General features: G+C 41.1%; 2 protein-coding genes across 2 annotated transcripts in view; both read left to right on the forward strand.

Annotated features, from left to right (window-relative positions):
• Window positions 1-10,286: 10,286 nt before the first annotated feature.
• rorca (RAR-related orphan receptor C a) lies at window positions 10,287-47,460 on the forward strand. The gene is made up of 10 exons (XM_062998836.1): window positions 10,287-10,550; window positions 32,228-32,313; window positions 33,036-33,177; window positions 35,294-35,686; window positions 36,470-36,591; window positions 38,192-38,324; window positions 38,870-38,977; window positions 41,356-41,466; window positions 42,400-42,512; window positions 44,770-47,460. The coding sequence occupies exons 1-10, from the start codon at window positions 10,544-10,546 to the stop codon at window positions 44,929-44,931; spliced, it is 1,377 nt and encodes a 458-aa protein (XP_062854906.1). The 5' UTR covers window positions 10,287-10,543; the 3' UTR covers window positions 44,932-47,460.
• Window positions 47,461-55,584: 8,124 nt separating this feature from the next.
• The window catches only part of sh3gl1b (SH3-domain GRB2-like 1b), a 61,316-nt gene continuing 44,811 nt past the window's right edge, over window positions 55,585-72,089 (forward strand). Inside the window, exon 1 of the mRNA XM_062998837.1 lies at window positions 55,585-55,931. Within this exon, the coding sequence (XP_062854907.1) occupies window positions 55,887-55,931 (45 nt within the window). The 5' untranslated portion in view covers window positions 55,585-55,886. The remainder of the gene's footprint in view (window positions 55,932-72,089) is intronic.

Here is a 72,089-nt window from a genome sequence, read left to right on the forward strand (position 1 = left end):
CACATACACTCATACCTAGGAGGATTTTAATAACTCCAGTTATCCAGACTTCATGTTTATGGACTGTGCACAGGGAGAACATGCAAACTCCACACAGAAAGGACCCAAACCGCTCCACTTAAACCCAGGACCTTCTTATGTGTCTTTTTGTGTCTTTTTCCACAAGGATTGTGCAACGTCCAACCTGCCGTGGGGCTCGGTTACAGAACCAGTCCTTCTGCCTTGCCAAATACGGCCGGCAGAGGGGGTTTGGAGGTGCAAATGAATGAGATGTCAATTTATTTTAACTGACAGTCACCTGGGGCCTCATTGAGTGTCCAGGTGGAAGTGTTTTATTAAGAATTTCAAAAACAAACTCCATCACTTTTCTACATCGTCGCCTTCCAATACATATTTCCAGCGTCGTACCAACTTTTTAATACCATCAGCACAAAATGTTTTCGGTTGAGCTCGTAGCCACTGATGCGCCACTGCTTTCACATCATCATCACATGAAAATCTTCTTCCCCATAAAGCTTCTCTGAGCGTCCAGAATGGTGGAAATCAGATGGAGCTAAATCCGGACTGTAAGCGTCTCTCAGTCTCTCAGACACGACCGATTCCTCCTCCTCCTACTGCACCCTCACCGCTTATAACCAAAATATACAAGTGAGGAAACTTTTTGAAGATCCCTCGTATTTATCAAGGTTTCTTGCTTACAGGTTTGCCGGCTCCTCTGTTGGAACTCTGTGATGCTTGGAACGATCTGGTCTGTTTTTTGCTGCCAAATTATGCCAGCACACTTTGTGGCTTAGTCTTTTACTGGGAACTCGGCCTGTGTGGTTGCATTTTTCGACAAACGAGCTGCCCCAAAGGTGGCCTGACAGCCCTTTTCCAGATCAGCCCCCAAGTTTAGACCCATGCTGGGTGTGCCTGCACGATATGGTGGGTTGGGGTGCCACTTATGGACGGCCGTTCCCTTGTTTGTCTCAGGTGCTTTGAAATATTGTCGTATCATGACGACCAGTTTAGGATTCCGCTCTGTCCCTTTTGTGTCCACTTTCTCCATTGCGGCTCCGGATACTTAACTGTGTTTTTGTGTCTATTATTGGTTGCCAACTTCAGCTGTTTTCCACCTCTTTATTGTCTCGTTGCTCTTTTTGCTGGGGGCTTAGGCATCCAGCTAATTGGGTTCATTTCCAGTTCTCGCAGGTGCGTGGCTACACCTGACACCTCGGCGACAAGGCGTGTCCCGCCCCATTACGTATTCCTTTCACGGTGCTGTTTAAAAATGATTAGCTCGTGATAACTGTAAATAATTATCAAGACACAAGTTCGTCTGTAATCACTTCCATTCTTGTGAACTTGAAAGATGTGCTCCTGATGTTCTTTGAAGTTGATTCCTTAAGAGTGCCGCACTTGAAAGGGATTGTGATTTGAAGAACAGGTCACGGGTGAAAGTCACACCTTAAAACCGACACCAGGAATACCTGAGTGGAATTACACATTGTTCCAGTCATTAGAAGAGAGCTTTACATAATTGTGCTGTAGTGAACGAGCTTTTCATGTTTTAGGTCTTTGCTTGTTTTTAAATACCACATTAACTACATTTATTTAAGGCAGGGGTGTCCAAACCTTTTTATTGGGGGTCAGACGGAGTAAAAATACACACACGGGGCCACAGATTCTTTAATAATAAAATAAAAATATAACTAAAAATATAAGATTACTAACAATTCCAATGATCGATCGTCCACAGTGTCATGATTTCACTCACCAGTTTATAATCAGGAAGATTATTATACCTCTTTAAATTAAACATACCCACTTCCCTCTGAACCCAGCGCGTCTGGAATCTTCTGCGTTCGCTCTGTCGTCTAGTTTTCATTCCTCAGGAGCCGCCACGTTTATCCAAAAACTGGGGAGCGTTAATGTAGGTGCGACGTCGGGGGGGAAAGATTTGTTTTATGCAAAAGCACCACCCAGAGGTCAAACAGTTCAAGCAGTTTATTAAAAACCTGCTTAATAGCGGGACGACTTTATTTTATTTCTAAAATACCTCTAAATACCTCTATTACTGTTTTAAAAATAGTAACAGGTCGTAGTTCGGACACCCCTGTTGTAAGGGAACACTCACTCACTGTCTTAACTGCAGGGTTGCGGGAAGGGGGGTGCCGAGCCTATCACAGCTTTTCAATGGGCGCAAGGCACACAGTAACACCCTAGACGGAGCACCAGTCCATCACAGGGCACACACACACACACTCATACACACACATTCACCTATAGGGCAATTCAGTGTCTCCAGCTAACCTGATTGCATGTTTTTGGACGGTGGGAGGAAACCGGAGCTCCCGGAGGAAACCCACGCAGACACGGGGACAACATGCAAACTCTGCAGAAAGGACCAGGACCGCCCCACCTGTTTATTGAACCCAGGACCTTCTTGCTGTGAGGCGACAGTGCTACCCAACGTTTATTCACTTTAGACACACTTTAGACACACCACAAGCACACTGATTTAATCTGATCAATTCCACCAGCGTGTAAACTCCTCATGTATCTGCTAATGGTGTCCTGTAACCGGGGCGCTGCTGGAGATTTTGGGCCACATTGAAGGGAGATCATATTGGGTTGCAACACTGTGCGTACACTGGAATATTTTATTTGAATATTCTGTTTGATGCAAAACTGCTTCTCTGTGTAAGAAAAGTGGCAGTCATTTTAAGCATCATTTTCACTTTAATCCGCAGTGCACCCTTAGTGCCACCCAAGCCTGGTAAATAAAAGGATCGCGTCAGGAAGGGCATCCGGCGTACAGACTGTGCCAATCAAATATGCAGATGAAAGAGCCGCCCTGGCGACGCCTAACGGGAGCAGCTGAAAGCTCATTTAACAATCATTTATTGTGAAATAGATCCTGAACACATACAGTGGAACCTGTCAGGCTCTCGTGTTTTTTCATCACTTGCTATTACAGTGGTAAGGAGGTGATTGCACATTTTGCCTCGACTCCCTCAGACACAGCCAATTGTATCTGTAGAGCGCCTAACATGGTTTGAACAGGACAGGGGTAGCTTAGTGGTTAAGGCACTGGACCAGTAATCAGAACGTTGCCCGTTCAAGCTCCACCACCACCAGGTTGCCGGTGTTGGGCCCTTGAGCAAGGCGCTTAACCCTCAATTGCTTAGACTGTATACTGTCACTGTACTGTAAGTCGCTTTGAATACAAAGCGTCCGTTAAATACCAAAAATGTAAATGTAAATTAATAACAGGGAAATGGGGGTAAAAGGGGGTCTGACAGGGGGGTCTGACAGTCCTAAAATATACTTAGACCCCCTGAAAAAAAAAACAAGGTAAAAACAGGTTTGGGGCTGGGGTTTGTTAGTTAGCTAAGCTGTAACTACAGGTTACAGCCCAAGCTGATGTGAAGCTGCATATTCAGAAACTCAGAAAGCAAAAAAGTGTAATAAACAAGCTAGCTGGGAATGTCAGCAAACAGCACCTTCTCTGGCTTGCACAACTTTATTGAAGATGCAACCAGTAATGGGAGTGACGGCAGCCAGACGAGAGGAGAAGTGGTATAGTCCACTTTATGATTTGGACTCTGGCGACCAACTTACGACTCTGAGACTCTCAGTGGTGGTTGGCTGCTGAATTCTAGCTGGATATTGTCAGTCGTAATGACATTTTATTTTATCGATTTATTTATTTGTGCTGTTTGTGTGTTAAATGGGCTGATGTTTTTGGGAAATGTAACTCTATTACCCGACTGAATGTTTACACGCTGGATCTCTTATATCTTCTCCTATTTTTACTCTAGACTTGTATTCTTGACTTTTTGTTCCTCTTGTGTCTAGTCAGTCTGACCTTGAGCCCTCCAGTGGTGCTATCAACCTGGGACAGTGAGCTGTGCCTGAGGGAGGAGGTCCAATAGGCTTTGTTGCTGTTGTCTGGTCAAGGCACTTGCACTTATGTCGGGCTATTCGTGGAGCTCATAGCGTCTCTCCATACACAGTATGCTGCTCTTTAAAAGCAGGTAAAAGATCTCTCTATACACAGATGCATTTTACATCATACGCTCCTGAGAAGAGGGCGTGTCTAAATCCTTAGATTCCTTAAAATGCTCCTACTGAGGCGCCTTAATTCTGAGTAATAATCTGACTGAATAACGAGGGAACATCATAGTTGTGTTGCTTTGTAGTTGTAAAGTTTCCTTGAGTTTCTTGCAAGGCGCTTATTAATAAAAATGTATTTTTATTATTATTATTATTATTATTATTATTATTATTAGTGTTATTTTTATTATTTCTATTATTATTATAATTATTATTATTATAATTATTATAATTAATATTATTGTTATTTTTATTATTACTATTATTATTATTATTCTTTTTATTGTTATTATTATTATTACTATTATTATTATAATTATTATTATTATTATTATTATTATGATAATTATTATTATTATTACTTTTATTATTATTACTATTATTTTTTTATTATTAATTTTATTATTATTACTATTATTATTATTACATTACTGCAGATTTTGATTTGCGAGTTTTCAGCTCGACATATTCTGCAAATTCTCAGATTTAAACGGGTGTGTCCTCTGCGCCTGTCAGTACTGTGAAGGAGGTAAAGTCGCTGTACCTGCATTTACTGTACAGCATTATTGTCATTAATTAATGCTGTACACCAGGGGTGCAGTCGCAGCCACCCGAAACACACCCTGTTCCCTCAATTATGGCCCATGACCAGAGGCAGAAATGCATATTTCGGGACAAAATGACACATAAGATCAATCACACTGCACTTATAATTACTTAAAACAGTTCTAATGAGTGCACCTGTCGAACCTGTCATCCAAATATGGGTGCAGGTTTAATTCAAATAGTTTTTCATCTAAAACAAAAGACTAAAACTAGATTCCACTCTACAGGGTCCCTAGGTAGTAGGCATTATTTAGACTATAGATTATTTTAGACGCACTACTTACTGATTACGTCACCGCAGTTTTAGCTTAGTTCACACTACACGATTTTTGCCCTGATTTTTGCTCGGCGACTGGTCGGTGCTAGATTTGCCGGCTCAGGAGCAACTCGGCGTCTCAATCGCTATGTGTGAACTGCTCAACAACTCAATCTGATCCGAGTGTTCACCGAGCGCTTGAGAGAGATATCTAGCTTGTCAAATATCTGGAACTGAGTTGCCCAACTGGCAATGAGTGCTGTGTCGAACAGCCAATGAGAACGCAAGATAGTGTAAAAGAGTGGTACAGGGGCGTAATATAGTTTATATCAGAATACATCAGCACACACACGTCTTATATAGTATTTCTGACGTTATCGTTCTCTACAAAACACCCACGCTGCATTGCAAAAATATTTATTAACCTCCAAACTCACTATAGAACAATCCATGCTGGTCACATAGCCAAATCCACTCAGATTCATTTATTTTTCCTCTTTGATTTTACGCTGCACATCAGCGCACAAACTTTGATCTCTCGCTACTTGTTGACGTGCATTTTTGGACGTGGTATCATTAAACCCCTCGTCACTTCTCACGTTTGTTTTCGTGACTAAACGTAATTTAGGAGACCAGAGAAGCTCGCCTGCGATTCCAGTTGGTGATAGATGGTGTAGTGTGTGACCCCCTACCCCGATCAGTCAGTGATTGTAGTGAGAAAACCACAACCTGAAAGATTCCCGATTTCAAGAGATCCAGTTGTGTAGTGTGAACTGTACAGCGATCTGACCACTTGGAATGTCGTGTAGTGTGAGCTTGGCATAAGCTAACACAGTTAGCTTCGGGCCATTCAAACTGATGGGCTGAGGCAGCACAACCCGCTAGCACGCCAGCTAACGTCTTCCTCCGTGTACCGACAACACAGAGGGGTTAAACTGTCTCTGACGAGCCTGAATTTACAAATAAAGACGGACGCTCCCTCGTCATTCAGTCAGATTATAACTCAGAATTAAGGCGCCTCAGTAGGAGCATTTTAAGGAGTCTAAAATCTTAGACACACCCTCTTCTCAGAAGTGTAGGATGACTTGCTGTTCAAGTCTAGATTGAAAACATATTTATTTACTCAGGCTTTTGATTCGTCTTTTCAAACTAAACAGCAAACTTAGTTATAACTACTAGTTAAAACTCTTAATGATTTCACATTGTAACTACATCTTCTGTTGTTTTACCCCGAGGTGGTTCTGAAGGAAACCTGCTCACCCTCTCGAGGTTAAAGCCTGCAAGTCGAGACTGCTGTGCCAACAATGCTGCTCCTGCTAGATGTGACGGACACCTGTCATGTTTGCACCAAAAATGTCCAGAACTTACAACGAACTGTATAACAGACTGGACTGAATAATGAAGAACTCACATTTTTTGCTAGTTATAACTTTCAGTTCAATGTAATTTGGTGTTTGTATGATTTGTGTAAATCCTATTTATTTAAAGTATCCTCCAGGCCACCCAAGAAGGACGGGGGTCCCTGCTGAGTCTGGTTCCTCTCAAGGTTTCTTCCTGTAATTTTAAGGACGTTTTTCCTTGCCACAGTCGCCCTCGGCTTGCTCATAGGGGTTTTTTGGTCTGTCGGTCCTGGATTCTGTAAAGTTGCTTTGAGACAATGTTCAGTGTAAAAAGCGCCTGTGTAGAGAGAGGGCTTGGTTTTCAGACATGCCGACTGGTAGTCTGCCATGTTTGTATTTGTGAGCTGTAAAAATTGTGGAAGTAAGTGGCTTTTAGGGGCGTTTCTATAAACATGACTAGCAGAGGTAAATCAACTGTTATTTTCTCCGTTTTACAGGATAATGTATATCTAGTTTGTAAATTTCAACCAGTGGGACTTGGATTTAGAGAAAGGTGTTCAACTGAGATAGACATTTCATGCAGCAACACAAGCATCTTGACTGATGGACCACCTCTTCAAAAGTGCAGTGACTGAGAAGGTTCTGAGACGCAGATCGAGTTGGGTTTCATCAGATACTCTAGCTTGTTTGGAAGGGAGAAGATACTTGGAGAATGGAACGGATATAAGAGAGAGGAGGACAAAATGAGGTAAGAAAAAGCTAGATGGAGGCGGGTGGAGGGATTATCCCATGTGGCAGAGAGGGTTGGGGGTGGGGGGGGGGGGGGTAAATGGATTATCAGGTTAAGAAGAAGACGAAGGGAGTGGATTATGGGGAGGAGAGCTGGATTATAAAATAATCCTTTCACAGGAAAAAACAACGTTATTCACTGCTAGAGACGACAGCATGTCCTGTCTGTCTGTCTGTTTATATTACATGATGGAATTCAACTTGTTTCGCTGCTTTAACACCTTTTCTTCTAATAAAGCGTATTAAATTAATCAGGGAATGTAACTGCAGGGATTTATTTTCATCCAATCACAAGTGCAACAGCATTGTTGTTTAAAAAGCTCACCTATCATTGTTGATGCCATGGCAGGTCTGGTTTCACCTCTGGACAGGGTGCCAATCCATTGCAGGGCTACAGCACCCGGCTTTTCAGTCTGGATCCTTTTTGTCTTTGGTCCAGAGCACACGGAGTCAATTTTTTCCAAAAAAGACCTGGAATGCTGAATCATCTGACCACATACACGTTTCCACTGTGATGGTCCATCCTAGATGTCTCCAAGCCCAGAGAAGTCGACGCCGCTTCTGGACGTGGTTAACAGCAAAGTTTTAAGTATCATTAGTGCAGTAACTCTGTATTGTAGAGCTTGATAAAGGTTTGATAAACGAATCCCTCACCCATGTGGTTATATCAGCTAGTGTTGAGTGGAGGTTCTTGATGCGGCGCCGTCTGAGGGATGGAAGATCACGAGCGTTCAGGTTAATCTTGCACCCTCGGCCTTTACACACTGAAATTCCTCCTGATTCCTTGAATGGTTTAATGATATTCTGCACTGTAGAGGGAGAACATGCAAATATCTTCCAATCTTTCTTTGAGGTTCATTGTTTTTGAACATTTCAATCATTTTCTCACACATTTGTGGACAAACTGGATCCTCTGATCATCTTTACTCATCAGAGACTCTCAGCCTTTCCTGGATGCTGCTTTTATACCAAACCATGATTACAATCACCCGTTTGGATTCACTTCATTATTTAGTTTTTTCACCTCATTACTAGCCCTAAATTGCCCCGGTCCCAACTTTTTTTGGAATGTGTTGCAGGCCTGAAATGCAGGAATGGATGTTTATTAATAAATGAAATGAAGTTGAGCAGATAAAACATGAAATATCTCAGGTTCATCCTGTCTGACATCAAATAAAAGTCAGTTAATGTAAGAAACTCTGTGTTTTTATTTTATTTACATTTTCCATACTGTCCCAACTTTTTCTGATTTGGGTTTGTATGTTTAAGGTGGTTAATTGAATATTCCTCTTTACCTGTAGGTTTTCTTCTATATGTTAGACTGATTTTTAATACAGCGTGGTAGCAATTACACAAAAGTCAAGAGAAACTAAATCTGAGCATCGCAGGATTGGTCTTGTAAACAGAGTGTAATACAGTATTACATGATAAAGCTCCTCCTGTTCCACTAACCTACTTGCTATAATCACACTGTTTCAAAATCACCAGTCTTACATTACACCAGCCAGCCATTCACTCTCATTCTACCTCTTTTTCTACCTCTTATACTCAGTCTGTCTCTTTTTCTACCCCCTTTATTATCCCACATCTACTGCAACTCTCTCAACCCATTACACCCTTTTTATACCTCTTTCTACACCCTGCTGGGATCCTCCTGTTTAACTTTCTCTACCTCTCTTACACCCTCCTTCTACCTCTCTCTTTTTACTTATACCCTCATTCTGCCTCATTGTCCACCTCCCTTTTGCTCTTCATCACTTTCTACCCTTCTACTTTACCCTCCTTTATATTCTAAGCACAACAAAGGTGCCAGTTTAGCAAAACACAAAAATGCAGGTAAAGGAGAGAGTTTGTCAGGTAAAGACCAGGTAACAAAGAACATGTTGTTACTGCTGCAGAGGGAGTTTTTGCATTTCACACCAAGAGGCATCACAACAGCCAGGGATTGATGAACTGCAGCATGTCTGGCTGGTTAAAAAGTCTTTTCCTGATTCTGGAACAGTGTAAACATTTTTAAAAGTGCGTACTAAGATAGAGGTTATTGTCAACGCCGTGATAGCTCCACATTCTAGTGAAATAGCTCAACTGATTAACTATTTTATTTGTTATTACTATTGTTTAAGGTTAAACAATGAATTGAAAGTAATATACACTGCCTGAGTTCTACTGGAGTTTTTCTACATTTTCATTTACATTTTCAGCATTTAGCAGACGCTTTTATCCAAAGCGACTTACACACTGAGCGGAACACCATTTGATTTCACCAAACGTTTAAGTGATCGCCGATCACAATCATTCAAGATTTTTTTCCGACCACACTCCTTCCCCCCCACACTGTCCTTCCACTTTTTAATAATGCGTTGGACAGTTCTTAACCCGATTTTAGTAGTTTCAGCTTCTCCTTAGATGTTTTCTCTGCTTGATGCATACCAGTAATTTGACCCTTCTGAAACAGATGAACATCTTTTCCACGACCACAGGACGTGTCTTTCCACATGGTTGTTTAACAAATGAGAAACTACTCACTGCATCAGTTAGGGTTAAATAACTTGTTGCCAGCTGAAACATAATCAACCATGCAGTAATTATCCAATGGGAGGCTCTTACCTATTTGCTTAGTTTAATCCAAGTGGTGATTTTTTTTTTTTTTGGCCAGGCAGTGTATGTATACGTAAGATATTTATCTGACCATAAATGCATTTGTTATTGGTCTTGTAAAAACGTAGCTGTTTATTTATTTATTAAAGTTAAATAACATAGTTGCATGGCTATTGATGCATTTAAAATATTAAAAACTTTATATACATTTCCATGGTGCCACCAATTACATGAAATTACTTTGCTTATACCCCCAACCAAGCCTGGTGGCTTCTTTTTTAAGAACCGAAATATGGTCACCCACCCTACTTAAATACAACATTTTGTGGAGGATATGATCGCTGGCCGCCACTTTTGTTTTTGTAGTTCTTATCGCTACCACTAGGGGGTCCGAGTTACCGACGGTCCCTTTAAGCTCGTGCTGCTCCGCGTGAACGAGGCGGACCGGGCGGCGCGAGATCATGTGAGAGTCCACGCGCTTAAACTTACATGCACAAACACTGACTGTGAAGCTGACACACACACACACACGCACACGCACACGCACACGCACACACACACACACACACACACACACACACACACACACACACACACACGGGGCAGAACAGTTCAGGACAGAGTGCAGTGCAGACAGCGCAAGGAAACACAACACCGGCTGCACATGAACTGACTGCACCCGTTAATCCGCGCCTGCTGCCGGTCTCCCCTGAACTTTACGTGCTTCAGTAGTTTCGGTAGATCTGAACTGCTCTTATTTACAGTGTTACAACGTTTGCACGATTTCTGCACCCACAAGCGTTCCAACGTTCTGGAGTTACGAGGTCGTTTGCAGTTAAGATCAACCAACAGCAACATGAGGGGTGAGTACAGAGAGTACAGCTGCTTTCATGTGTTTAATGCACATTTTCCACACCAAAGCATTGGGATTGCTTCTTTACAAGCACTTAAAGCACCCTGTAGATGTTCCAGGACCTGCATTCAGAAGACCAGAATAAGTCAGTGGGCCTTAATGGGACAGTGACCAAACCTTATGTTCTGTAATTGAAATATTGGCTTCTGGGAAAAGTTTGAATAGTGTTTTCAGAGTCAGAATCAGATTTATTGGCCAAGTATGTAAATACACCCAAGGAATTTGGTTCCGGCTGGTGGTATCTCTCAAGCAATGTATACCTTAAACATTAAACATTAAACACAAAATATACAAACAAACTATTATATACAAGCAATATACTGATATGTAAATTAGCAGCATGTTATATATTTACAAAAACAGTAAAGTGCACAGCATGTAGAATGAGTACTACAAAGTGTCGTTAATTGGCAGCAGATGAATATTTCTGCTCAAATGATCTGTTTTACTGCTTTTGTTGAAAGAATTGGAGGGAATATGTTGGAAAAAATATATACATATGGCAATATATGCATATTTAGGTTCAATTTTTATTTATTTGGAGAATTTACCAGGTACTTTGATAATTGATAAATGCACCATAACTTCTGCACATACTGCCTATCTATCTATCTATCTATCTATCTATCTATCTATCTATCGATCGATCGATAGATAGATAGATAGATAGATAGATAGATAGATAGATAGATAGATAGATAGATAGATAGATAGATAGATAGATAGATACTATATTCAAGGCTACAATCACAGTCTGTATTTGGGGGGGACTTAATTTATTTATCATTTATTAGAATTGTATAGAATTGTAAAGTCATGTTTTACACACTTTTGATTACATTCATGACAGAACAGGTAGTTACTGGTTACACAAGATTCATCAGTTCACGTCTCACAGTCATGAACAATTTTGTTTCTCCAGTTCACCTCACTTGCACATCTTTGGACTGTGGGTCCAGTCAGACATGCTCAAAATGCCCAATTCAATATATTGATGTAAAATTATAATTAAACATATTTCTCTCTTGCTTAACATTAGGATTCACTTGTGTTCCCATCAGTTGTTGATTTGGCAGGAATGTTTTAGAATGGCAGGAATACCCCCACACCACTCCAAGCCCGTAGATTTACCCCATATTCAATTAATTGCTATGGTTTTGGTATATTTAGCACATAAACATAATTGTGCAATAACATGTACAGATGTTTGTTCACTGGATGGATTTTCAGATTTCAAAGCTTTATTGTCATATGTACAGTAGGAAACGTGTTTCCCTGTACAATGAAATTCTTATTTTGCTGTCCACACATGATGTAACAAAGTACAAAGATAATAATAAGATAAAATCAAATTAAGAAATAAAAGTTAGATATAGTAAAAAAAACACGCTGAGTATAAGTTATGTACATTGTGCAAGAAAAGAGCAGATATATTGCAATCAGACAGTATAGTTACATGTGCAAAATGTAAACATAGTGTAAACATACATGTGCAGCTGTATGTAGACCTGTAAACAGTCATATGTGGTATAGTGCAAGTATTGTGTGCAAGTGTGATAGTGTCTATGAATAATCAGCTCAGCTGTTTAAGAGTCTGATAGCTGTGGGAAAGAAAGAGATCTTTAGTCTTGTTGTCCTGCATTTCACACTTCTGTATCTCCGGCCTGAGGGTAGAAGTGTGAATAGTCCATGTTGGGGGTGGGTGGGGTCTTTGATGATGGACGCAGCTCTCCTGTGGACTCTGTGATGGTAGATGCTCTGGAGAGAGGGTTGTACCGTCCTGGTGATTTTCGTTGCAGTCTTTATCACTCTCTCCAGGCGTTTGCGATCCTTCACAGTAGAACTGCCGTACCACACGGTGATGCAATTGGTCAGGATGGACTCAATGATGCAGCGGTAGAAGTTGCTGAGTATTTTGGGTGACATGCCAAATTTCCTCAGCCTCCTTAAGAAATACAACCGCTGCTGAGCCCTCTTTAACACCTGTGTGGTGTTTAGTGTCCAAGTGAGGTCATCACTGATGTGGACCCCTAGGTATTTAAAACTGTTCACCCTCTCCACCTCAAGGTCCCGGATAAACAGTGGCTGATGAGGTCTCCTCTCCCTCCTCATTGATGTATTGATTTATTTTTATTTATAAAACCAACAAAACATGGAATTTGACCAGGTGGCTTCAAACGTTTGTATAGGAATATTATAGTAATTGAAAAAAAAAACAGGTGAACACAATTATTACTGTGTTCATGTGTAGTAAGTTCAGTAGTATTAGTAAAAATTAGTGCCAATACAAATGACCATTTTATACCATTTAGTTTTTTTTAAAGATAACATAAGCCGACTCCTATTGAATATTTACTTCTATTGAATGTTTTTTTTTACCATGTTTAACTTTTACTTGGTGTTTTGTGAAGAATTATAACTTGTCCTTGGTTCGTTTTCATATCTGTAGAACAGTAGTTAGGTTTGACAGCCAGTTGTAGTGAACGAATTAGGGCTGTGTTCCAAACAACTCCTTATCCCCTCCGTTAGTGCACTACGTAGCGTACAGTTTAAACGAGTTCCGCACGGTACCTAGTGCACTACAAATCCTAAACAGATAGATTTGTATTGAACCTATTGCAATTAGACGTATAACATAATACTGTTTGTTAAACATGATGACATTGTGATCTAACAGCTTAGTGTGCCTCTTACTAAGAGTTATTTAACACAATACAGAAATATTAAGCAATAATAAATGTGTCACTTTGTTAGGGAGAAACCGAAACTCTTTACAGGGCGTGTGTGTGTGTTGGTGTGAACATGGCCACTGTGAATGAAGTGTATTAAGTGAATGAAGTGTGTCAGCAGTGCAGCTTATTGACCTACTTCTGTCAGTGAGGATTAACCACGATTACACACACAGAGAATTACTGTACCACATAAAAAACATTTATATAACACACTGATCTGACTCATTATAGCACATAATCAGCTGTGCACATAAGTATAAATAAAACATACTGATACTATGCCGAGGTGAGAAACGGCGCCTCTCTGGTACAATTGTGACAGTGCAACACATTGCCGATATGACATTTACATTACATTTACATTTTCAGCAGACACTTTTACCCAAAGCGACTTACAGTATACAGTCTAAGCAACTGAGGGTTAAAATCCTTGCTCAAGGGCTCAACAGTGCAACCTGTCAGTGGTGGGATTTGAACCAGCGACCTTCTGCTTACTAGTCTAGTACCCTAACCGTTAAGCTACAACTGCCCTACACTGATATGACCAGTGTTGCCACTCCTTGGGATTTTTCCCAAGATTTCGGAATTTGGGGGATCCACCTGGGATTTTGCCAAGTAAGTTGGGGATTTTAAATTTGCACTCAAGCAATTAAAATCTGCATGTAATTTTATGGTCTTCCCCCCCATTTTTAGCACATCCAATTTTTACCCAATTGCATTATGCTTCCTCTACTGGTGCTAACCCCCGCTCATGATTGTGGAGAGCGAACTGACACACGTCCCCTCCGATACATGTGCAGTACCCAACTGCATTTTTTTTTTTACCTGCACCAGCCGGCTTCATATGCAGATCAGCTTTGTGTACGAAGAGCCACACCCTGATCAGCATTATTCCTCTACTCTGTGCAGACGCCATCAACCAGCCAGCAGAGGTCGTAATTGCATCAGTAACGAGGTCCCTATCCGGCTCCCTAACCCTGTATGAACTACAGCCAAACGTTGTTCATATAGCCACCCAGCCCAGCCGGATGGCAGAGCTGAGATTTGATAAGGTGTATTTAAAATCCCAGCTCTGGTGTGCTAGCGTATTTTACTGCTGCGCCACCTGAGCGGCGTTTTTTGGGTTACAGTCAGTAATTGCATACCCACATAGTTCATCTATAAGGTAGGTTTAGCATATAAAATGTTCATGAATGTATGTACCAGATAGGTGTACCTAATAAAGTGCTTGTGAATGTATGTGCAACAGGTTTTCTGACTTTTTCTCAGAAATAGCTTTAGGTTAAAGTGTTCACTGACATTTTCACTAAGAACTTAATAACGTCAATAAAACATACAAGTTTCAGCGATATGCGGACACAAAGTTAATGGAGTGTCTGTGTAATTGTTGTGCCATTTATCAAGGACACAAGATTCTCGCAGCACCAAAATGTGCCCACATTTAAAGAACATTCTTAGTATGGATTTAAAAATAAAATAATAATAACCTAAAGGCTGTTTTAGACTCTGGAACATCTTACTAACCTTGAGGTGCTTTTGTGTTTGTTACTGTACTTATCATTTTCCTGGAAAAAGCATCACTGTATGTCCCTTCAGACAGACAGCCAATCAAGCGTTTCATTACCACGTCATCTGTGTGACGCAAACTGAATAAATGTTAATAACAGCATTTCTTACTAACAATTACAATCAGAAGGTCTGATTGGTTCAGAAAGCGGTTCTTTCAATCATTAGTACCAATTCTGTAGGAGCGTTCCATTCACCCCAGTTGTTCCTGTGAAGTGCACTACGTAGGGTATTCCACCATTTTAAGTAGGGAGCGACGCTTCATCACTACGCCGGAAGCTGGCTGGAACATTTACACATTGTGTGCGTTGTGGGTTAAGACGGCCGGAGCGTTATTATTATTAGAGAGCAGAAAATGACACGATCAGAATGATATCGGATCATATATATGTATATATATAATTGTCACACGTAACTAATGTTGCTGACTTTTGTTGTCCATGAGTCATTTTTTACGAGTCGAGTCCCAGTCATTTGAAACGAGTCCGAGTCGAGTCTGAAGTCGCTGTGTGTGTGAGTCCCCATCTCTAGTAAGAGACAATAGAAAAACCTCTTTTATTGTAAAATAAAAATAGAAAGTTAACCCTAAAGTATTATACAAATAAACCATTTTTTAAGTTGTGACACCAAATGCAAAGCAAATATTGAAGTGGTCACCAGAACTGTACTGTACACTGTGTAAGAAATTATGAATTTGGTTGTGCTTGAAGAATCTGACTATTAATGTAGTTTCAGCATATAGAACCACGTTAGGAAGTGGAACGTTATACAGTATATTTTATTACCATGTGATTGATGTGATAGCGCCCTGCTTTGTTATCATTAATTCCTCATGAAAAGGTTGATGTGACTGATGATTGAATAAAACGATGTGTTAATTACAAACTTTGAAATATGGGATTAGCTTTAGTTGACATTCAGTTTAACCTTACTGGTTTGCTTCTTGTAATTGATGTAGTTCTATGATTGGTAGATGCTTGTATTTAGTTTCTCACAGTCACAAATTTGAAATGTACATTTTTACCACTGTTTATGCTGATGCTTCAATGGTTCTTAAACTACAGCCTATGACAACAGAAGTGCTATTATGTAATTTATCCATAGGGTAGGATATCATGGATGTCATATGACAGTCTTGAGGTTTTCGTTTACATAACTCTGCCAACATTAATCGATTTTAGTTTATTGTGGGTTATTGTGTGTAAATAAAATTTAATGAAATTTGCTGGGTAAACATTATCTGTACGACAAATCTCATTCAGCTCTTTTCATCTTGATCAGCTGCTTAATAGCTTTTAATAAGCTTAGAGAGGAAAACACTATAAAGCAAGGTGAAGTTCAGTCTCCTCCAGTAAGTTCATTTATGTTTAATTATTAAGAGAACAGTTTGGCGAGTCCAATTAGGCCGAGGATGTTTTTCTGCCCCAAAACTGATCTGATATGGTTGCACATCACCAGCTATGTAATGCTGTGTTCAAGTTGTATTTAATTTTCACACCTTAGACTAGCAATAGTCTAGCAATAAGTATAATTAATGTTTAAATATATAGATGCAGCAGTTGGAGTCATCTCATTTTATTGGATCTAGTTTAGAAAGCGACACACCTGTGTCTATAAGAGCCCACAATTTACACATTATTGTCAGAATAACAAAGCAAACCATGAAGTCTGAGGAAATGTGTGTGTATAGCCGAGATCAAATTGTGGTGGGGTGTAGATCAGGACAAGGATATGAAACAGTATCCAAGGCTTTAAGTGTATCTTGGACAAAGGCAGCCTCAAGAATTTTAAAATGAAATATTCTTCTCCTTCTGCACAGGACCTTTGGAGCTCTTGTGTTTTTTCTTACCTGTGTAACCAAGATTCTTCCTGCCCAGATACCCAGTTTGGCCAGTCATCTCTGCAGCATTCCATAAAGCATACGTTTTTAGCAAGGTAGTGAGATTGGGAGTTTGCTCAACATAGAAACTATATTATCCCCCTCACCACACTCATTGCCAGTCAGCCGACTGATCCAGATATTCCACATGCTAGATATCCCCCTTCAGCCGCTCGGATCGAGTTGCTGAACAGTTCACACATAGCGATTGAGAGCCGAGTTTAGATCGCCGAGCAAACGCCGACTTGCTCCCGAGCCGGCAAATCTAGCGAAAATCAGGGCAAAAATCGTGTAGTGTGAACCAGGCATTAGTGTAAGTGATGGGAAAAAGTGTGTCAGTGTAATCAGTGACAGCAGCTGCTAGCTTACACTGTTGATCAGGTGTTTTCATTTAGTACTGTTACTTATACTGAGGAACAATGTCATCCTGGTGTACATATTTAACGAGAGGCACCGGTGTCTTTTTTCCTTCTTACTTTACCATGAGCAACAGGTCAGTCCTCACAATGCAACTTTAAACAGTATAAATAAACAATAACCCAACCTTCTTTTATTGGTAATATAGTGGTATATTCCCTTGTATTTTGAATCAAATATAGTTCTTATAGTTCAGGCTTTTACTGGTTATTCTGGAAAAGAGGTGACCGAAAGCTATTGTTGCTGTATCTTGTAATTATAATGTATTTTTTTGATGATGTTTGTATAAACTTCAGGCAGGCAATCAGGTCTAGTACCTGCACATAATGCTTATACAGCCATGTGCAGAATGCGGCTTGGCAGTGTCGTATTTACATAGGCGTGGATGTCCCAAAAAGATGTCCACAACTAAACGGAAGCAATCATTCATTTAATATAGGGGATAAAGTCTTCACACCCCTCTTACAGTGGAAGGTTTTTGTGGTGTAAAATCAGACCAAGATGAATCATTTAAGATGACTATAATCTGTTCAAGTCTATTTAAAATCAAACTAAAATCTTTTAGGTATCATTTAAAAATGTACAATAATGTGCTTGCATAAATATTCACACCCGTAAACTAAGACTTACTAAGACTTTAGGACAGTATTCAGTCTGTTTGGGTAGAAGTCTACCAGCATGGCACATCTTGACTTGCCTCTTTGCACACTGTTCCTCGAAAACGCTTTAAATCATCCTTCTAAAGCTCCTTTAATGTCGCGTGGGCCTCTTGATAGCTCGTACAAGATTTCTTCTGTCTTTTTGTCAATTTTGGAGGGACGTCCAGTTCAGTAGTGCCATATACTGTATTATCCACTTGTTGATGTTCCATTGGACCCTTCTCTTTACTGATACCTTTTAACACAGATCCCTGTAATGCTTTGTCAGCTGTTTGTGGATTTGCTGTACGATGCTGTAAGTAAATCATACTAGAAGATCTGAACTTTATATGAGGTTAATTAGAGTCTCTGTAATTGATAGCAGGTACTGACTACTATTTACCATTAGCTGGGCAGCAAGAAGGTCCTGGGTAATCACCTGTTCTGTCATTAATGTAATCAAAGTGGGTAAAACATGACGTTAAAATCCTAATAAATAAATAAATACATTTAACATGAGCTTGAATGTAATTGGTTCATTCTGAATACAGCCACATCCCAGATTATAAAAGGATGTGCACACTTATGCAACCTCATCATTTTAGTTTTGTTTTTATTTGTTTCCTCTACATAATTTTAGTTTGTACAGATTATAGGTCACATTAAAGATGGAAATAAATCTAAAATGATTCATCTTGGTCTGATTTTTTTACATCACAGAAACCTGCCATTGTAGCAGGGGTGTGTAGACTTTTTATATCCACTATAAACCCTGGAGAAGGTTTTAACAAAATAACATATTTAGTTTTACAGAGATCTTGCATTTGGGTCATTCCTACAATTCGGTGCCTTTTGTGTCCCCAGTACTGATCATTGTATTTATTAAGTACATTTTAAACAAAACAATTTCTAAACATCTTACTGAAATAATTTTAACACTTTAAATACTAAACACAATGTTTTCTACCCCCAAAAAATAAAATGACTGTATACATACTCTTTTTATCTCTTAGATAGCAGAGGTTTTCCCATGTCCCCAGTGCTGTACATTCTGATTTAGTGATGATATATGAGCTTTAATCATGAAAATATCTCAGTCTTTAATACTGTTTAAAAGTTTAGTTTAAGTCCCTCTAAACCCTGGATTTATTTCCTTTATGAATTAGATTTTATTGCTGATAATGAGGGTTTTTCACACGTCCCTCAAGTTACCTTCCACCCTGTTATTTCTTACTACTGTCTCTTAAAATGAAGAGCTGTTTTACATACTGACATCATTTCCTGGAGCTCACATGATCTTTTTGGAGGGAAAACAACTGTGGAAGATGAGCGGCTTATTAAACTCCTCATTTTAATGTTGTTTTTTCCACATTTTATTCAAAAAGTCTTATATGGTCGACCATAACATGATAACATGTCCACCCTGTTATATGATATATGAGAAAAAGCAAAACGATTTGATCATTTTAAAAATAATCACACTAAAAAGCAGATAATTATTTGTCTGAATTCACTTTTATGCTAGCATGGTTTTGCTCACTTGCTAGCTAATGGCTAATTTTATGTCAGAATGTCCAGCCTGTTATGGTCCACCCTGTTACAACCTAATACGTAACAGCCTGGACGTCACAGTGTATATGAGGTGCACGTGTAATTTAGCTTGACCAATATTAGTTTGGGAAAGTATAACACGTCCTTTTTATAATAAAACATGAAAAACAAATTAAAACAGTTTTAAAGTTTTAAGGTCCAAAAGGCACTCAATCCCAGGAATGACCCATAATGCTTATTTACTTCTACTTATCCTTGATTAACCATTTGCAACAAAGCTGCTCCTCTTTATGCAAAGCAAATTTATTTGGGTTTTTAATGATAGTACATTTTATGCCCTATTTGCACCATTTGCATCACATTGTCCTCTTTTTATCCACTGGTTACACCCTCTCACGACCCCATTTACAGGTTGATCATTACACTAGGGATACACAGAGGACACTAGGGATCAAATTTGTCTTTACATAACAAACATACCAAAGTCGGGGTCCAAACTGACTCGGACTAGAACAAAAGTTCAAGTGTGACAGCACGTGGATAGCTAGTATTGTGTGAGTTTGTGCAGAGATCTCTTTCAGTGAAGCTCTAAGGCAGATATGAAGCAGTAATAAACAGGACCTTTGGAGTTTTGCATTGCTGAAGTGATAAGTAAAGGTTTTAAGTGATTTGCTGACACACTAAACAGCTCAGATGAAAGTAGGTGGATCAGTTAACTGCCCTGACCTGACAAACCTGATGTTCTTTAATGAATACCACTTTAATTAGTTCTGTGCAGTGATGACAGCCGTGGAGAACACGCCAAATGAAATTTATTTTCTCATTACGTTGTGACTGAACTGAACAGGATCATTAAATACGGAGGTGTTACCAGACTCAACATCAGCGGCTGGGCCCACGACCTATTTTTGACAGGGTTGTTAAGATCATGAATAGCTGAGATCCAGTCATGATCAAGTCCAAACAGGGTGAAATCTAACTCTGATCTCTGTTAGATGTTTGATGGAAGGCAGTGCTGTAAGGTGCTTGTCCACCTCCTTTCACGACAATTACTTCAACTAAATACTTTTTATAGCCTGATCTTAGTCTTTTACATCACTGTGGAGGAAATATTATTGTACTCTTACTGTCAGATCTGGTATAAATCAGACAAAATGTCAACCTTTTTAATTAAAACTAACAAACAGTCTGGGTTCTAATGCAGCAAAGCACCACCGCACCATCATACTACCACGAACATTACCATTCTTTACTCCTGGTATACTATGTACACTATTAAATGCTGTATTTAGTTTGGCATTGTTGTCCTGGCAATGTTCTAGCACTTTATAAAGACTATACTACATATATGTTATTATTTAACACTTATAAAACAACAGTTTAGAATATCACATATTACATATCTCATCTAAAATATTTACTGCTAGGATATTTCTTAAGTTTTTTACATGACACTACATTTTTTATTCTATTTATTCAATTACATAGTGTTTATAACATTACTTGTGTACTTTAATACTTTGTACTTTAATTCTTTAATACTTTTTGCTTTAATGTACCTGGAGCTGCTGAAATATCTGACTTTCCCTATGGGATTAATAAAGTTATCTGTCTGTCTGTCTGTCTGTCTGTCTGCCTACCTACCTACCTACCTACCTACCTACGGTCTGTGGATCATTCAGGCACTTATTTGAGAATGTCAGACTGGCAGTTCCTCTTTGTTAGTAGGGCTGCTTTTCATGCTACCCTCCATGAATCCCATTTTCATCTCTTTTGTATGATGGATTTATGAACATTGAACTTAGTTTAAGACTTAGCATTGTCACTGAGCCTTTAGATGAATTTTAGTAAGCTGACCACTCCTGCATAGGAGATAATAGCTCTCACTGTGGAGCCCTAGAGGCTCAGAAACAGCTTTGTAACCCCTGTGGTTACTTCGTCTGATGAAAATGCTCAGGATCTGTGAGATTTAAAGTAAAGGGAAAAAGGTTTCACTATTTTAATCCTGTATGTATTTATAAGCATAAACAAATAAACAGTGGGTCCGAAAGTATTCAGACCCCTTGACTTGGTGGCACGGTGGCTCAGTGGGTAGCACTGTCGCCTCACAGCAAGGGTTCGATCCCCAGGCGGGACGGTCCGGGTCCTTTCTGTGTGGAGTTTGTATGTTCTCCCCGTGTCTGCGTGGGTTTTCTCCGGGAGCTCCGGTTTCCTCCCACAATCCAAAAACATGCGGTCAGGTTAATTGGAGACACTGAATTGCCCTATGTGTGTCTGCCCTGTGATGGACTGGCACCCCGTCCAGGGTGTTACTGTGTGCCTTGTGCCCATTGAAAAGCTGGGATAGGCTCCAGCACCCCAGCCCCCCAGGCCCCCCCCCCCCCCCATTATTGCAGTTTTAACAGCAATCTACATTTAATCACCCACAATGAAAATGTTGAAACATTAATCAAAAATCTTTTAGCTGTCACAAAAATATTCAGACCCTTGGCTGTGGCACTCCAGAATGTGGTCAGGTGCATCCTGTTTGCTTTAATTACTGCAACATCCTGTTGCTACTGAAATGGACCGATCAAAGTTTGCGAAGGCTTAATCTGAGTTGATAAGATCCAACAATTTACACTGCATCGTGAAACCAAAAACCAAGCTGTGGAGTCCAAGGAACTGTTTGTGAAGCTCTACGATCATATTGTGACAAGGGATAGATTAGGACCAGGATATAAAATAAAATCTTAGGCTTTGAGTGCCCCCATGACCACTGTGGCCTCAAAAGGAAAGAAGCTTGTCACAATCTTGAACATTCTTAAGAGCTGGCAGTCTTGGTGCTAGGGTGGCGTGTTAATATGCTAGCACACCACTTGGGAAACTGGTAAAACTGGTCGATTAAATAACATTTTTATTTACAGAGGCTATTAGAAAGCTGGTTGTTACTTAAAGCTATTTTTGAGAATTTGCTGAAAAGGGGGTTAAATACGGAAAGACTTTGCAATGCTACTTGTTTGTTTTAATATATATTTAAATAAATGGATGTAAAACACCCAAACCATTGTCTGAATGCTAAAATGAATCCGTGGTTATGCTATCACAATAACTAAGCATGAAAATGTGGGACATGTCAACCACGTTCAACAACACAGATTTGGATAATTTATACCTGCTTTTGGGAGGCAAAGCTAAGCTAAAAAATAGTAATTTGCTCAGACCTCTGTGCTACATACACTGATGTGGTGTGTTAGTGTGTGTTGTGCTGGTATGAGTGGATCAGACACAGCAGCTCTGTTGGAGTTTTCAAGTACTGTGTCCACTCACTGTCCACTCTATTAGACACTCCTACCTAGTTGATCCACCTTGTAGATGTAAAGTCAGAGACGATCGCTCATCTATTGCTGCTGTTTGAGTCGGTCATCTTCTAGACCTTCATCAGTGGTCACAGGACGCTGCCCACGGGGCGCTGTTGGGTGGATATTTTTGGTTGGTGGACTATTCTCAGTCCAGCAGTGACATTGAGGTGTTTAAAAATTCCAGCAGTGCTGCTGGGTCTGATCCACTCATACCAGCACAACACACACTAACACACCACCACCATGGCAGTGCTGAGAATGATCCACCACCTAAATAATACCTGCTCTGTGGGGGTCCTGACCATTGAAGAACAGCATGAAAGGGGGGTAACAAAGCATGAAGAGAAATAGATGGACTACAGTCAGTAATTGTAGAACTACAAAGTGCTTCTATATGGTAAGTGGAGCTGATAAAATGGACAGTGTGTGTAGAAACAAGGAGGTGGTTTTAATGTTATGGCTGATCAGTTTATTTCTGTACTGTTCTCCCTCATTAACCAATGTGGAGGGAAGGAAGCGCAATTAAGTGGCTGAATTAAGCCAGATTAAAGCCCATGGTGTCAGCTGCTGAACAAAGTCACTTATTTTAAGTTTCTGGAGAACTCAAACTACATCCAAACCGAGTGAACAGGTTCATCCTACAGTTACAGTGGGGTCAAAAAGTATTTAGTCAGCCACTGATTGTGCAGGTTCTCCTACTTAGAAAGATGAGAGAGGTCTGTAATTTTCATCATAGCTACACTTCAACTATGAGAGACAAAATGAGAAAAAAAAATCCAGGAAATCACATTGTAGGATTTTTAAAGAATTTATTTGTAAATTATGGTGGAAAATAAGTATTTGGTCAATAACAAACAAGCAAGATTTCTGGCTCTCACAGACCTGTAACTTCTTCTTTAAGAAGCTCTTCTGTCCTCCACTCGTTACCTGTATTAATGGCACCTGTTTGACCTCGTTATCTGTATAAAAGACACCTGTCCACAGCCTCAAACAGTCAGACTCCAAACTCAACCATGGCCAAGACCAAAGAGCTGTCGAAGGACACCAGGAAGAAAATTGTAGACCTGCACCAGGCTGGGAAGAGTGAATCTACAATAGGCAAGCAGGTTGGTGTGAATAAATCAACTGTGGGAGCAATTGTAAGAAAATGGAAGACATACAAGACCAATAATAAATCTCCCTTGGGGTCAAGATCTCATCCCGTGGGGTCAAAATGATCATGAGAACGGTGAGCAAAAATCCCAGAACTACACGGAGGGACCTGATGAATGACCTGCAGAGAGCTGGGACCAAAGTAACAAAGGCTACCATCAGTAACACACTACGCCGAGAGGGACTCAAATCCTGCAGTGCCAGGCGTGTCCCCCTGCTTAAGCCAGTACATGTCCAGGCCCGTCTGAAGTTTGCCAGAGAGCATATGGATGATCCAGAAGAGGATTGGGAGAATATCATGTGGTCAGATGAAACCAAAATGGAACTTTTTGGTAAAAACTCAACTCGTCGTGTTTGGAGGCTGAGTTGCATCCCAAGAACACCATACCTACTGTGAAGCATAAGGGAAGAATGAACGGGACCATGTATCGTGAGATTTTAAGCCAAAACCTCCTTCCATCAGTGAGAGCATTGAAGATGGAACGTGGCTGGGTCTTCCAGCATGACAATGATCCCAAACACACCGCTCGGGCAACGAAGGAGTGGCTCCGTAAAAAGCATTTCAAGGTCCTGGAGTGGCCTAGCCAGTCTCCAGACCTCAACCCCATAGAAAATTTGTGGAGTCCGTGTTGCCCAGCGACAGCCCCAAAACATCACTGCTCTAGAGGAGATCTGCATGGAGGAATGGGCCAAAATAGCAGCTACAGTGTGTGCAAACCTGGTGAAGACTTACAGGAAACGTTTCACCTCTGTCATTGCCAACAAAGGTTATGTTACAAAGTATTGAGTTGAACTTTTGTTATTGACCAAATACTTATTTTCCACCATAATTTACAAATAAATTCTTTAAAAATCCTACAATGTGATTTCCTGGATTTTTTTTTCTCATTTTGTCTCTCATAGTTGAAGTGTAGCTATGATGAAAATTACAGACCTCTCTCATCTTTCTAAGTAGGAGAACCTGCACAATCAGAGCCTGACTAAATACTTTTTGGCCCCACTGTATGTAAAGCAGCGTTGTTTGTTTATTAGTTACTACTGACAGAAGAACTTCACCTAAAAATAGTTTCCCAAGCTCCGGGTACAAATTCTTGACGTGCTGCCACATGTCATAATCGAAGATGAGTTATTAGAGTTTAAAGAACATGTCCATTTCCATTTATACTAAAAGACAGTTTGTCCGGATGGTCAGACTTTAGTAACCCCAAAAAACACATCCACCATGAAGCAGAAACTGTGGGAACCTGGGAGATTCTGTCTATAGTCAAGCAAGCTTTACAGTGCTATGGGTTTAGAGGCTGATGTGCAGGAAATTCCCAAGATCAGTCCCAAGTAACTGAAATTGACAAAATTGTGAAGATCATTCCTTATTTATGACTGTTGATCATAAAATTGCATGCAGATCTTTGATTCCTCATACCGTATGGATTCTTCATATACCGACATACCGTAACATAGTTAATACAACAGCTGTAGCTTCACTAGGCAGCAAGTCATATAATATTGTTCAACGCTAAAAGCGCTATGGAGCGCCGTGCAGATTAGATACAGCTCACTAGTTAGCCATGTAGCGTTAGCATAACTGTGTTAACAGATGACGGAGATTATAAAAAAATAAACAGAAACAGATGGAGGATGAAGAGAGGAAGACCAAATATGCGCCGGAAGAACCTGCCAAAGAAATGAGGCGTGTGGGCAGTTTGGAACAGATTAAAACACTTTATATTGCCAGGCCTGTCGAGCCACGACTGTTACAGACAACGACATTGCGAATGCTATAATCATATACAAGGACACGATTCCATACAGTCGAGAAAGACGCTTTCAGAACGATAATTAAAACTCTGGATTCCGGGTCTGTCTTATGAGGTGAAAATATTTCATGTTAGTTGCTAAACCAACGTTATAAGTGACCTGGAATCAACGAGATTTAAAGTCGTCCACATTTCTACAACAGACCAGTGGTCAAGTTGTGCAGTGGAGTTTACAAACGTGGTTTTATTTGTTAAAAGGGTAATTGTACAATACTTAAATTTCACACGTACTGATTCCATTATATATTGTGTCATTTTGTGGGCCAAGCAAAGCTTATAGTCCTCAAAACCTTTATTATATAATGGTGACATTAATACTTTTTATATTCTATGTACTTTTGACAGTCGAATCAGCCATAGACAGACAAACATACCATGAAATATCTTGAAACCGTCAGAATCTTAAATAATACCCTGATACTACATGAGTGCAAATGAAAAATCCCCAAATCCCAAGTTGATCCTCCAAATCCCCAAAATCTTGGGAAAAATCCCAAGGAGTGGCAACATTTATGTGGTCGGGATTAAGCTTGTGGCATCATAAATGTTTTGACTGCATGTTTGTTCATAAAAATATATATAAACACCGACTAGGCATAACATTCTGACCACTGACCGGTGAAGTGAATAACACTGATTATCATCATGGCACCTGTTAGTGGGGGGGATATATTAGGCAGCAAGTGAACATTTTATCCTCAGAGTTGATGTTAGAAGCAGGAAAAATGGGCGAGTTTGACGGCTAGACGACTGGGTCAGAGCATCTCCAAAACTGCAGCTCTTGTGGGGTGTTCCTGGTCTGCAGTGGTCAGTATCCATTAAAAGTGGTCCAAGGAAGGAACAGTGGTAAACCGGCGACAGGGTCATGGGCGTGTGGTCCGATACAACAGACGAGCTACTGTAGCTCAGATTGCTGAAGAAGTTAATGCTGGTTCTGATACAAAGGTGTCAGAATACACAGAGCATCACAGTTGCAGGGCTGTTTTGGCACACAACGCAATATTAGGAAGGTGGTCATAATGTTATGCATTATCGGTGTATATTTACTACAGAAACTATAGAAAAAGAACACTTGAAATCATTGAACTCTTAAGACTTATAAAAGTGTACGTAAACTTAAATAATAATAAAGGAACACCAGATAAAATAGAATTAATCTGATTAGTCGGGTTAAATTCTTCTTTATCTGTATAAAGTATGTCAGTAGTGCAGCTCGTCCTCATTCCTCACCGAGCCCTGCCTCGGATACGTGAACCGACCAATCGGAGGCAGAGCTGGACCACTGGGAGCCAATCAGAAACAAGAAGAAGGGCCCCTCAGCAAGGCACTTGTTTTGCCGTTGCTATGGTGACGGTTCCCTCCCCTGAATGAATGAAGTGTTATTGGAACATGGCCAGCAGGTAGTTATATAACAGCGGGAAGGACGAGAGAGGGAAAGTCTGACATCACTGGAACTCGCTCATAACCTCGCTCATAACCTCGCTCATAACCTCGCTCATAAACTCGCTCATAAAGGTTTTATTACAGTTTGTTTGCTAATTAAATCACGATGTGCTCGTTTACCACGCCGAGTTTTAGGTTCTAATTTTGTGAGTCTGTTTGGACTGTGTTTAAAATGTCACGTATGTGCTGGTTACCCAGTCACAATGATTTAGGGCTTACCTAACAGTTTAACACACACACACACACACACCTATTATAAAAAGTCCATTACACAAGTCCATTAAACATTTAGCGTCCTGTAACAGTGCTCATGGTCTGAAAATCCACGTGGAAAAAAGTCCTCATCACATTTTTATGACGCCCCTTAGGGGTCACTAACGAGAAAAAATACATGAAGAGCAAAATCTGTACGCACGGTATAGTAATCCCTACTCTCAGTTTATAATCTGTACCCACGGTTTAGTAATCCCTACTCTCAGTTTATAATCTGTACCCACGGTTTAGTAATCCCTACTCTCAGTTTATAATCTGTACCCACGGTTTAGTAATCCCTACTCTCAGTTTATAATCTGTACCCACGGTTTAGTAATCCCTACTCTCAGTTTATAATCTGTACCCACGGTTTAGTAATCCCTACTCTCAGTTTATAATCTGTACCCACGGTATAGTAATCCCTACTCTCAGTTTATAATCTGTACCCACGGTTTAGTAATCCCTACTCTCAGTTTATAATCTGTACCCACGGTTTAGTAATCCCTACTCTCAGTTTATAATCTGTACCCACGGTATAGTAATCCCTACTCTCAGTTTATAATCTGTACCCACGGTTTAGTAATCCCTACTCTCAGTTTATAATCTGTACCCACGGTATAGTAATCCCTACTCTCAGTTTATAATCTGTACCCACGGTTTAGTAATCCCTACTCTCAGTTTATAATCTGTACCCACGGTTTAGTAATCCCTACTCTCAGTTTATAATCTGTACCCACGGTTTAGTAATCCCTACTCTCAGTTTATAATCTGTACCCACGGTTTAGTAATCCCTACTCTCAGTTTATAATCTGTACCCACGGTTTAGTAATCCCTACTCTCAGTTTATAATCTGTACCCACGGTTTAGTAATCCCTACTCTCAGTTTATAATCTGTACCCACGATTTAGTAATCCCTACTCTCAGTTTATAATCTGTACCCACGGTATAGTAATCCCTACTCTCAGTTTATAAACTGTACCCACGGTTTAGTAATCCCTACTCTCAGTTTATAATCTGTACCCAGGGTTTAGTAATCCGTACTCTCAGTTTATAATCTGTACCCACGGTTTAGTAATCCCTACTCTCAGTTTATAATCTGTACCCAGGGTTTAGTAATCCCTACTCTCAGTTTATAATCTGTACCCACGGTTTAGTAATCCGTACTCTCAGTTTATAATCTGTACCCACGGGTTTAGTAATCCCTACTCTCAGTTTATAATCTGTACCCACGGTTTAGTCATCCCTACTCTCAGTTTATAATCTGTACCCACGGTTTAGTAATCCCTACTCTCAGTTTATAATCTGTACCCACGGTTTAGTAATCCGTACTCTCAGTTTATAATCTGTACCCACGGTTTAGTCATCCGTACTCTCAGTTTATAAACTGTACCCACGGTTTAGTAATCCCTACTCTCAGTTTATAATCTGTACCCACGGTTTAGTAATCCCTACTCTCAGTTTATAATCTGTACCCACGGTTTAGTAATCCGTACTCTCAGTTTATAATCTGTACCCACGGTTTAGTAATCCCTACTCTCAGTTTATAATCTGTACCCACGGTTTAGTAATCCGTACTCTCAGTTTATAATCTGTACCCACGGTTTAGTAATCCCTACTCTCAGTTTATAATCTGTACCCACGGTTTAGTAATCCGTACTCTCAGTTTATAATCTGTACCCACGGTTTAGTAATCCGTACTCTCAGTTTATAATCTGTACCCACGGTTTAGTAATCCGTACTCAGTTTATAATCTGTACCCACGGTTTAGTAATCCGTACTCTCAGTTTATAATCTGTACCCACGGTTTAGTAATCCGTACTCTCAGTTTATAATCTGTACCCACGGTTTAGTAATCCGTACTCTCAGTTTATAATCTGTACCCACGGTTTAGTAATCCCTACTCTCAGTTTATAATCTGTACCCACGGTTTAGTAATCCGTACTCTCAGTTTATAATCTGTACCCACGGTTTAGTAATCCCTACTCTCAGTTTATAATCTGTACCCACGGTTTAGTAATCCGTACTCTCAGTTTATAATCTGTACCCACGGTTTAGTAATCCGTACTCTCAGTTTATAATCTGTACCCACGGTTTAGTAATCCGTACTCAGTTTATAATCTGTACCCACGGTTTAGTAATCCGTACTCTCAGTTTATAATCTGTACCCACGGTTTAGTAATCCCTACTCTCAGTTTATAATCTGTACCCACGGTTTAGTAATCCGTACTCTCAGTTTATAATCTGTACCCACGGTTTAGTAATCCCTACTCTCAGTTTATAATCTGTACCCACGGTTTAGTAATCCGTACTCTCAGTTTATAATCTGTACCCACGGTTTAGTAATCCGTACTCTCAGTTTATAATCTGTACCCACGGTTTAGTAATCCGTACTCAGTTTATAATCTGTACCCACGGTTTAGTAATCCGTACTCTCAGTTTATAATCTGTACCCACGGTTTAGTAATCCGTACTCTCAGTTTATAATCTGTACCCACGGTTTAGTAATCCGTACTCTTAGTTTATAATCTGTACCCACGGTTTAGTAATCCGTACTCTCAGTTTATAATCTGTACCCACGGTTTAGTAATCCCTACTCTCAGTTTATAAACTGTACCCACGGTTTAGTAATCCCTACTCTCAGTTTATAATCTGTACCCACGGTTTAGTAATCCGTACTCTGTTTATAATCTGTACCCACGGTTTAGTAATCCCTACTCTCAGTTTATAAACTACCCACATATTTGTAAACTGTACCCACAGATTTGTGAAACAGTTTACAAAACCGTGGGTACAGTTTATAAATCTGTGGGTACAGTTTTGCTAAGTTGAGGGTACAGTTTATAAATCCGTAGGTACAGTTTACTGTAAAGTAAACTGTAAAGCTTTATATTCTTTGTTCTGCTGATCTACTGTTGTATAACACAGAGAACTTAATGTTTAGATAAGTTGCAGAATAAAAGAACAGCTTGTCCCTGAAGTGAGACATTTTAGACACGATTATCAAATGTGTGTTGGCTTGATCTTCTTTAATATGAATTTGATTTCCAGGAATGAACTTTCTTTGCTGAACAAACGTTCTAACCAGATCTCTCATCATATCATATTGTTTACAGCAGATTAGATTTCAGCATCAGCTTATTTATATCTGCTCAGGCTTAAAGTAAGCCAAAGCTAGAGTCAAAAGTAAATCACTGATAAGTTGTGGCCCTCCTAAATTCACATGAAAATGGATTGCTAGGACGCTTCATAGTGCAGATTAACCAGTAAACGTGAGGCACTTGAACGCTACACGAATGAACAACGTTGAATCGCTAAACACAAACTTTACATTTTGAATTTCACAGCAAATTGCACATTACACGGAAAACGGCTCATTTCACTATCAGTGACGCGATTTTCATGGCTGTGAAATAGTTAGGGCCTTACTGATCAGGAATTAAGAGGTCATGCCACAAAGTTAAGTGACATCTTCACCATCACTGTATGTATATATCTGACCCAGAAATGTTTGACATTTGAAGAAAACACACACACACACATACACATAAACCTTTATTGTCTCAGTTATATTTTTGTGGACAAATAACTGTAACAAAACATTTGAAAAAATAAAACACCAGCCCACAATCGCTGGGATCCAGGGTTTTGGTGATATCATCCAGCTGGGTGTTTACATACAGACGTGATATGGCTATGTCTGGGAAGGGGTGGCCTGGACCTGGCCATGGATTGGTGCCCTGGTTGGGGATCCCAAGTCTGCCGTGACTTACAGTAAGATCCAAAAGTCTGTGACCACCTGTGAAAATGCTTCTGTTTTGTATTCTTGAACTGTTTACGCACTCATGACTTTGACCTGTCTATAAGCTCATCCTATTTGCACTACTGTTTATAATTGCACTGGTCATACCCACAGACTTTAATCTGCATTATGTCACTTTACTGTCTCGGTTGTTAATACCGGGACCTATATTTTTCATATTCTACGACTTCATACTTTATATTTATTTAATGTTTATTGTTGCACCATGGGTCTGAGAGTAACGTAATTTAAATCCACTGTATGTCCTGTGCACGGTGGCTTAGTGGGTAGCACTGTCGCCTCACAGCAAGAAGGTCCTGGGTTCGATCCCCAGGCCGGGCGGTCCGGGTCCTTTCTGTGCGGAGTTTGCATGTTCTCCCACGTGTCTGCGTGAGTTTCCTACAGGAGCTCCGATTTCCTCCCACAGTCCAAAAACATGCAGCCAGGTTAATTGGAGACACTGAATTGCCCTATAGGTGAATGGGTGTGTGTATGTGTGTATGTATGTGTGTCTGCCCTGCGATGGACTGGCATCCTGTCCAGGGTGTTAATGTGTGCCTTGTGCCCATTGAAAAGCTGGGATAGGCTCCAGCACCCCATGCAACCTTAATTGGATAAGCGGATAAGAAAATGAATGAATGTATTTCCTGTACATATTGCAGTATTGACAAAGATTAAACAGTTTAAACAAAATGGTATACATACATTTCAGGAATGTATAGTATTTGGCACTACTGACCAAGTGACCATGTTAATTCTTTAAGTCAGATTTTTTTCCATTGAAGCAGATAATTGGATGACGATCAGAAGGTTGTTTTATTTCATTGACTTGCAGCCATTTTTCACTTATTGTAAATAAAAACAGTTAAATAGTAGGAAACTCTGGAATTCAAGTCCCTTATAAGTGTTATTGAATACATAAATATATTCCAGTTGCTGTATAGAACTGCAGGATTACAGTAGTGTAAGTTACTTGCCCTGAATTTTTAATGAGGCTGTGCTGAACGTGTTGCTAACACTTGTTTTTTTTTTTTTTCTCACAGCTCAAATAGAAGTGATTCCTTGCAAGATCTGTGGAGATAAATCCTCGGGGATTCATTACGGAGTGATCACCTGTGAAGGATGCAAGGTAATGCCAACGTCTTTTATCTGTTATTCAATTATATAAATGGAGAATAGTAAAGTATTCCTCCAGGTCGCTGATGTAGGATGGAGGTCCCTGTTAATTCCTCTCAAAGTTTATTTCTTGTAGTTTAAAAGGAGTTTTTCCTTGCCACTGTTGCCCTCAGCTTGCTTAACGGGGGGTTTGTCTGTCCTGGATGCTGTAAATTTGCTTTGAGACAATGTGAGTTGTGAAAAACGCTATTCGAATAAATGTAAAAGTATATATATATATAAGAAAAAAATAAACAAGCTGGATCTCTATTAGGGTGGCATGGTGGCTCGGTGGGTAGCACCGGTCCTGGATTCACTTCCCAGGTGAAGTGGTCCCAGTCCTTTCTGTGAGGAGTTTGCATGTTCTCATCATGTCTCCTTGGGTTTCCTCCCACAAGTCCAAAGACTGTGGCTATTAAAGTGTACATGTGCGCTCTGTGATGGACTAGTGATCTGTACGGGGTGTTTTTCTGCCTTTCGCCCAACAAATCTGACCCACCGCGATCCTGACCAGGATTAAGCGGTGGTAAAACAGACAGTAAATATTAATAAATGAATGAATGTACTATACTCAACTATGAACGATATGTTTATGCATTTAATAGAATCACTCTTTTCTTTTAACAGCTGTATTTTGTTCTTAGGCGTTCATTATCGACGTGTGTTGACTTTGTTCGGTTTTCGTTCTTGTTGCAGGGATTCTTTCGTCGTAGTCAGCAAAATAACTCCATGTATTCATGCTCGCGGCAGAGGAACTGTCTGATCGACCGTACAAACAGGAACCGGTGCCAGCACTGCCGTCTGCAGAAATGCCTCGCACTCGGCATGAGCCGCGACGGTGAGAGACTTCCTTAATCAAAGATCTCTAGAGCTACATGACACCATTTACATTTACAGCATTTAGCAGACGCCTTTATCCAAAGCGACTTACAGTACTGTGACAGTATACGTTCTGAGCAATTAAGGGTTAAGGGCCTTGCTTAAGGGCCCAACAGCAGCAACCTAGCAGTAGCGGGGCTTGAACCAGCGACTTTCTGACTACTAGTCCTGTATCTTAACTGCTAGGCTTTACCAATTATCATTAGTCATCAAACAAAAATCATCTTTTCTATGCAACTTATGTGTCAATGTCCAAAAAAGTATTTGGACACCTGACCATGAGCTTGTCCGACATCTCATTTCACAAACAAATGGTATTAAGACCTGTGACCTTACAAATCCGTGGGTACAGTTTATAAACCGAGAGGACGCATTACTAAACCGTGGGTACAGATTTCGGATTTTTTCTCGTTGGTAACCCCTAAGGGCTTCTCTACAGACCTAGATGTATGTCTGTGTATGGGAATTTGTGCCCATTGAGTCAAAATATGACAGCATTTGAATGGCTGGTGCTGAGGTCAGGGCTCTGTGCAGGACGCTGGAGTTTCTTTAAACCGAGCTTTTCTTTACGTCTTTATAGAGCTCGCTTTGTGGAACAGGAAAGGCCTTCCCTAAACTGTTGCTGCAAAGACGGAAGCATGTAGTTTCCTTTATATATTGGCAACTGTTGTGGATGAAATACATGAAATAAATGATTAGAAAGGGTGTCCCGATATTTTCGTCCGTGTAGTGTGTTGATTTCTAAAGTTAAAAGAAGAAAACACAAATTCTGCTGCCAAATCTTTAAAAAGTAAATATTTTTCAGATCTTAAGGCTTAATTATTTAAATATTTAATAAATAAAAAGATAAATCTAAAAATGTACAAATGGTGTGATAAGGCTGTAGCAGAGATGGGGAGTCGCACGTAAGTCGCACACACAGCGACTTCAGACTCGACTCGGACTCGTTTCAAATGACTCGGACTCGACTGTGTGACAATTAATTATATATAATGTATTCTGATCGTGTCATTTTCTGCTCTCCAATAATAATAACGCTCCGGCCGTTTTAACCTGCAACATACACAATGGCTAAATGTTCCAGCCAGCTTCCGGCGTAGTGATGAAGCATCGCTCCCTACCTTTGGAATCTCACTTAAAATGGTGGAATACCCTACGTAGTGCACTTCACTGGAACAGCTGGTGTGAATGGAACGCTCCTACAGAATCGGTGCTAATGGTTGAAAGACGCTTTCTGAACCAATCAGAGCTTCTGATTGTAATTGTTAGTAAGAAATGCTGTTATTTGCATTTATTCAGTTTGCGTCACACAGATGACGTGGTAATGAAACGCTCGATCGGCTTTCTAACCACTTCCTGTTTTACTTCACGACCGGGAAAAGTTTGGAGGTTTTTAATTATAAGCACATTTACAAAATAACAGATTCTGTTCCTAATGGGACGCACGCTTATAAATGTAATAGCATCTGGAAGAACAGAAGCTAAGGTAAGCAGCGGTTATGATTGTTTTTGCTGTGTTTGGGATTTTGGCCGCTGTGCCGTAATTTATCGAGCTCTTTTGTTCTGTAATGAAAACAAAACGTATCAGTTGAAGCTTTTAACTGATACCTAGAAAAGTAAAGGCACGAAGTAAAACGGCTAAATACACTCGCTAATCTGTTGTTTTTTATCTGAATTTACAGATTATTTCTTTATTTCTACGCTACATTTCCAATATATGTTTTGTGTAGATTATATTGACTCGTGACTCGGACTCGTATTTTGTGACTTGTGAACATCTGAGTGAAGCCGTAGCCTAATGGAGGACTAGTAATCCAAAGGTTGCTGGTTCAAGCCCCACCACTGCTAGGTTGCTGCTGTTGGGCCCTTGAGCAAGGTCCTTAATTCTCAGTTGATCAGACTGTATACTGTAACTGTAATGTAAGTCGCTTTGGATAAAGGCATCTGCTAAATGCTGTAAATGTAAATGTAAATCTCTGGGCTGTAGTAAAGTACAGTGTTTCCTACACGGTATGAGCGTTACAACCTACTTACTACTACTACTACTAAAAACAAATTCTTCTTTTAATTCTTAGCTGTGAAGTTCGGCCGCATGTCCAAAAAGCAGCGGGACAGCTTGTACGCTGAGGTACAGAAGCACCAGCAGGCTCAGGACCATGTGGTCAGCGTAGCGCCCTCCAGCAGGGGTGAGGAACCCGGAGAGAACAGCCAGGACGGACACACTCGGACCTGCAGCCGCGGCTCCAGCGCGGTCCTCAGCGACCTCGACGATATCGGCGGCCTGCTGTTCGACCTCCCGCTCACCCACGAGGACGAGTACTGCGGCCTGGAGCTGCTAGGGGTCCCGGGGGCCATCGGTGAGGGGAGCGGCACGGAGGGCAACTCGTGCTCACGCGGCGTGACGGGATTAAAACATGAGCATCATTCACACTCACCGCTCGGCGATGTGCTGTCCCTGCCCGAGACAGGTCAGTCCCGCACCTCTGTACTGTAAATACGATGCAGGTTGTGTCTTAAATTCCTAAATGTAGTGGACTTGAAGGTGATAGTAGTAGATTTATCTTTTCTGAAAGTACATGGGTTGTGTTTCAAATGGTTTATTGTAGTGGCTTTGTCTCAGAAGAGCCACACCCTAATTGGTTAACTGGAGGGAAGGCCTCTGACCTCCTAAAACACCATGGGCTGTGTCTCAAATTGCTAAATGTAGTGGACTTGAAGGGATTAGTAGTGGATTTATCTTTTCTGAAAGTACATGGGATTCGTCTCAAATAGTTTAATGTGGCTTTGTCTCAAAAGAGCCACACCCTAGGTGGTTAACTGAGGGGTGGTTAAGGGGCTTCTGACCTCCTAAAAAAACACCAAAGGCTGTGTATCAAACAGCTTTTAAAAGTCTATGAATTGGACTACGGAGGTAGTGGATAAAGTAGGGAAGCAAAAGTGGTGCTGGTTGGCTAGCACTTTAGATCGCTGTGCCTCCCGAGCGCCCCATCCGGGGATTTTTAGCGCCTCACACACATTAAGTATTTCTGTTTGCTTTAATTGCTTTAATTGGACCTACAGGAGGCGTAGATCTGTCGCACCCTAACAATCCATCACTAGTTAATTCAGGTTTTTAATCATAGTAGAGATGAAGTCTGGCCCCATGAGACTACAGAACAATTGAAACACTTGTAAAGGGTTTTTTTATTGTATTTTTAAAAGTGTGTGTGTGTGTGTGTGTGTGTGTGTGTGTGTGTGTGTGTGATTTGTAGAGCGAATGGCTCAGAATGTTCTGAAGTCACATGTGGAGACGAGCCAATACAGTACAGAGGAACTGAAACGCCTCACGTGGAGCGTGTACACACCAGAGGAGACACGGACCTACCAGAACAAAGTACTGACCCCCCCCCAAAAAAATTTTCTCTATTAATTAATACAGTGGTCAGTTGCTTCTGTTGTCGCATGCCATACAGAACAATGTCACGTCATCATTAACCCTTTGGGGCGGCACGGTGGCTAAGTGGGTAGCACTGTCGCCTCACAGCAAGAAGGACCTGGGTTCGATCCCCAGACGGAGTGGTGCGGGTCCTTTCTGTGTGGAGTTTGCATGTTCTCCCAGTGTCCACGTGGGTTTCCTCCGGGAGCTCCGATTTCCTCCAACAGTCCAAAGACGTGCAAGTGAGGTGAACTGGAGACACTAAATTGTCCATGACTGTGTTTGATATTAAACTTGTGAACTGATGAATCTTGTGTGATGAGTAACTACCGTTCCTGTGATGACTGTAACCAAAAGTGTAAAACATGACTTTAAAATCCTAATAAACAAACAAACAAACGTTAACACTTATTTAGCCAATAAAAATGTTAACCCACCCACTAAAATCTCAATAAATTAGTGAAAGGCAGCCTATAAACAGCAACATAAAGGACACACTTCTGTTATTGCTATTTCTATTTTTGTAATTTCTATTATTGATCAGTATGTGGCTGCAGCAACTGTCTGTGAATAAATATGTAAGTTCCCCCCATCGCCCGAAATATTGCAACGACATTTCGGTCCGGGCCAGTGGGGTCGACTCTAAGATACGAAAAGATAGTAAACAAAAAACTAAATTTAATCCATTTAAGAAACAAAGTTATTGAACACCAGTGTGTGTTTGTTTGTTTATTAGGATTTTAAAGTCATGTTTTACACTTTGGTTACAGTCATGACAGGAACGGTAGTTACTCATTACACAAGATTCATCAGTTCACAAGTTTAATATCAAACACAGTCATGGACAATTTAGTGTCTCCAATTCACCTCACTTGCACGTCTTTGGACTGTGGGAAGAAACCAGAGCACCCGGAGGAAACCCACGCGGACACTTGGAGAACATGCAAACTCCACACAGAAAGGACCCGGACCGCCCCACCTGGGGATCGAACCCAGGACCTTCTTGCTGTGAGGCGACAGTGCCGCCCACTTAATGAACTGACTCTTGGTTACTCAATCAATCAGGTCACCAAATTCAGTTTGTAAGCAGTTTAGTTCATTAAAACCCAGCCAGACTTGATTTCAGCAGCTGTCTACTGTAGTTCAACAGAACGAATGAGATTCAAAGAGCTTTACAAGAGCTCCAAAAGTTCTGTGCAGAGATTGAAAAGGTGTTGGATGGACAACCATCTCTTCAGCATTTGATAAGTCAGGCCTTGTTGTTGTAAGAATGGTAAGACGAAGAAAAAGGCACGACAGTCTGTCTAAAGTTTGCTGAATGGAGACAAAAGCTGAGCTTTGAGGCAAAACAGCAAACAGTGTGTGATAAAAAACAGGCACAACATTCAAAATCAAATCCACAACAGGGAGCAAAAAGTCAAGGGGTGTAAATACTTTTTAATCCGCTGGGCATAAACACAAACTAAGAAAGGAAGAAAAAGATCCCACTTGTGTGCTGAAATTTGTGCTACAGCTGAAGTTCCTGATAATTTTTTACTCTGTTTTGGTCGTTGTGCAGCCGATGGAAATGATGTGGCAGCAGTGTGTGGTTCACCTCACCAACGCCATCCAGTACGTGGTGGAATTTGCTAAACGCATCACAGGATTTATGGAGCTTTGTCAGAACGACCAGATCGTCCTTCTCAAAGCAGGTATACACACTTACACACACTTACACACACATGCATACACTGATCAGCCATAACATTAAACAGTATTTAAAAACTCCAGCAGCGCTGCTATGTCTGATCCACTCATACCAGCACAACACACACTAACACACCACCACCATGTCAGTGTCACTGCAGTGCTGAGAATCATCCACAACCTAAATAATACCTGCTCTGTGGGGGTCCTGACCATTGAAGAACAGCATGAAAGGGAGCTAACAAAGCATGCAGAGAAACAGATGGACTACAGTCAGTAATTGTAGAACTAGAAAGTGCTTCTATATGGTAAGTGGAGCTGATAAAATCAGGTATGCAGACCAGAATGATCTGCAGTGGCGAAACCTTATATATTAAAGTAAAACGTGATTATTTTTGCTCTGTTTTTGGTTTAATCCAGTCTTTTTTATTTCTGTAATTGAGTTCATTTACTTGATCTGTGACACAGGCATCAGTGTGTTTAAATAAATGCACATTTAAATGTTTAAACCCAGAACAGTATCAATAGAATTGTTTTTGTGTGTTTTCAGGTTGTCTGAGTGTGTTGTTAATTCGGATGTGTCGAGCCTATAACCCCAGTAACCACACGCTGCTGTTCGACGGCAAGTCTGCGAATGTTCAGCTCTTCAAAGCTCTGGGTATGTCATGTTATGTAAGAATATTTTGTAACAGGGCGTGGCGCGGCTTCACCGGCCCGACCGGTGTGTCGTTCCTTTTAATGACCCTGTAGGGTTTTTACTGGCTATTAAAACCTGTACTCTGTAATTGACCTTAATTGCACTATCAGTAATGAGTTACTGTTAATTGGCCTCGTCGTGCTTGTATTTGATCCGAGTGTAAAATCTGACACCGTCCACATTCTGTACTGTCTGACACGCCTAGAGGATGAAAAACTGCATGCCAAAAGCTGCATGTGGGGTGAAGTAATGATACGTTTCATAACATGTACATGTGGTGTAACAAAGGCGTGGATTCAGGCACAAGTAAATAAACAAACACTGAACTGTAATAGGATCTGTAATAATAATAAACTTTACGATATTGAACACCTTCGTACATGTAATAGTAAAAGTGGTTCACTTTCTCTACTGCTGCAGACCTCCACTGCTGACTGATAGATAGATAGATAGACAGACAGACAGACAGACAAACGGATAGATAGATAGATAGATAGATAGATAGATAGATAGATAGATAGATAGATAGATAGATAGATAGATAGACAGACAGATACAGTGGGGCCGAAAAGTATTTAGTCAGCCACTGATTGTGCAGGTTCTCCTACTGAGAAAGATGAGAGAGGTCTGTAATTTTCATCATAGCTACACTTCAACTATGAGTGACAAAATGAGAAAAAAAATCCAGGAAATCACATTGTAGGATTTTTAAAGAATTTATTTGTAAATTATGGTGGAAAATAAGTATTTGGTCAATAACAAAAGTTCAACTCAATACTTTGTAACATAACCTTTGTTGGCAATGACAGAGGTGAAACGTTTCCTGTAAGTCTTCACCAGGTTTGCACACACTGTAGCTGCTATTTTGGCCCATTCCTCCATGCAGATCTCCTCTAGAGCAGTGATGTTTTGGGGCTGTCGCTGGGCAACACGGACTCCACAAATTTTCTATAAGGTTGAGGTCTGGAGACTGGCTAGGCCACTCCAGGACCTTGAAATGCTTTTTACGGAGCCACTCCTTCGTTGCCCGAGCGGTGTGTTTGGGATCATTGTCATGCTGGAGGACCCAGCCACGTTCCATCTTCAATGCTCTCACTGATGGAAGGAAGTTTTGGCTTAAAATCTCACGATACATGGCCCCGTTCATTCTTCCCTTAACACGGATCAGTCGTCCTGTCCCCTTTGCAGAAAAACAGCCCCAAAGCATGATGTTTCCACCCCCATGCTTCACAGTAGGTATGGTGTTCTTGGGTTCTTCTTCTTCCTCCAAACACGACGAGTTGAGTTTTTACCAAAAAGTTCCATTTTGTTTCATCTGACCACATTATATTCTCCCAATCCTCTTCTGGATCATCCATATGCTCTCTGGCAAACTTCAGACGGGCCTGGACATGTACTGGCTTAAGCAGGGGGACACGCCTGGCACTGCAGGATTTGAGTCCCTCTCGGCGTAGTGTGTTACTGATGGTAGCCTTTGTTACTTTGGTCCCAGCTCTCTGCAGGTCATTCATCAGGTCACTCCGTGTAGTTCTGGGATTTTTGCTCACCGTTCTCATGATCATTTTGACCCCACGGGATGAGATCTTGACCCCAAGGGAGATTATCAATGGTTTTGTATGTCTTCCATTTTCTTACAATTGCTCCCACAGTTGATTTACTCACACCAACCTGCTTGCCTATTGTAGATTCACTCTTCCCAGCCTGGTGCAGGTCTACAATTTTCTTCCTGGTGTCCTTCGACAGCTCTTTGGTCTTGGCCATGGTTGAGTTTGGAGTCTGACTGTTTGAGGCTGTGGACAGGTGTCTTTTATACAGATAACGAGGTCAAACAGGTGCCATTAATACAGGTAACGAGTGGAGGACAGAAGAGCTTCTTAAAGAAGAAGTTACAGGTCTGTGAGAGCCAGAAATCTTGCTTGTTTGTTATTGACCAAATACTTATTTTCCACCATAATTTACAAATAAATTCTTTAAAAATCCTACAATGTGATTTCCTGGATTTTTTTTTTTTCTCATTTTGTCTCTCATAGTTGAAGTGTAGCTATGATGAAAATTACAGACCTCTCTCATCTTTCTAAGTAGGAGAACCTGCACAATCAGTGGCTGACTAAATACTTTTTGGCCCCACTGTAGACAGACAGACAGACAGACAGACAGACAGACAGACAGACAGACAGACAGACAGACAGACAGACAGACAGACAGTTGAATAGACAGAGAAGTAAAAATGAGTAAAAATGTAGATAAATCTGAGCATGACGCCACATTTTACCTTAAGAGTCAAAGTAACAAAAAACTAAAATCTGTCTCTATTTTGAAGTGTTTTCTTTGTCGTTTAGGTTGTGATGATCTGGTGAATGCTGTATATGAACTGGCCAAGTCATTAAGTCGCTTGCAGCTTACAGAAGAGGAAACGGCTCTGTTCAGCGCCACCATCCTGTTCTCTCCGGGTACTGCGTTGTATTTCATTCACTTTCTCATTTAAAGTATTTTGTTTGGGCAAAAAAGCTGTGATCTGGAAGACTGAGGTCACGGACCTTGTACGTACACTGATTTTGGGGTTGCAAACAGCAATACAAAAATAAGAAGAGCGACTGTTGTTTTAGCTAAACAGATCACACAGGTCACTATTTTAATACGGTCTGTTTTTGCAAAGAGATGTAACAGAGAGAAATGAAAAGAAAATAATAATATGGGGGAAGGAAAAAGAAAAGGACATGATTGGCTACGATTGGCTCTGAAAAGGCAGTTGTAGCCTAGTGGTTAAGGTACTGGACTAGTAATCCAAAGGTTGCTGGTTCAAGCCCCACCACTGACAGGTTGCCACTGTTGTGCCCTTGAGTAAGGTCCTTAACCCTCAATTGCTTAGACAGTATACTGTCACAGTACTGTATGTCGCTTTGGATAAAAGCGTCTGCTAAATGTAAAAAATGTAAATGAAAGGGTGGGGTGGGTGGCCAAACAACCTGACTGTGACCCTGTGTGCGAAGCAAGAGCCCTGATTTGAACCCAAATTAATGCATTTAGGATGAATTGGAACAATTGTGTGCTAGGTCTTCAACCGACATTGAGATGGGCTAATGCCTATGGATTTAAAATCGGATGTCCAACAAGCTCAATGGTGTACACATTTATCAATATAGATTTTTAATGATTGCAAAATGGTGAACGTTTCTACAGACACAATGAGACAAAATTGTATGACCAGCATGAATGACTAAATGACTATCATGGTATTATAATGTAGTTGAGAGATCACAACATGATTTGCTGCTGTAGTTGATGTTGGGGGTAGAAACAGGTTTATTAACGTAAAAGTGAAACTCATGAGATTTACGTTTTTTAAGTTTTAAAATATTATATATTTTTTACTCTGCTCACAGATCTGCCGTGGCTTACAGACCGGCTGCAGGTTCAAAAGCTGCAGGAGAAAGTTTACCAGGCGCTGAACCGCTGTCTGAACAGAGGAAGCTCCAACGAGCAGAAACTCAACAAGGTGCAGCTTCGTATTTCATCCTAACATACAGTCTGAGTGGGTCTGAGTGGGTCTGAGTGAGTGGGTTATTAATTAGGTGAGTGTGGGTGAGTTTTTCCTATTGGGTGAGTGGAGCAGTGATGGCTTAGTGAGTAATGCCTGGTTCACACTACACGATTTTTGCCCTGATTTTCACTCGGCGGCTGGTCGGTGCTAGATTTGCCGGCTCAGGAGCAACTCGGCATTTGCTCAGCGATCGAAACTCGGTTCTTAATCGCTATGTGTGAACTATCCAACAACTTGATCCGAGCGGCTCACCGAGCGCTCGGTGACCGGATCGAGATATCTAGCATGTCAGATGAGTGTTTCCTGACTGGCAATGAGTGCTGTGTCAAACAGCCAATGAGAACGCAAGATACAGCGTGAGAAGAAACGCAGGGGAGGAGTGTAAAAGGCTGTACAGGGGCGTAATATAGTTTATATCATAATACACAGGTGTTACACACAAGTTTTACAGTATTTCTGACCTTATCGTTCTCTACAAAACACCCACGCTGCATTGCAAAAATATTTATTAACCTCCAACTCACTACAGAACAATCCAAGCCAAATCCACTAAGATTCATTTATTTTTTCTCTTTGTTTTTACGTGCACAAACTTTGATCGCTCGCTACTTGTGCATTTTAGGACGTGGTATCATTAAACCTTTCGTCACATCTTGCGTTTGTTTTCGCAACAAAACGATATTTGGGAGAGCAGAGAAGCTCGCCTGCGATTCCAGTTGGTGATAGACGGTGTAGTGTGTGACCCCCTATCGCCGATCAGTCAGTGATTGTAGTGTGAAATATACACCGACTGAAAGACTCCCGAGTGCAAAAGATTCAGTCGTGTAGTGTGAACTGTACAGCGACCCGGCAAATCAGAAAGTCGTGTAGTGTGAACTTGGCATAAGGTACCGAACTAGTAATCAGAAGGTTGCCGGTTCACACCCCACCATTGTGAAGTTGCCACCGTAGGCCTCTGAGCAAAGCCCTTGACCCTCAATTGCTCAAACTGTATTTAGTCATAATTGTAAGCCACTTTGTGATTGGAGAGAGTGATTCAGGGTGAATGAGTAAGTGATCGGGTGGGTAAATGAATTAAGTGGGTGAGTGAGTGTGCTATTTGTTAAGTTTGTGATTGGATGAGTGAGTGTGGGTGAGTTTGTTATTGGGTGAGTTAAGGTGAGTGAGTGAGTGGGTATATGATTTGGGTGGGCAAGTAAGTGATTGAGTGCTTTTGGTGAGGGTAATAAAGTGACTTTTGTTAATCAAAAGGTAAACTGAAAAATACTTAAGAGCTACAAAGCCTTGACAAGCCACTCCAGGATGAGGAAACTTGCTTCCTAAAATCCAAATCCAGTTTCACAGCTGACTAATCACCGTAGTGTATTTTTTTCTCACAACATCATGCAAATTTTAAGGTGGAATGAAACAGTTCAGGGTTTTTGTGAAACAATAAGAAGACCTAGTGACCCGCCCTGCTCCCTACTACCTACCTGATCAGCTGCCTCAGTAGAGAGGATCTAATAACACATGGAGCTCATAATCAGATTATATAGACGCTCTACTTACACAGAGATTATGTCGATTACGTCACCACAGTTTTAGCTTACTAAGCTAACACAGTTAGCCTCAGGCCGTTTAAATTAATAGACTGAGGCGGCACAACCCGCTAGCACGCCAGCTAACGTCTCCCTCCGTGTACCAAAAACGGTTAAACTGTCCCTGACGAGTCCGAATTTACAAATAAACCACACTTGTGCACCTTTATACAGATTAAACATCAATGAGAATTTATTTACATTTGACAAGAACTCAGTTGGTTGCTCCGCATTCAATTAGTCAGATCATCACTCAGAATTAAGGCGTCACAGTAGGAGCATTTCAAGGAATCTAGGAATTTAGACACGCCCTCTTCTCACACAGAGAAGAACACAGTTTTCACATGGACCCAAAATCGCATCCAGAGCAAAACGGTTTTGCCGTGTATCAGTTAAATGCTACGCATGTCTATAAAATGACAATGTGGAACATTGCTGGTGTTTTTGGTGCAAACAAAGTTACAGCTCTGCAACATGCCTTGAATTTAGGCAACAGAAAATAAAAACAGGCAGTGGTAGCTCCTTGGTTAGGGTGCTAAAACAGACCAAGCTTCAGAGGTGAAATCTCTTCTGACGGCTCAAAACAGGAAAGTAAAACCTTCTTCCATTGTTTCTTCTGTCTCATCATGTTTTAGATGCTGGCTAAGCTGCCGGTGATCAAGTCCATCTGCATCCTGCACATCGACAAGCTGGAATTCTTCCGTGTTCTTCACCCTGAAACGGCGTACAGCTTTCCTCCACTCTACAGAGAGGTGTTCGTGAGCGACGGCACCTTCCCCGACTCCGGCGGGAGCTAAACGACAGGCTGGACCCGGGCTGGTGCTCAGGAGAGGACGACTGGATGTAAGACTGAACTAGAGAGAGGAAGACGTAGGGATGAAACGAGGAAGAGGAAGATAACATGCCAGCAGCTCACTGACAATCTGCACTGGACACTTTAGGACTCAGAATCCCACAATTCCTTTCTACAAGCACATTTCTTTTTGGGTTCTAGCGGTGTGGTACCGGCTGTACAGGGGCAGGTTTGTAGGGTCGTTCTAGTTGCTTGGAAGAATATACTGATACTGTGATTCCTGAGAAGAAAATACAGAGGGTTCAAAAGTATTTGCACCCTTTCTGATTGCTACTGTTATTGCATATTTGTCACATTGAACCATGGCAGATCATTAAACTTAAGTTGGTTTAAGATGCCCAGGTGGCGCAACAGTAAATAACACTAACCCATGACCACTAGGACACAAGGTTCGAATCCCCAGTGGTGCCATCGGCCAGTCTGGTGTCTGTAGACATGCAGACGTGATTGGCTGTGTCTGAGGGGGGGTGTTTGAGGCGCCACAATGGATTGGCGTCCTATCCTGGGTGTGTTACTGCATTGTATCCAGTGATTTCAAGGAAATCAGACCCACTGTGACCCTGACCAGGATAAAGCGGTGGGAAATTTGGTTATCGCGTGTTTATTCTTTTTGAAGTAAAAGAAGAAGCTTTATGAATGGACACTAGTGGACGGGTGGTGCAGCCTCAGGGACGAGACAGAATGATGCTTCATTTCTAACCATCAGTGATTTTATATTGACTAAGGGACCATTATAGTGACATAGTTTAGCATTTATCATGTTAATCAATGCCCTCAAGTCATCTCACCTTACCCTAAATCCCCACACCCCTCTTCCCTGATCTTTAGTGGGACGCTTCTCCATCGCAGAGCTGCGAGGAAGACTATTATTATTCATTAAAAATAACTTTTTATTACGGCTCTTCTCAATCAGGAGTGGAGGTTAGCATTGGTACAGGGGATGTGTAATGCAATCAGGGTAATTTGACACGACTAGATTACTAGATAGTTAAAAATTATTGCTCCATAAAAATAAATCATATGTAAATAAAAGGTGTAAGAATGTAGATTTTATAAATATTTAATTGTATCTTTTGTACACCGACCAGGCATAGCATTATGACCACAGACAGGTGAAGTGAATAACACTGATTATCTCTGAAGATATATTAGGCAGCAAGTGAACATTTTATCCTCAAAGTTGATGTTAGAAGCAGGAAAAATGGACGAACGTGAGGATCTGAGCGAGTTTGACGAGGGCCAAATTGTGATGGCTAGACGACTGGGTCAGAGCATCTCCAAACCTGCAGCTCTTGTGGGGTCTGCAGTGGTCAGTATCTATCAAAAGTGCTCCAAGGAAGGAACAGTGGTAAACCGGCGACAGGGTCATGGGCGGCATGTGGGGAGTGAAGGCTGGCCCGTACTGTAGCTCAAACTGCTGAAGAAGTTCATGCTGGTTCTGATAGAAAGGTGTCAGAATACACAGTGCAGCACTGTTTGTTGTGTATGGGGCAGCAAAAGGGGGACCAACACAATATTAATATCGGTGTATATATCATACAGATAAAAAAGATGGAACGTTTGTTCCTAGTACCATACCTCAGCAGTTAAGGTACTCGACTAGTAGTCAGAAGTTCAAGCTGCCATTGTTGGGCTCCTGAGCAAGACTCTCAACCCTCAATTACTCGAGTTGTATTTAATGATAATTGTAAGTCGCTGTGGATAAAATGCTGTAAATGTAAAGTAAATGCATCTTTGTTACTCCAGAAGTTACAGTGAGGTATAAAAAGTTTCCACAGTATCTGTTTTAAATGCATTTCCATTCATTTTCCCTCCCAATCTAGTTGTATCTAATCTACCTGTACATGCACTCCTGACCAAGTAGTCGACCACTTCCTTTCACCTGCACCAGGTATCTAGCACAAAGAGTCACCAGCCGATCTCCATCATCCCCCGTCTCTGTGCAGTTCCATCCATCAGCCAGCAGAGGTCTAAACTGCAGCAGTTAGGACCGTGGTGGGCAAACTACGGCCCGCGTTAGTCTACGTTAGTTTATTAGTTAGTCTGTTTAATCCAGCCCGCTGAGTATTTACAAAATTTTCCTATAACCCCATTAATATCACCTTTTTCCTGCACTACCCTGCGTTTCAATTGATTCCACTAGATGGCGCACGCCAAACACTACCGACCTTTGCTAAAGCCGAGTCTATCTGGTCTACACACAGATATTCATTCGTCACATCTGCCATCGCACTGAGCTTTGGTACCCCTCTGGAGTCGCCTATCGCGCCAGCGTGATCTAACCACTCGGCTGGTTCAAAACGTCACACATAAACCATGAACTTATGTCGAAAGTGCTGCTTTAAACGCTGAAGTGGTTTTGTTTAGTGAGTGATACACCAAGTAGAAACACCAAGCAGAAACAATGATAAAACAATAAAAAATACATAAAAATCACATTCACACATGTGTAAACGTGCAGATAATGGGGTGAGTCTGGCATTTCATTTATATTCAAAAATTCATCCTTTAATCATGAAAATAAAGGTTCGAATGTCACCAAAATTCTATACACTGGCAAAAAAGGGTGACCAACAACACTGTTCCCATTGAAACTGAAAAAGAGAGATAGATAGATAGATAGATAGATAGATAGATAGATAGATAGATAGATAGATAGATAGACAGACAGACAGACAGACAGACAGACAGACAGACAGACAGACAGACACAGATAGATAGATAGATACTTTATTGATCCCGAAGGAAATTAGAGTCCCAGTAGCATTGTACATCAAATCAAATACACACTATGAAGAAAAAAATTACAACAATATAAATTCGAAAAAGTACAAACACTTTTGACAGATTGAGTGTAACCTGAGTTACTGCATAGCTACAGAGCAGCTATTAATGATGAGGATTGAGTGTAAATAAACAGAGTAACCAATGGAATGGAATCAAAAAGTGCAGGAGGGTGTAGTTCCAAGTATATAGTATATGGTACAGATTAAATATACAGTAGATTAAATATAGCCATAACTTCATGTACATTAGCGTACATGTGCATGTGTATGAATATACTTAGGTACACATATACAGTATATACGCTCAGTCCTTAGTGATCACCCGTTGTCCACGAATGCTGGAGTTATAGAGCCTAATGGCTCTGGGGACGAATGACCTTTTTAATCTGTCTGTGGAGCAGCTCAGTGACAGCAGTCCGTCACTGAACATACTCCTCTGTTTTATAATAACAGTGTGCAGGGGTGGTTCACATTGTCCATGATGGAGTGAAGTTTGCTTAGTGGCAATCTTTACTTCTTAGATTTCACACGAGTTTCACATGTAATTTATATTAGTTCCAAAGCCCCTCACCCCCGCACCCACTCAAATTTTAAAACCCAGTGAGCCGAGAAGTTTGCCCACCCCTGAGTTAGGAGAATCCTCTCCGCCACCCCCACCCTCTGGCACTTGGACGAGCCAGTCGTTGTCCGTACAGTCAGCTCTGGTGTGCTAGTTTTACCACTCCGAGACTTGAGCTGCACTATTTGTTAACATGGCCCAAAGGGCAGACATGGCGTTAAAAACTAAACACTAAACTAAACTAAACTGCACTATATGTTTATATTTTTAAATGCCCCTTAAAATGTCCTTTATTTATGAGAAGAAAAACATAAAACAAACCAGAAAAGGTCCAGTCATGTCACTATGTATGAATTGGTTGAGAAACTGTTTTCCCTCAGTCTGCAGTGATTTTTCTTTTACTTATAACCCTTTGACGTCCTAGTTTATACGACCACATTGATTCATGGGAGTCATTTTGCGTAATACAGACAGTGAAATTACAGGTCTGGCTTTCTTGGCCCTTTTAAGGTAAAAATAACGTCATTTTAAAGGCTCTGGCATTAGAAATGACACTATTAATGGGTTGCTGAGGCTGGGCGGCACGGTGGCTGAGTGGGTAGCACTGTCGCCTAACATCAAGAAGATCCTGGGTTCGATCCCCAGGTGGTCCGGGTCCTTTCTGTGCGGAGTTTGCATGTTCTCTCCGTGTCTGCGTGGGTTTCCTCCCACAGTCCACAAACATGCAGCCAGGCTAATTGGAGACACTGAATTGTCCCATAGGTACCCAGCAGCTAGATGCACAAACCAGTGCATTGTAGTGCCGGTCCCAAGCCCGGATAAATAGGGAGGGTCGTGTCAGGAAGGGCATCCGGCGTAAAAACTGTGCCAAATCAATAACGTGGATCACGATCCGCCGGCGACCCCTAACGGGAAGAAGCCGAGGAAATAGAATGAGTTGCCGAGGCTACTATAAGCGTTTTAATGGCACTTCAGCCGGAGACAGTCTTTATTAGGATTAAAACCAGGTAAACAGCACTTACAGATATAATATAGATAGAAACAGCACTAGATATAATATTTCCAGACCAGGGACAATATCATCACTGATGTCATTATATCAGCCAGACAGACAAAACATAGAGACTAAAAATCTATCTTTTCTCCACAACATTAAAACAATCTAACTTAAAGAGTGTTCCATTACCTGATGAAGGGGTATTTTTATTTGTATGAATTATTATGTCTTTTCAGTTCTTATATCCACTATACTGAAAGGTACGAAGCTCTCAGGCGTCTTTGGCTGTGTCCCATTTCACATCATTTTCTACCTAATACATGACAATTACTACACCAACACGTGTCGTTATTATTTAAACTATCATTACGCTGAAGATAGATAGAGATGCACTTCATACTTCAATGGCTTGTCTGATGGATGTCATGAATGTCCGTGCGAATGCAATCTTACTGGTTTTGTATGCAAGAGCATTTAGACTCGGTTATTCAGGGAGATGAGCCGAAACCTGTGACCCACCAAACCCGACGTTCTCAAACCTCCATCACTGTGTTAATAGCTGCAATTATAAATGTCACCCTCAGGTTTTATGTTTCAGTACTTTTTTTACAAGACTCCAGATCTTCTTCTGTAGAATTACAATAGGAGCTTTAAATTCTGTTTAAATGTGTTTAAATGATTAAGTCTAAAGTTACACTTGTACAGCATGCATGTCGTAGCAGGTTTGGAACTGGAACACACGACTGGAACAATCTTTTACCAATTTCTACAAAAAACTGGGTTGGAAATGTACAGTACATACAGCAACCCAATACTGTTAAATAAGTACAATTACTACAGTTTGTAGCTTCTCTGTGCCCATATCTATAGGAATAGTTTGGTTGCATTTCTTACGCAGAGGAAAACCCAAACTGTCAAGATGCTGGGAGCAAATTTCTCTAGGTGTTGATATGTCATTCAAACACACCTACAAAACAGGTGTGGCATAAAGTCAAAACTTATAAAACACAGGTAACACTGTTTACAGTCAAGCCAGCTTTACAACAACATGGGCTTAAAGGCTGCTGCACAATCTGTGTGATCAGCAGCCAATATTAGTCAGACTATAGGTGCTGATTTTAGTCTAGTTTTTTTGTGCAGCTATAAATGACTAAACCCATATTTATGACTTTAAACCCATGGCAATGTAAAGCTTACTTGGCTGGGGACAGTTTCACCCATTTTTCAGCAGCTTATTATTTATGGCAGACCTGTTTTATTTACATAGATGTACGTTTAAATCATTCAGGTACAGAGAAATTCCCCAAAATGCCATGACATATATGTTTAATACAAGTGTACGTAAACTTTTGACTTAAACTGTACAGAATATGTATTTTAATTGTTTTGTTTCGTGATCTTTATTTTAAATTGCTGTCTGTTTCACCTGTTCTGTCTCCTCGTCTGTAAGAATTGTAATTCTGTAATATTTTTTAAACGGCAGAGTTTCATTTGTTAGTTTCATTTGTTTCTCTTTCTAAGTTGATTGTTAGAATTTAAGATTTTAAGAGTTGTAATTTATTACCTGAGTATGAATGTTAAAAGAGATTAAAATGTACATTAGGGATACAATATGTGAAGGAAAAGTAAAATAAAGTTTTTTTTAATAAAGTATGATGTGTGTTTTTATTACAGTTGCAAACATTATAAAAACAATCATAGCATCTTAAATGCAGTGCTTAAGTATTTTCTCTCCCAATGTTATCGGAAATGGGGTTAGTACAGTGACGAATCACACCATTTAATCTAACCATGTTATTTTCAATGTGCGTTACCCTACCAGCTGCACTACCATCCATATACTGCACTACGTCTCCAACATATTTTATACATTTTTAATATTTCAATAAATTAGCAGTCTAGTATTAACTACGTGGCTGGCACGGTGGCTCTGTGGGTAGAACTGTCATCTCACAGCAAGAAGGTCCTGGGTTCAATCCCAAGGCGGGGGGCGGTCCAGGTCCTTTCTGTGCAGAGTTCGCATGTTCTCCCAGTGTCTGTGTGGGTTTCCTCCGGGAGCTCCGGTTTCCTCCCACAAAACAGTCCAAAAACATGTGTGTATGTGTGCCCCGTCCAGGGTGTTACTGTGTGGTTTGTGCCCATTGAAAAGCTGGGATAGGCTCCAGCACCCTCCACCTAATTGGATAAGCGGTGTTGTGCCACCTAGAAACAAAAAAAAATACACCATAATCAGGGTGCCAATAGAATGCAGGACAGCACTAATTTAAAGCAGGCAGGTGAGGGGAATCAGAATACAGAGAGATAACACATGCAAAGTACAGGGAAAACACAACAAACTCACTCTCACCGTTACCTGAGGCGAGATTTGAACCCAGAACCCCACTATATGCTAATCGTGTTTATTCAATTGCAAACTTGTGGAACTCTTATTGGGTTAGTTGTCACTAGAAGGGATTTTGCTGCCATCATCCGGTCAAAAGATGAACTGCAACCACTTCAGCACCGGGCAATGAGGGCGTTTAGATTGGACAATCCTGGAGACCAAAGGCGTTCCAGCTGTGTTCCAGGTAAAACTTTATTCAGACCAGCGATAAAAATACAGCTAATATCAACCATGCATGCAATTATTTATTCATTTCTTTATTTTTATCAGCCGTTTCATTGTTGTTAGGTCTGCACCAATCAAAACACTGGGCGAAGCGTTGCTTGTTTATTAGGATTTTAACGTCATGTTTCACACTCTTCGGCTACATTCATGACAGGAACGGTAGTTACTCATCACACAAGGCTCATCAGTTCACAAGTTTAATGTCAAACACAGTACCGGACAATTTAGTGTCTCTAATTCACCTCACTTGCATGTCTTTGGACTGTGGGAGAAAACCGGAGCTCCTGGAGGAAACCCACACAGACACGGGGAGAACATGCAAACTCCACACAGAAAGGACCCAGACCCAGGACCTTCTTGCTGTGAGGCGACAGTGCTACCCACTTAGCCACCTTCTTCCATGAGAACACTTTTTGGAACGATGTGCTGGTCTGACAAAACAGAAATAGAAACCTTCTGTGATGAGGTACTGGAAGTGGCCAGTGATAGCTCAGTGGTTAAGGTACTGGACTAGTAAACAGAAGGTTGCCGGTTCAAGACCCGCCACCACCAAGTTGCCACTGTTGGGTCCCTGAGCAAGGCCCTTAACCCTCAGTTGCTCATTGTGTGTAAGTCGCTTTGGATAAAAGCATCTGCTAAATGCTGTAAATGTAAATGTAGCTTGGTATGTTTGAAGGAAAAAGATGATTCCAAGAGCACCAGACCCACAGTACTAGAGTGAGGAAATGTTTACTGTGGAAGCTCTTCTCTTCTGTAAGTCGCTCTGGATAAGAGTGTCTGCTAAATGCCGAAAATGTAAATATAAAAATACTTAGCGTAACAATATAAGAAAAATGTACATAAAGTTTTCACTGCACAGAATCCTGTGGTATGGTATGTTCTTAAATCCATGATCCCACGTATTGGGCTGATTTGGGACCAGAGGTACTGAAGCGGGCTGTGTGGGTGGGATGAGAAACAATGCACTATTGATTGGCTAAACAGAATCACGACTGGAGTGAGACAATACAATCAATATTTAAACTTAAGCAGGGTTCCAGAAATTAAACACCACAACAACCTCAGAGGTGCAAACCGAGAATGGTCCGGGTGTTGCTATAGATGTCGTTTACAGATACTGTTGCTTAACAGCTCTCAGTGTCTGGTGGAGAATGTACGTTTACAGGTTCCATGGTGCAATTGGAAACAGACATTTAGGGGTTTAGTAAAGGTCCCCTCATTTTACCCCCTATCAATTCCTCTTGCTCAAAGTCTTCTAAGCATGTGCTTCAATAGAGAGGAAAAGACTGAGGGTAATTGAGTGTGTTCACTAGAGGTTGAATACAGGTTCTCCCTTCGCTCTACATTTACATTTACATTTTCAGCATTTAGCGGACGCTTTTATCCAAAGCGGCTTACACAATGATCTGAACACGATTAGCAGTTGAGGGTTAAGGGCCTTGCTCAGGGACCCAACAGTGGCAACTTGGTGGTGGCGGGGCTTGAACCAGCAACCTTCTGTTTACTAGTCCAGTACCTTAACCACTGAGCTATCACTGCTCTACTGTATATAGGCCTGGCGCCTGGGTGGTCGCAGTGGTCTAGTACTTATACACAGGATTCAAAACATACATAGCGGTGCTATCTGCCAGCCGAACGTCTACACAGACACGACTGGCTATGTCTGATGAAGGAGGATGACCGAAGGCCTGCAATGGATTGGTGCCCTGTCCAGGCTATTCCTGCTTTGCTCTTAGTGTGACCCTGACCATAAAAGAGCTATTAAAGAAAATGCAAATATGAAATTACTGTTGGCTTAAATAGAGGTAAAGTGAAATGGAACAGAATGAGAATGAGTGTGTGTGTGTGTGTGCCCTGTGATGGACTGGCGACCTGTTTCCTATCCTAACTTTCGCCCGATGAATCAAGGATAAAGCGGTGGTAAAACAGCAAATGGGGCACCACAAGTGGCTTAGTGGGTAGCACTGTCGCCTCACAGCAAGAAGGGAACCACTGGGTTTGATCCCCAGGTGGGGCGGTCTGGGTCCTTTTTGTGTGGAGTTTGCACGTTCTCCCCGTGTCGGCATGGGTTTCTTCCAGGAGCTCCTGTTTCCTCCAACAGTCCAGAGACATGCAGGTGAGGTGAATTGGAGACACTAAATTGACCATGACTGCGGCTCGTTCCTTAGGGTGATCGGGCGACGCACCACCAAAGGGCGAAAGGGAGGAAATTTTTCTATCACAGCTGTGACTGTCCTGGAGTCTGTCTTGCCTCGGAATATCGTCCAATCAGCGTCAAGTTGTGTTCCGTTCAGTCTAACTGAAAATTGCCCGGATTGCTCTCATAGACTCTCATATTAAGTCTCTTTTTGTCGAACTGCAGGCACTGCAATACATTCTGAATGGTTTCCGGGAGGGCTCGCACTTACATGCTTGTGTCACACGTAACCTGGTGTCGTAATCTCGCCACCATGATTACCATCACCTCAGTTCGGAGCAACTTCATCGTGTAATCAGGATAAATTAGGAACTAAAGAATTAGGGCCACCCAGACCTAATTTAAACATCAAGTATCTACAAAGGGGGGAAAATCATATAAGTTACACGTAAATTACAAGTAAGTAATGTCATTTTTAAATTGTGAATTGTGATTGCACTTATTGTATCTCCCCAATTGTTTAATTGTACTTTTTTATTCATTGCACATCAGCCCTGATGCCTCGATCTTTATTCTGGATCTGCTGCACCTAAAATAAAACGCTGATGAAGACTGAATTCAATTGTTAGTGTGAAAGCTTTACTTCATTTTATGATTAATGGTAAAGCTGCTCTCTCTCTCTCCATGTTCAAAAGTTATTTGTGAGGGCAAACTGACAGATGACTGAAGATGTTAATTATTTAAGCTGTAATTTACCCATTGAACGGGTCACCTTGGCCATCATCGCAACAATTGCCCCCCCTGAGAGATTTGTCAGGAGCCGCCACTGTTACATTTACATTTTCGGCATTTAGCAGACGCCTTTATTGAAAGCGACTTACATTATACAGTCTGAGCAATTAAGGGTTCAAGGGCCCAACAGCAGCAACCTGGCAGTGGTGGGGCTTGAACCTGCATCCTTTGGATTACTAGTCCTGTGCCTTAACCACTAGGCCACAGCTTAGCTTTATTTATATAAATAATAAAAAATAAATAAATAAATAAATAAATAAATAAATAAATAAATAAATAAATAAATAAATAAATAAATAAATAAATAAATAAATAAATAAATAAATAAATAAATAAATAAAAACAGCAAATGAATGATGAGGGCCAGTGATAGCTCAGTGGTGAAGGTACTGAACTAGTAAACAGAAGGTTGCCGGTTCAAGCCCCGCCACCACCAAGTTGCCACTGTTGGGTCCCTGAGCAAGGCCCTTAACCTCTTAATTGCTCATCGTGTTCAGCTCACTGTGTAAATCGTTTTGGATTAAAGCGTCTGCTGAAAATGTACAATGTAAATGAAAGAACGGCTGAATTGGAACGCTGCTGTGTTCTGGCCTGCAGGTGGCGGTGTTCTCCACTTTTAGCACTACAGGTTACGTGGCTTCAGCGCGCATGCGCAAGCAACAGCAACAGCAACTACAGAGTAGAAACCGCTAGATCTTCAGGCGCCGCTGGACTTAAATGTGCTTATAAAGTGTGGATACAATTATTAAACCCGGGATTAAAGAGCGTTTTGGGATTATTTTGACTGTTTTCGGATACGCGGTTGTGGATAAACGTATAAAGACAGCGTTTGTGAGGCCAGTGTTGAACGGTGGTTAATGGTTAATGTGTAGCGTTAGTGCGTTAGACTGAGTTTGAATGTTTTTAAATCGTAACGGTTCTTTTTTTTTTAAATTGTAACGGTTCTTTTTTTAAATTGTAACGGTTTTTTTCCAACGTTCGCCTCATTACCGCAGAGAATCGCCGCTATATTGCACTAAAATGTCTGTTGCGGGACTGAAGAAGCAATTCTACAAAGCCAGTCAGGTTTGTTCCAACTTTTCTTCTCCTCTTCAGTGCCAGATGCTTTAATAAAGACTCGCTGTTGCTGCTAAATCGAGCTGAAGTTGATCCATCTGCCAAAATATTTGAATTACTTACTTAATATAGTGTTATTGCATTGTAATCTAATATAGCAGGGTGGCGCAGTGTGTGAAAGGACTTTGGTTTGATTCCCACAGTCCTCTCTGTGTGTTCTTCCTGTCTTCTCGTGGGCTTCCCACTGGGTGCTCCGGTTTTCTCTCACAAGTCCAAAATCAATACAGTCAGACCAATTAGAGGTACTAGGTACTACCCTAAGTGTGAGAGTCTGGAATGTTTGCTGTTTTTTGCCCAATGAATCTGCCCCACTGCGACCCTGACCATGACAAAGAGTTGATAAAACAGTGATGATCAGCCATAACATTAAAACCACCTCCTTGTCCAGTTTATCAGCTCTACTTATCATATAGAAGCACTTCGTAGTTCTACGATTACTGACTGTAGTCAATATATTTCTCTACATACCTTCAATGGTCAGGACCCCCACAGAGCAGGTATTATTTAGGTGGTGGATGATTCTCAGCACTGCAGTGACACTGACATGGTGGTGGTGTGTTAGTGTGTGTTGTGCTGGTATGAGTGGATCAGACAAACCAGCGCTTCTGGAGTTTTTAAACACCGCGTCCACTCACTGTCCACTCTATTAGACACTCCTACCTAGTCGGTCCACCTTGTAGATGTAAAGTCAGAGACGATCGCTCATCTATTGCTGCTGTTTGAGTCGGTCATCTTCTAGACCTTCATCAGTGGTCACAGGACGCTGCCCACGGGGCGCTGTTGGCTGGATGTTTTTGGTTGGTGGACTATTCTCAGTCCAGCAGTGACAGTGAGGTGTTTAAAAACTTCAGCGGCACAACACACACTAACACACCAGCACCATGTCAGTGTCACTGCAGTGCTGAGAATGATCCACCACCTAAATAATACCTGCTCTGTGGTGGTCCTGTGGGGGTCCTGACCATTGAAGAACAGCATGAAAGGGGGCTAACAAAGCATGTAGAGAAACAGATAGACTACAGTCAGTAATTGTAGAACTACAAAGTGCTTCTATATGGTAAGTGGAGCTGATAAAATGGACAGTGAGTGTAGAAACAAGGAGGTGGTGTTAATGTTATGACTGATCGGTGTAGATTTTCAGTCCTGTAGTCAAGATGCAGAAAAATTTGGTTAAAGCTAAATTCTTCTCACTGTTGCATTTGATGTCGAAATGTCTGGACTGCAAAATGATTTAAACATTGTGGTCAAATTAGGAAATCATTCAACTACAGTTTGAGAAATCCAGAGCTGTGCTGGATTGTTTACTGGCATTTTTATGATACTCTGGTTTTATAGGGGAATCATGAAAGCAGAACAGGAAAGCTGTAAATATGCAATAACTAGGTTATATTAGCTATTTAACTTTGCGTCATCCTAATTATTGGTAGCCACGGTTGTTTCTTTAGATAGAATGTTGTTGTGGAGCTGCAAATATCTGCATTCATTAGATTAGAATTAGGTTGTTACTGGTGTTACTGGTATCCCTTTCTATAGTCTAACACAACACACACACTTCTGGGTTTGTACAAGTTGCAAATGTGTTATTAATCAAACGTTCAAAGTTGTAGTCTTCCATACGAGTCCAAAGATAAACAGTGCAGCAATGTACGTAACTGCTGCTGCTGTTTTCCTACAGGCGGCCATTTCAACAAAATATTACAGCTGCAAATTCAGGAATTTGTGCCAGAAATGTGTCAGAGTTAAATATTTTGTGCTGTGATTCCTGCCAAATATGCAAGCGACTAAAAGTACTTATCTAATTTAGCTGGCAAATGAAATGTGTGCACAGAGAACTTCCAGCTAACAAATGGAACCATCACTGACAGGTTGAGATACTAAGGTTTTGATGCGAGTCTGGTTGGTAATAGTGAGACGAGAATAATGGAATGCATGCATGTTAATACTGAAGGTCTTTGCTACACAGCCGTTGTGTGTTTATCACAATATGTTGTTTATAAAGGACTAAATGGGAATACTTTATGATTAGTGGATGTCCCAGAAATGGCTGGTGTTCTAGTGTGTGTGTTTACTATAACGCTGGGGTTTAGAGTGAGCCAGTCTGGATAATATGTTCCAGAAGATGTTGGTACACATGCTGGTAGAGGTGATTTAGCTGCAGATTTGATGATTGTATTTGAAACGTAATTCATTCTAATTTCTTTATCGTCCAGCTGAAGTCGAGTTTGTAATATGTTAGAATACGCACCTCCTTGTTTCTACACTCACTGTCCATTTTATCAGCTCCACTTACCATATAGAAGCACTTTGTAGTTCTACAATTACTGACTGTAGTCCATCTGTTTCTCTGCATACTGTTTAACCTGCTTTCACCCTGTTCTTCAATGGTCAGGACCACCACAGAGCAGGTATTATTTAGGTGGTGGATCATTCTCAGCACTGCAGTGACACTGACATGGTGGTGGTGTGTTAGTGTGTGTTGTGCTGGTACGAGTGGATCAGACACAGCAGCGCTGCTGGAGTTTTTAAACACCGTGTCCACTCACTGTCCACTCTATTAGACACTCCTACCTAGTCGGTCCACCTTGTAGATGTAAAGTCAGAGACGATCGCTCATCTATTGCTGCTGTTTGAGTCGGTCATCTTCTAGACCTTCATCAGTGCTCACAGGACGCTGTCGGCTGGATGTTTTTGGTTGGTGGACTATTCTTAGTCCGGCAGTGATAGTGAGGTGTTTAAAAACTCCAGCAGCGCCGCTGTGTCTGATCCACTCATACCTGCACAACACACACTAAGTGCTGAGAATCATCCACCACCTAAATAATACCTGCTCTGTGGTGGTCCTGTGGGGGTCCTGACCATTGAAGAACAGCATGAAAGGGAGCTAACAAAGCATGCAGAGAAACAGATGGACTACAGTCAGTAATTGTAGAACTACAAAGTGCTTCTATATGGTAAGTGGAGCTGATAAAATGGACAGTGAGTGTAGTAATGTTATGGCTGATCGGTGTATATCAATATTTATATGTTAATTTAAGTTTAAATAACAAAATAGTTTTGTACTTTGTAACATGTAATAGGACAGAAATATTATTTATACAGATAGGAGAGTTTGAAAGGTTAATGTTAGACTATGTGTATTAAATTTAATTAGCATTAATTAGCTCGATTCTTTTTGCCATCTTGTACAGCAGCATATAAAAGCTTTGTAGCTGTAAATGTGTACAAATGTTGTTTTTCTCTTTACAAGCGCAATGACTAACTGGGTTGGTACTGTGTTTCTGTGTTCTAACATCGGTTTTATGGGTAGACCAGTTAGGAAAGTATGTGCCACGTTTGCTATGACAGGCCTGGAAAACAGATCTAGGTCAGTGGATGTAAATATCAGGAGCTGAGCAGTAACGATACTCGCCGGCGCTGCAGTCAGGAATGTGCTGTAAGACCTAAAACATGCTGAGTCCACCTAACCACAGTTTCCTCCATGTGGCACCTTTTAAATGCCCCCATGTTTCTGCCCCTCAGCCAGTCTGGTTTAGGTTTGTTCTGTTTTGCTAGGCCTCAGGCTTCTGGGTGAGGTTGAGGTTTGGTTGAAATAAAAACCTCTCGCCGCCCACTGCTGTACTTTCATGGAAAACAGTCGCTTTATGGAACATTTTTCCCGGTCAGCTGAATACTTTCTGTTTACAATTAAGCTAAAGTGATTTCAACATGTTGGGGATACGAGGCAACCTGTTGTGTCAGACTCATTGGGTGTGTTCGAAAACCTAATGAGCTGCCTTGCTGTCTTACTGCCTACACAGGCAGCTGCCTCAGTAGAGAGGATTCTAATAAGTCAATGACTTATAAGGCAGGTTATCCGAACACGCTACTCAGACAGCTATTCCATCGGGTTTCGCATTTAGCATCTTGTCATTCAAACCAATGGGATGGAGTGGCACAGCGTGCTAGCATGTCAGCTAACATCTCTTCTCCCCATCTCCCTTTACGTACCGAAAACGGTTACATTCGCTGACGAGCCCGAACTTGCAAATAAAAACACTTATGCAAGTTTATACAAGTTAAAAATCAATAATATTTTATTTTTTTTATAATTTACTAAAAGCTGGTTTGTTCACTGTGTAAAGCTTTGATGGTACCACAGCAGCACCGGCGCCGTGCTGCACGTCTGTATCGTTTCATTACGCTTCTTAATCGTGGAGATCTTGGAATAGCGTATTTCTTAGTGAGTTCAGTTAGACCGCCGCGCACTTTGCTGCTTCTCATGTGAATGCGCCGGAGCGCCGTAACACTCACCACTGTGTTTACATGGTTTAGAATGTGCAGTAAGTGTTGAGTGAATGTGGAGGTTAGAATCGGGGCTCATTCTGTCGTTACTGTTCGTCAGACTTAATGAGACGTGGCTACATCTAACTATTTGATCTCTGCTGTAAGTTGAAGCACGTTGCTGTGTGTACAGAACAGCATGAACACGAGCTGCACTCTGTTTAATATGGAGCACCTGAGAATGGGATCATATGGACATAAACCCTGTTTACATTTAGTTCTGTGTTAGATTATTATATCGTACAGTTCGTTGTTAAAGTAAAAGAAGCTTAAATGAGATTCTGAATGACATTTTTGGAGGAAAATTAATTGTTAAGATTAATTGACTAATCCATAAAATAGTCTATAGATTAATCGATAGAAAAATCGTCGTTATTGGCAGCACTAATGGACAACAAGTAAAATTAGTCAAAGTAAAAAAAACAAACATTTTACTGTAGGAGTGTGGTGGTAACAGTCAGCCATGTTGGTGGTGGTGTGGAGGTGCTTTACTGCATGACCCCTCATTTCCTTTTTGCTGATATTAGTGGGAAACAGGGCTGTTTTCCTACTTCCTGTCAGGAACGCACACGGATCCCCCATGAGAGAGAAACCAGTGTCCAGATTGTCCGGGACAAAATGGAGACCCGTTCGTACTGGCTTCAGGCCGAAGTGGAACTGTGTGTTGGGCAGCACCGAACAGCTTTGTGTGCTCTCAGCTCAGCTGTCAGACTGATTGGACTGCAGTGGTGCTGCATGCAGCTCTTGGCAGCGATTCATTATAATCAATAAAACCCTGGCGGAGGCAAACGCGGGCAACAACAGGCCTGTCCCGGCCTCGTTCTCCTCCAGCGAGCTGCTCGGGGTTTCGCTCTCATCAGCGCTTAATAAAAACACTCCACAGTTATTCTACTGAATCACAACCACAAAATTTTCTGAGTGCAGACCAGTAAACGTTTAACACGGGACATTTCTAGGTCACTTTTAAATAAATGTTTCTTAAATGAAGCCCTAATCTAAATACTTACTTATTTTAGTTTTTTTTTTTAATCGAGAGGGTTCACATCTTTGAGGACATCAAAACAAGTCAAAAGTTTGCTTTGCTCTTTACATGTAAAGCCCTCCATGGTCTGTCCCTGGCCTACCTTATGCCAAGTTCACACTACACGACTTTCTGATTTGCCGGGTCGCTGTACAGTTCACACTACACGACTGATCGGCGATAGGGGGTCACACACTACACCGTCTATCACCAACTGGAATCACAGGCGAGCTTCTCTGCTCTCCCAAATATCGTTTTGTTACGAAAACAAACGCGAGATGTGACGAAAGGTTTAATGATACCACGTCCTAAAATGCACAAGTAGCGAGCGATCAAAGTTTGTGCACGTAAAAACAAAGAGAAAAAATAAATGAATCCTAGTGGATTTGGCTTGGATTGTTCTGTAGTGAGTTGGAGGTTAATAAATATTTTTGCAATGCAGCGTGGGTGTTTTGTAGAGAACGATAAGGTCAGAAATACTGTAAAACTTGTGTGTAACACCTGTGTATTATGATATAAACTATATTACGCCCCTGTACAGCCTTTTACACTCCTCCCCTGCGTTTCTTCTCACGCCGTATCTTGCGTTCTCATTGGCTGTTCGACACAGCACTCATTGCCAGTCGGGAAACACTCATCTGACATGCTAGATATCTCGATCCGGTCACCGAGCGCTCGGCGAGCCGCTCAGATCGAGTTGTTGAGCAGTTCACACATAGCGATTAAGAGCTGAGTTTTGATCGCCTACCAATCGCCGAGCGAAAATCAGGACAAAAATCGTGTTGCGTGAACTAGGCATTACAGCCCTGGGCCATTCCGCCGAATTGGTGCCATTTCCGTCCCCAGGACATTATATTTATAACTTTAATTGAGTAAAGTATCCTGCACACTGATCTAATTGCAAATTTAGGATATAATTTAAAATGTTCATAAAAACTCCCTATAACTCTGAATAAATATAGTATTTGTTCATGTCCCCACTCTCTAACACGACACTTTACAATAAAATATAATATAACGAGTAAAATCTGTCAGAAATCCTTTTTTCCAGCAGTGTTTGGTGACTCTAGATCCCGTTTATGTTTTAATATTTATTTTTCATAATAAATGTAAAAATCCATGTTTTAGTCACTTAGTCCTGTTACCCTCACATATTCACATATTCATCCTCCTGATAAATGTAGAAATTTTCTCTTCACATAAGTCACATTTTGAACAGAAATGTACATAATCTGTATCTACTGAAGGTCACGGGAAGAGCATTAGTAGGTTCTCCCTTTTTCTTCTGTATGTTTGATAATATTGTAACTCGGACTGAGAAGATTCATCTCCACATTCATTCCTGTTGCCTACATTTATTCTTAGTTCTTATTTGTTTATTTCAAAAATGTTAAAAAAAAAAAAAAATCACTACTGTGCCCAGTGTTCTTATGCTTTAGCATGTTCTCCATGCTGCTATATTTCATGTATGTACTAATTCTAGGTTAAAAACTTAGTCCTGTTACTTTCAGTTCAGTTATGCCCGGTTCACACTACACGATTTTTGCCCTGATTTTCGCTCGCTGACTGGTCGGCAATACGGTGTGAGGGGAAACGCAGGGGAGGAGTGTAAAAAGGTGGGACGGGGCGTAATGTAGTTTATATCAGAATACATCAGCACACACACGTTTTACAGTATTTCTAACTGTATCGTTCTCTACATAACACCCACGCTGCATTGCAAACAATATTTATTAACCTCTAACTCACTACAGAACAGACGCCCCCTGCTGGTCGTGTAGCCAAATCCACTCAGATTCATTTATTTTTCCTCTTTGATTTTACGCTGCACATCAGCGCACAAACTTTGATCTCTCATTTACATTTACATTTACATTTTCAGCATTTAGCAGACGCTTTTATCCAAAGCGACTTACACAGTGAGCGGAACACAATGAGCAATTGAGGGTTAAGGGCCTTGCTCAGGGACCCAACAGTGGCAACTTGGAGGTGGCGGGGTTTGAACCGGCAACCTTCTGCTTACTTGTCCAGTACCTTAACCACTGAGCTATCACTGGCTACCACTGGCTCTCGCTACTTGTTGACGTGTATTTCTGGACGTGGTATCATTAAACCCCTCGTCACTTCTCACGTTTGTTTTCGTGACAGAACGTAGTTTGGGAGACCAGAGAAGCTCGCCTGAGATTCCAGTTGGTGATAGATGGTGTAGTGTGTCACCCCCTATCGCCGATCAGTCGTGTAGTGTGAAAGCCCAACCGACTTAAAAGACTCCCGATTACAAGAGATCCGTCGTGTAGTGTAAACTGTACAGAGACCTGACCACTTGGAAAGTCATGTAGTGTGAACTTGGCATAACTCATACACAGCTCATCTTCCACTTAGAAACCTTGTTAAAGTGAAACAAAGGTGCCTGCGACTGACCCAAACACATTCTGAGTAGTTAAGTGTGTGATACTGGATTCAGTGTTGAACAAAGATAAAAAAAGAAGTGTAATTTTATCGCCTCTCACTAGACTCTCCTCAGTGGGTGGCAGATCGTTCAGTGCTGTTGGTCCTAAGCTTTGGAACTCTCTGCCTCAATCTCTGTGTGATTGCGCTAGTGTTTCTTCTGTTAAGTCTCTCCTGAAGACTTAGTTCTTTTCAGTCAGTATTTCTGTGTTTCCTCTCCTGAAAAGTGACCTTGAGATTGTGAAAGGCGCTACATAAATAAAACCTGCTATTATTATTACACATGTAACGTTGTGTGTGCTATGACTTCAGAATTCTGTTTACGTAATTTCTACAGCTTTCTGTTTATCTGAATGAATGAATGAATGAATGAAACACAACTTCTTGAAGCTCTGTCCAGATCTTAGAGAGTAGTTTAGAGCAACTGTAAGTCCCAAGCTAATCTATACTAACAGTTGTCTGTAAGTATAATGTACACGTGGAACAGTGGTCTCCTCGTTAGAGTTGAATAAAAGACCCAAACTGAGAGCGCATTTGGTTGGTCTGATGTAATTTAAGAACCAAGAAGCAAGTCTGTCATGAAGTAAGAGCTGCTGGTACATGATCATGTGTCCAAAGTCGATCAAGCTTTACGTTGCTATGAGCTTGGTGGCTGCAGTGCAAGAAAGAATCACCCACATTAGTTTCAGTCTCAAATCTTTGAGCTTTAACCTTTTTTGGTTATTTTGGCCAGACTGGCTAGTTGGCGTAGTGTACTTGGAGTTGAAAGGTGAAGCATTTAAACCCAACAACTCTGCACCTACTGGGACTGTTTAGAGAAAGTGGATTTGGAGGTCTTGGATTATGAATGCAGGACATTGTTCTAAACTTTTGTAAACACATTTTTTTTTCCTACAGCAGTATTTTTCTGACTCTTGGTACCAAGAGATTTGGGTTTTTGTTGCACTCTGTCTTCTGATCACACGCTAACAGCTCAGCAAACGCAGATCGCAGGGTGTAGAACAACATTATAATCAATAACTTGCCATAAGCCAGACAGGCTCAGTTGGCTGTGCCCGAGTGATGGGAAGGTCGAACAGCTTTGAGTGTTTAACTGTGCAGTTGGGGCGGCACGGTGGCCGAGTGGGCAGCGCTGTCGTCTCACAGCAAGACGGTCCTGGGTTCGATCCCCAAGGCGGGGCGGTCCGGGTCCTTTCTGTGTGGAGTTTGCATGTTCTCCCCGTGTCTGCGTGGGTTTCCTCCGGAAGCTCCGGTTTCCTCCCACAGTCCAAAGACGTGCAAGTGAGGTGAACTGGAGATACAAAATTGTCCATGACCGTGTTTGATATGAACCTTGTGTAATGAGTAACTACCGTTCCTGTCATGAATGTAACCAAAGTGTAAAACATGACGTTAAAATCATAATAAACAAACAGCAAACGGTGCAGTTGCGCCCTCTGCTGTGTGGTCGATGCATCTGCACTAGTGTTGGCGTATTTGTACCAGCTGGCGACTGGGTACGGCGTGTCAGCTGGGCTGTATGATAGTCCCAGTCCTTGCAGCAGTGGGATTAGGTTAGTGTGGGTATAAACTGTTGTACAGTATATCAAAATCTGCCCCTAATACCGCTATTAAGTCTTTAATATGATTCCAGTTCACTTAAGCAGATGCACCGACACCCCTGCATCAGTTACATGGACAGGACTGTGCAAACTGAAAGTTAAAACCTATAATGATTCATGCTGCAGTTTCATCTGGTGATGTTAGGGGATCTGAATCTGTTCTAATTTGGAAAAGCCCCGTGCGAGGAGACCTTTCACAGTGACCCCAGTCTGGCACCGGTGTGTGTACGGCGCTGTGGTTTAGAGTTGCAGCTTTTATTTGAGTCGGCACCTTCAGAAGCGTCACTTCTTCATATTAAATATTAATCCTGCCTCTCATACGCCACCTGACAACCAGCGTCCAGATCCCAGAAGCAGAAAAAAAAGTCTCTCTAGACGGACACACGCAGGTCAACTGAAGATTTATCTTCTCTGACCTTTAACCCGTGTTGATAAGTGGTAGAAGAAAAGGATTGACCACAGGTTGACTGATTTGCAAAGACTTTTTAATTATGTGGATACATGAGGGTTTACACACACACACACACACACACACACACACACCTGTGCGTCTGAACTGCAAAATAGAGCAGCTCAAATAACACATGAATAATATATTAATGTAGATCTTAATGTAGGTCATATTTATTCAAGTCAGCTCACAGCAAGAAGGTCTTGGGTTTGATTCCCAGGTGGAGCGATCAGGGTCCTTTCTGTGTGAAGTTTTCTATGTGGGTTTCCTCCCGGTGCCATACGCATCAAAAGTGTGTGGACACCCTTCCTTAAAATGAATTTTAGGTGTTTTGCCACACCTACAACTAACAGCTGTGTAACGTGAATGATAAAAAAAAATAACTTATACGCTTTGACCCGTGTGCACAAATCAGAGACGCGCTGCCTTTCATGTTGTGTTTCTTGCGGTCACTTAGTTAAGAGGAGTTCTGCGTTTCTAGCAGAGATGGGGACTCACAGCGACTTCAGACTCGACTCGGACTCGTTTCAAATGACTCTGGCTCGGCTCATGACTCGTAAACAACAAGAGTCTCTAGCGTCAGCATGTGTTAACGTCAGTTACGGTTGACAATGAACCCGTTATGGCCGCCTTAACCCACAACACACGCAACGTGTAAATGTTCCAGCCAGCTTCCGGTGTAGTGATGAAGCGTCGCTCCCTACTCCCTACACAGTCTGAAGTTCACTTCATTTGAACATTCTTGTTACCTTTGGATCAGAATCTCACTTAAAATGGTGGAATACCCTACGTAGTGCACGTCACAGGAACGACCGGGGTGAATGGAACGCTCCTACAGAATCGGCGCTGATGGTTGAAAGACGCTTTCTGAACCAATCAGAGCTTCTGATTGTAATTGTTAGTAAGAAATGCTGTTATTTGCATTTATTCAGTTTGCGTCACACAGATGACGTGGTAATGAAACGCTCGATCGGCTTTCTAACGACTTCCTGTTTTACTTCATGACCGGGAAAAGTTTGGATTTATTTATATTCACAAAATAACGGATTCTGTTCCTAATGGGACGCACGCTTATAAATGTAATTGCATCTGGAAGAACAGAAGCTCAGGTAAGCAGCGGTTATGATGTTTTTGCTGTGTTTGGGATTTTGGCCGCTGTGCCGTGATTTATCGAGCGCTTTTGTTCTATAATGAAAACAAAACGTATCAGTTGAAGCTTTTAACTGGAACCTTCTTGTTACAGAAATTACATTCATTTACACAATGAGGAGGAAAGTGAAGACACGAAGTAACATTTCCAATATATGTTTTGTGTTTATTATATTGACTCGTGACTTGACTCGGACTCTAGCATAAAGACTCGTGACTTGACTCGGACTCGTATTTTGTGACTTGTGAACCTCTCTGGTTTCTAGCATGAAAAGTTCTTAATATAAATCAGTTTCTCTTCAGTCTGTTGTAAATAAACGGCACTTTTTAGTGACCGTTTACAGAATAGAGTGAATAATCATCAACAGCTAAATCTTTCCTGCTGGACCCTTTCTTACAGTCCCTCAATATTTTTGAGCAATGACTAGGGCTGTCGCGGTGAAAGAATTTCCCCTTGCGATATTCAGCCTGTCTTAATATCGCGGTATGCGATAATATCGCCTTTTTTTTTTCTTTTTTTAAATGACTTAATTTATCTGGATTTTAGAGCTATATAAACAAGCTTTATTGTTAGGCTATGATTCGGTATATTATTGCTTTATAATGACAAAGATGAGACAGCTTTAAGACCAATCAAATGTGTGTTTATTGTTAAATCTAGCCTAGGCTAGATATACACTGTGAAACGAAAAAAAAGTGTTTAGGCTAAATATTTTAAATGCACATCTAATCAAAATATGGTAAAAAAAATAGAATAAAGAATAAAGTCTGTAAGAGTTTAAACCTGCGTTATCATGCGCGCTAGAAGAACCAACATGTTCACCTGATGTGGTTTAGAGAGGATCTGAGTGGGGTAGTGATGTTCCCGGCGTTACCGATGTTACACTAATTCACACGTGTACTGATCCTGCATGCGACTTTACAGATCAAAGCAAATCTAGCCTGGTTGTCGCGTCACTATTAACCATCTATTTAGTAGGTATAATTAACATAACAATATAATATATAAAATAATACTACATTTTAAGTTATTATTCGTTTCAATACATTTTTATTCAACGAAAAAATACATTTAAATCATTTCAGCAAGCCAGCAAGAGAATATTTGCAGGCTGCAATGCCATATTAACCCTCATTAAGTGTTTTAGTTCGCCAAGGCTTTTTTAAGGTTTGAATATAGTCTAAATTACAAGTATTTTATTGAGTGTGAACTCAATTTGATCATTAATAAACTTGCCTGTAATTTCTGTTGCCATTAACCGTTTCCATCCAAACATTTCGCAAGTGTAATGCGCATTTATGAAATATCGGCAGAAAAAAAAGCGGAAAATGTTGCGTTTCCATCAACTACAGTTATGTGAAAAAACCTTTACATGACGTGAGAGACGTCGGGCAGAACGAGCAATGGCCCGTCTAATGTGGGCGACGTTCACCTCGCATCTGGGAACGTAAAACGCACTAAACAATTTTGGGAGCACATCGTGCAGAACCATTTTTCAAACGAGCTTTGGATCAAGAATTTCAGAATGTCAAAATCAGCCTTTGATGAGCTATGATCGGGTCATCTGTAGAGCCAAAAGTTTACAGTCACCGGCCACCCGTGCCAACTGAAAAGAGGATTGCTATTGCCTTATACAAGTAGTAGTGGGCGAGACGTTCGGCGTGAGCGTAACAACAGTTCACCATAGTGTATACGCTGTATGCCAAGCAATAACATCAAAACCAATTAAACATTACGTCGTATTACCAAATGCGCAGGAGGCAGAAGAAATAGCGCAGCGTAATTACGCAGCGCATCATATACCACAGGTGTACGCTGCACTGGATGGTACACACATTCCAATCCTCCCTCCAGCAGTCGGGTACAGGGGCTATGTACATAGAAGGGATGGCCATTGATTGTTTTGCAGGCACTTGTGGATGACCAGTTGTTGATTCGTGATGTATGTGTTGGCTTTCTCAGCAGCGCACATAACGCAGCAGTTATTAAAACATCACACCTTTTCAGGTACACTACACATGTTGACAGTGATTCAGTTTTAATATATATATATATATACAGTGTATCACAAAAGTGAGTACACCCCTCACATTTCTGCAGATATTTAAGTATATCTTTTCATGGGACAACACTGACAAAATGACACTTTAACACAATGAAAAGTAGTCTGTGTGCAGCTTATATAACAGTGTAAATTTATTCTTCCCTCAAAATAACTCAATATACAGCCATTAATGTCTAAACCACCGGCAACAAAAGTGAGTACACCCCTTAGTGAAAGTTCCTGAAGTGTCAATATTTTGTGTGGCCACCATTATTTCCCAGAACTGCCTTAACTCTCCTGGGCATGTAGTTTACCAGAGCTTCACAGGTTGCCACTGGAATGCTTTTCCACTCCTCCATGATGACATCACGGAGCTGGCGGATATTCGAGACTTTGCGCTCCTCCACCTTCCGCTTGAGGATGCCCCAAAGATGTTCTATTGGGTTTAGGTCTGGAGACATGCTTGGCCAGTCCATCACCTTTACCTTCAGCCTCTTCAATAAAGCAGTGGTCGTCTTAGAGGTGTGTTTGGGGTCATTATCATGCTGGAACACTGCCCTGCAACCCAGTTTCCGGAGGTAGGGGATCATGCTCTGCTTCAGTATTTCACAGTACATATTGGAGTTCATGTGTCCCTCAATGAAATGTAACTCCCCAACACCTGCTGCACTCATGCAGCCCCAGAACATGGCATTCCCACCACCATGCTTGACTGTAGGCATGACACACTTATCTTTGTACTCCTCACCTGATTGCCACCACACATGCTTGAGACCATCTGAACCAAACAAATTAATCTTGGTCTCATCAGACCATAGGACATGGTTCCAGTAATCCATGTCCTTTGTTGACATGTCTTCAGCAAACTGTTTGCGGGCTTTCTTGTGTAGAGACTTCAGAAGAGGCTTCCTTCTGGGGTGACAGCCATGCAGACCAATTTGATGTAGTGTGCGGCGTATGGTCTGAGCACTGACAGGCTGACCCCCCACCTTTTCAATCTCTGCAGCAATGCTGACAGCACTCCTGCGCCTGTCTTTCAAAGACAGCAGTTGGATGTGACGCTGAGCACGTGCACTCAGCTTCTTTGGACGACCAACGTGAGGTCTGTTCTGAGTGGACCCTGCTCTTTTAAAACGCTGGATGATCTTGGCCACTGTGCTGCAGCTCAGTTTCAGGGTGTTGGCAATCTTCTTGTAGCCTTGGCCATCTTCATGTAGCGCAACAATTCGTCTTTTAAGATCCTCAGAGAGTTCTTTGCCATGAGGTGCCATGTTGGAACTTTCAGTGACCAGTATGAGAGAGTGTGAGAGCTGTACTACTAAATTGAACACACCTGCTCCCTATGCACACCTGAGACCTAGTAACACTAACAAATCACATGACATTTTGGAGGGAAAATGACAAGCAGTGCTCAATTTGGACATTTAGGGGTGTAGTCTCTTAGGGGTGTACTCACTTTTGTTGCCGGTGGTTTAGACATTAATGGCTGTATATTGAGTTATTTTGAGGGAAGAATAAATTTACACTGTTATATAAGCTGCACACAGACTACTTTTCATTGTGTCAGAGTGTCATTTTGTCAGTGTTGTCCCATGAAAAGATATACTTAAATATCTGCAGAAATGTGAGGGGTGTACTCACTTTTGTGATACACTGTATATGCGTGTGTGTGTGACTTAGAGCTTGAAACGTCATCGTTTATTCGCTTTTTTCGCATTTCGGCGATGCGAAATTTTTAGCTTTTCCATCCAGGTGTTTTAATGCGCAGTTTTCAAAATTCGCAAAAAGTTGGTGGATGGAAAACCGTCTAGTGTTTCCATCTTAAAACACAAAGCCTGTCACTCAGCAGCAACGCATGTGAACAGTTTGCAGGAAAATGACGCACTTAGCTCTTTTTCATTATGAATTTATTTAACATTTATTATGCCCGATTGTAAAAACAAGATGGACCCTGCAAAAAAACCAAAAAAAAAAAAAACCCGTGAATATCTCGGTTGCTTGGCATGCCCTGCGGTTGGCTGGTCTATACCGCGATATTTCAAAATTGCGGTTAGCGCGACAGCCCTAGCAATGACACACATGAGCAAGTGTTTTATTGGAAATTTCTGGCTGTAATTTCATTTGATTTTTATGCAACAGCCTTCCAAAGTAAAAAATAAAATGCAATTTTAATGAGCATGATTGTTTCTGCCAGAAAAGTCGTTCCACCACATGTGGCTTGTTGCTTTATAGAAAAATAGTATTTAACTTCCTCAATCAATGTAGGAAGTATCAGTTATAAATTATATAAGATAAGATATAATTTTATTATCCCACAGGGGGTAATTTGTATGAGCTATTATAAATGTACCAGGGGGTTACAGGGTTGGCAGGGGTGCTAATCTTGGTTTCTCTTTTTATCTTTCGCTCTTTATTTAATTCCTTTTTTAATTTATTTAACGCTTTATAATAAAATATTTATTTTGAACTACAAAAGGAAACAAGCTACGGAAAAACCATTAATACCAGTGTCTGATGTAGTGATATTTCTGTTCTATAACAAAAAAGTAGTAGAAGAGTGTTTAACTGGGCTGACTGCTGCTCTAATCTTATTATCTATAACCGTATTGTTTACTCTCATCTTAAAATAATGATCATTATTTGTACTACAAGATAAATAACATGGATCTTAATCATCTAAACGTTTAGGTGAAACAAGCTACAAAATTAACAGCAGTGCGTCAACTACACCAACACTAACATAAATCGCCGCTCAGGTGGCACAGTGGTAAAATTCACTAGCACACCAGAGCTGGGCTTTCAAATACATCGTAGCGAATCTCAGCTCTGTCATCCGGCTGGGCTGGACGGCTATATGATCAACGTTTGGCTGTTGTTCATCCTGGGAGGGAGCCGGATAGGGACCTCGTTACTGATGCAATCTTTATTGTACAATCTTAAGTCTGTCAGTGGACGGACTGCACACATTCGTTGTTCATTTGATGCTGTTTCATGTTGCTGCTATATTATTCTTATTCTATGTCTATATACAGTGTATCACAAAAGTGAGTACACCCCTCACATTTCAGCAAA

Source organism: Trichomycterus rosablanca, chromosome 7 (assembly GCF_030014385.1).
Source record: "Trichomycterus rosablanca isolate fTriRos1 chromosome 7, fTriRos1.hap1, whole genome shotgun sequence".
In the NCBI taxonomy this organism is placed as follows: domain Eukaryota; kingdom Metazoa; phylum Chordata; class Actinopteri; order Siluriformes; family Trichomycteridae; genus Trichomycterus; species Trichomycterus rosablanca.

Bases quoted from the DNA above. Each gene is read 5' to 3' on its own strand.
- rorca (XM_062998836.1), top strand. The intron at 32,314-33,035 runs GTAATGCCAACG...TTCTTGTTGCAG, and splicing joins TCACCTGTGAAGGATGCAAG to GGATTCTTTCGTCGTAGTCA. The intron at 33,178-35,293 runs GTGAGAGACTTC...TTTAATTCTTAG, and splicing joins ACTCGGCATGAGCCGCGACG to CTGTGAAGTTCGGCCGCATG.